The following is a 72,089-nucleotide window of genomic DNA, read 5'->3' as shown; positions in this document are numbered from 1 at the left end:
TGGACTGCTTCTTTATCAAGCCCATCAAAAAAGTTAAACCCAAAAACTTCTTCATATCATCCAGATTTGTGGAAGTCCAGCGGGTAGCTCTCGAGCAGGGCCTACGTCTGGCACTGTTGTCCCTCAAATACTGCTCAGCATACATATTGTCTGCTCAACCATCTCAGCCAAAACTACATCTCCATAAACAACTGAATGACCTGTATAGGCAAAAAATGTTCGCAATTCACTCTACAACTCTACACCCTGCATCACCACTAAAGACCGGCAACACCGGCTGCACCATGCTTGGATCAACCCAGAGTCCAGCACTTCCAATGGGAAGCTTTGCAGCCCCAGGCAGCAATCTAGATGCCTCTTGATGCACCATCAACACATAAGTGTTCTCCTCTAAGACAGGCACTTTATCCGTACTGAGAGTAGCTTCATCATCAGATGATTCCTCGTGGACAGAAAACTCACTGCCAGAATCTTGAACTACCTCCTCTGCCTCAGATGCACTCTCACTCTCATAATCCTGGTCAGAGAAAAATTCAAAAAGCATACCGGCAACCTGCTGAGCAGTAATCCTGAGGGTGGCCATCATCCTTACTAAGAAATTTAACTTGTCAACAACAACAAACACTTTGTAAAATAAGTAATCAACAAAATGTGGCTTTCTCACAAAGACCTACATATTCCAGAACAATACCACTCACTTGCCAGAAACAGCTAGACTCTCCACCACCTACTCTGCATAGACACAGCAGGGACCAACAATAACCCACTAAAAAAGAAAAGAAAATTACCCCTTAAGACCACGCAAATACATATTGTGCACAAATCCAAAAAGAATTTCACACTCAAAACACAAACTAAATAAGATGCAATTATGACACCACTTAATAATTCATGCATTACAATAATACTCATTTGGAGTAAATTCCACAACAATGTTTTTCTTACCAAACACATGCAACTTGGCAAACTGCAGATCAACCACTGCTGAAACCGCAAACAGGAATCGAAAGCTTTGCACTAGAATAAAAAGGGGGAATAAAACATTACAATCACATATGTAAATAATTAACAACTCCACACACAATTCACCAGCCAAGCTGGGGAGGTAGGTGCGCTTAAAAGCATAAGGCTGGTCAGAAACAGCTAAAATACCCCCCCTCCCTAAAATAAGAGCTACCCTTGCCAGCCCCCAACAACAATAAATAAAAACCTTGGTGTCTAGTGGCTTCTGCCCTGCTTAAGGGAAGATAGGCTTAAAAACATAAGGCCGATCCACCCCAAGGGGGCAGACACAGCCAACATAATTTCTACCCCAAGGGCTGCTCCGCCAGATCTCTAAAATTGATCACAATAAAGAAATCCCTGGTGTCTACTCGCTTCTAGGCCTAAAAACATTAGGCCGGTCTGCCCCCAAGAGGGGCAGAAACAGCCAGCACAATTTCTCCCCAAAGGGAAGCTACCTTCCCCAATGGCCCGCTCCCCCACATCGCAAAAATTGATCACAATAAAGAAATCCCTGGTGTCTAGTGGCTTCTGCCCCCCAGCGAGGCAGAAACAGCCAGCATAATTGCTCCCCAAAGGGAAGCAACCTTCCCCAAAGGGCCGCTCCCCCGCATCGCTGAAATTGATCACAAACAAATCCCTGGTGTCTGGTAGCCACAATAATTGCTCCCTGAAAGGGGAGCACACCTTGCCCAAGTGGCCCCTCACCAATGTCCAAAAAATCTCTGGTGTCTAGTGGGCGTTCCTGCTGCACGATTGCGGTTCCATGCACAAACGTGCAGCAGGAATGATCCAAAGAGACACCCCATGCCTCTTTAGTTCAAAAACCTCTCCTCCCCAGGGAGAAACTCACCTTTCTCCCTTGACGCGCTGGAAGCAAATGGCTTCCAGTGCATCCAACAACATCTAATGAAATCGGCGCAGGGGGGCGTGGCCAAGCCAGCCAAGATGATGTACGCTCCGATCTGCTGCCCACATGAACTTCGCCTATCCTGGCACAGGATGCCAAAACCTCACCAGGTCACATTTCAATGAAGTTGGGAGCCCACGACGATGCCAGCGATGCTCTGACATTTCGCCTAGTCAACGCGGGAGCGGAGCCACAGGATCGGCCCACCGGCATCTGAGCCCACCTAAAATGGCGGCGCCCACGGACCGTTATTAGGAGGACTGGAGGAGAGGAGCCCAGCGATCCCGTGCCCCACACGGCCGCGCGTGACTTATCGACAATGGGGAGACTGCATCGGAGTTGAGCCCACGCCGCCCCGACACTACTGTGAGTACGCCAGGCGATCCCCGGAGGGTGCGCGGGCTCACAGCGTGGGGGATCGTGCCTGGGGAGCCCCAGTGACTGATGTGGCGGGCATTAAGTGCCAGAACACCAGAATCCAAAGCGCGGGGGTGCATATCGGAAGGGCACCCGTAGTGAATCTGGAATAGTGGGGCGGGGTGAGACAGGAACCCCCCCCAAGGAGAGCCCCCCCAACCTCCAAAACTGAGTGCTGGCGCCATACCTGCTCCGGGTTGCGCTGCAGTCCCCTAAGATGCGCAAGCTGGGGGCTGAGACCCTGGGCGTCCTGCGTTGTAATAGAGAGAGCTGCGGCGAGAGCGGGGGCCCGCACGCACACATAAAAGATGCCAGGGAGAAGGACGTGAGGCGGATAATAGAGTTGCCCCCATAAAGCGGGCCCCACTTGTTGCTGTGGCTGAGGCAGGGGTGTCGTCTTGGTGGTGTCCTGCCACCCCCGCGGGGTCCACGGTTGAGCGGGCCTTCTTCCTGGACGAGGCCCCCCCTGCATGGTCCCGTGAACGACGAGAGATCCCAGAGCCTTCTCCGACCCCCCATAACGATCAGCAGGGAGGACCGGGACGTCAGGGCCCGGGGTGCTGTGGGGGATGAACTGTTGAAGGGCCGTGCACTAAAAACCACCGGCCCTACACAAAATGGCGGTGAACATTGGTCGGTACTGACAGGAGCGAGGACTTGCATACGGCACACCGAAGGGGAGGGAGGTATAAGGCCCCACAGGTGCAGTGGAGAGGTAGAGCCTTGCCCTCCCCATTCCGCAACTAAACGGAGGAGTTCTGGGCGCAAGCAGAAAAAAGCCAAGCCTAAAAGAGTGGCCCGATTCGCAGGGGGCCAAGGGACGACACAGAGAGGAAAGGAGGAGAGTGTCGGACCAGAGGCCAGCCCGAGCAGAGGGAGTCCACTGAAGAACCTAGCCGGCAACGCTGGGGGACGTGCGTGGGGGCCCCGCTCGGCCGGAGTCTTCGGACGGCAGCTGGCCCCTCCGGGCGATCCCGAAGTGCGGGTGCTGGGCCCGGGGACTGCCTGGCACACAGTGCACCTGGTGACATATACACGTAAGGCGGCGGGAGCCGTTGGCGGGCTCTAGTGGCATACTAAAACAGCAGGCACAAGAGAGCCCACGTGAGAGGCGTTCCCCCCCCCTGATGATCATCGGGCATTCCGCTCGCCGCGAGTCCCCGGGGGTGTAGAGGATCTGGACCGTTCTTGATGCCGATGACAGTGGGTGCCACTAGTTACTGGGCCGTCGCAAAGGCCCTTTGCACTACACGGGACTAGGAAATCTGCCGAGTGGAGAGGAGAAGACGGACCGCGCCCCCATTTGCAAGATCCTCACGACCTAGATACGCAGGGTTTGCCATCAAGATCCATTATCTCACCGGTGTGGAAATGGGGAGACCACAACGAACAATGACCACGACACAAGCCCCGGTAACGATGAGACAACCCTCCCCAGGGCCATCGGGGATCAAACAGAATGGAGAACCACCGCACTCAGACGATATGTCAGCCAAGCTGGACAAAGTACTAGCAGCAATAGAACAATCCCGTGTGTCTATGGAAAGTAAATTCGGCGAACTGGCCACGGACCTCAACCTATTGAGGGACGATCACAGGAAATTGGCTGAAAAAGTAAACCAAGGGGAAAAGACACTGCAAGTTATGGGGCTGCAGGTAAGACACACCAGGAAGCCATCAAAGAGCTACAGAACAAAATGAAATCCCTGAAGCGCAAAACCGATGATTTGGAGGGCCGCTCTCGCCGGAGCAACATACGAGTCCTCAACTTACCGGAAGGTGTGGAGGGGACAGACCCCATACGATACATAGAAACTTGGATTAAAACCTTCACCCAGGCCCAGGACCTATCACCATTCTTCTCGGTAGAGAGAGCGCACAGGGTTCCAGCCCGGAAGCCACCTCTGGGTTCCCCACCCAGGCCGTTTTTGCTCAAGCTGCTACATTATCAAGACCGGGATGCGGTACTGCGAGCAGCCAGACAAGCGAAAACACTCAGAGTCGAGGACAAACATGTAATGCTGTTCTCGGACTGCTCCCAAGCAGTACAGCGTCAACGGGCCACATTCCTAGCGGTGAAACAAACCCTACGTCAAAACAACGTGCAGTATGCACTCCTCTTCCCAGCCCGCCTTAAGATTATCCACGGAGGATCCACGCACTTTTTCACAGACCCGGTAGAGGCGAGAAATTGGCTGGAGCAACACAGCGATGACCTGCCTGAACGCAGAACCAAGTCACACCATAGACTCCCCAGTGGACGGCGACTGCGCTCCAAACGAGTCACCATTACACAGCTGAGTCGTTCGTCGGTCCCCGGCACCAAGAACTCCCCAGATCTGGAACAAATAATAGCGGACCAGAGAAGGGCCTTGCAGGCGGCGGCGGGAACCCGGCACGCGGGAGATATCTCAGAGGGGGAACGTGGCCTACATCTCTTCACGTCAGAAGAGGAACTCAGCGACACACGCACCTCCAGAGAGGGCTCAGTCACACCATCGCTAGTGACCCCACAAACTGCTGACACCCTGATATGAAACACAACAGGATGACGACACAGCACGACCGGGACATCCCAGGAAGGCGTACACCGCCAGGCACTGCGAACCACAGGCGAGAGGTACAGTCAAGTGCGGGCACACTTACAGATATAACATGAAGTGGGCAGCCAGAACACTGACAACCAGTGATGATGCCAAACCACCCCCGCATGAAACGAACTAGAGACAGTACGAGATGTACAGTTTGGACTTATTGTATCGAGCAATAGGCCCCTTACGTTGGGAACGTTTCCCGAAAGTTGTTTTTAAGTTCCCCCCTGTTCATCACTTTCCTAGAATCCTTGAGGGAGCAAACAGCTGGGATGTTATTGGAGGTGTGGGGGGTGGTTGTGCGGGAGGGGGAGGTCCTGACTGCACGATGGAGCGGACTAGAACTGTTGCTTATATGAGTAGTTACAGACATGACGAGATCCCCTAACACAGACATTACATTTGTCACACTAAATGTGAGGGGGATGCATACCGCAAGTAAACAATACTCCGTGTATGCTTACATAAAGAGGCAGCAGGCACACGTAGCCCTCCCACAAGAGACCCATTTGACGACATTAGAGGTGGAACGATTGCAGAGGAAATGGAGGGGCACCATATGCGCCACTGGGTATTCAGCGTTCGTCAGAGGGACGTTAGTCTGGATCAGACCAGTTACCCCCTTCAAAGAACAGGCAAAGGTAGTGGATAAGGAAGGGCGATATACATTGATAGAGGGATTGCTAGACAAGCAGTCAATACTGATAGGCAGTATATACGCCCCAAACGTGGAGCAGGATGCATTCTGGAGCCGCCTCACGACCACACTAGCTCAGCATACGCACACCCCGTGGATACTAGGTGGAGATTACAATTGTGTTTTAGACTCCGACCTGGACCGGTCCCACCCCCCACCAGCACATTCACCAATCTATAGACAAACAGAACTCTTCAACGTATGGGTGAAGCACTGGGCATTGATAGATACATGGAGAGCACGGCACCCCACCACTAAATTGTACTCATTTCATTCGATTCCTCGTAACCTACGGGTACGCCTCGAAAGATTTTTATGCTCGGCAGCCTGACACCCCAAAGTACAGCACACAGATTATTTGGGGACTCGCTGACCCTTAGGTGGCGACCGCCACACCCCCCAGTCCCCACATGGAAGCTCCCGCGGGAGTGCCTCACTGATCAGGCCTTCATGCATGAACATGGGGGACACCTGCAGGAACACTTCACATTAAACGCGGGAACAGCAACACCACGACTCCTGGAGTGGGATGCACACAAAGTGGTAGCGAGGGGTCACTGCATACAACAAGTAGTGGGTGTCTGCAAAACACTCGAGAAGGCGCTGCACGACACAGAACACACCTTAGCAATCCTACTGAAAAAAGAGGACAGTGGTGAGGCCACCCCGGAACAAGTGGCCAGAGCCAAATCAAGGTACGCGGAAACGTTGAGGGACCTCCGTAAATTTAATTTCAGGGCATATGCCGCTAGGGTACACCGGGAGGGCAACAGGTGAGGGACACTTCTATCCTGGCTCGCTAGGCAAAACCCCGACCTGAAACCAATCACAGAGGTGAGGGATCAAATAGGACGGCTCCAGACCTCACAGTCCGCGATCCTGCAAGTTTTCCACACCTATTATTCCAGTATTTATCAGGCCCCGAGACAGGGAGACCCCCAAGCAATCACCAGATTTTTACATGCACTAACACTCCCCCAGGTCCCACCAGAGGATAAAAATTTGTTAGAGAAAAAGATACAACCTGCAGATGTCAAACAAGCGATTAGAGCATTGGCTCGGACCAAGGCCCCAGGGTTGGATGGCTTCCCACTTGAATATTACAGCACGTTTTCGGCCCACTTGGTCCCCCGTATGGTTATCATGTATAACGATGCACTCGATAGAGGGGAATTGCCAGGGTCCCTTAGGGAATCGATTATAGTCACCTTTTTAAAACCACACAGAGATTCTACACTTCCATCGTTCTACAGACCGATTACTTTACTTAACGCGGACTGCAAAATACTTGGTAAAATTCTAGCAGAGAGATTTGCCCAAATCCTGACCCCATTGGTGCACCCAGACAAAAGCGGGTTCGTTCCACGTCATAACACATCGCAATATACGTAGACTGTTCCACATACAGGACACGACAGGGGGGCGGGTCCCCAATGCGGCGTGCCTAATTCTAGACCTTGAAAAGGCATTCGACACCCTGTTATGGCCGTATTTATTTGAAGTCCTTCGGAGATACAATATCGGCCCGATCCTAATAGCATATACTAGGCTCCTCTACACGCGCCTCACTTCTCGGGTCAGAATGGGCAAATACATCTCCCCAGGGTTTGCAATCGAGAGAGGAACCAGGCAGGGATGCCCACTATCCCCCCTCTTGTTCGCCCTAGCGGTGGAACCCCTAGCGATCCGCCTGCGACGGGAGGGAGAAGACTAGGGAATTCCCCTAGCAGGCACAATGCACTGTGTGTCCCTGTATGCGGACGACCTATTAATATATGCCTGGGACGCCACCAGAGATCTGACAGCCACCTGGAGAACACATGGAGACTTCGCGGAAGTTTCGGGCCTCAAGGTGAACTGGGAGAAATCCACGATTTACCCACTGAGCCCCCACCTGGCCCCATTTGAGGCCCAGATTGGTGCCCAATCATTCATATGGAACGCAGAGGACTCTAGATATCTGGGAGTACGGCTGTATCACACCCCTGAGGATCTGTACGAGGGGAACCATCGTAAAGCGCTAGCAGGACTTAGGTCGGCAGTAGGATTTTGGAAAACGCTACCTCTCGCCCCCATTGGCCGAGTGGCACTGGCAAAAATGATAATGGTCCCCCGACTATTGTACCATTTCACTAACCTCCCAGTTGTTCCACCGAGAACATTCTTTAAAGAGCTGGACAGTCTCCTTACTGAGCTCATATGGGGAGAGGGAGAGCGCCGGCATTTGAAGCATATTTCTTAGCGGCACAGCTCCAATGGTTATCGTATTGGACGGCGGGGCGCCATACACGGGAGACTATTACCACGGAGGGCCCCATGCCGCAGCCAGCACTCCACAGGCTGCTACTGCCAGGCACTAAACCCGTACGCACCCGGCCACTACAGGGGTCCATAGCCCGCACCTGTATGATGAGAATACATCGCATGTCTAGAACCCGGCCACCGTACTCACCCCTACTGCCTTTGGTCGGCTTTCCAAAAGGGGACGCATACTACACAGCGGGTGCCCTTCAAGTATGGACAGATCTAGCAGTCACGGAGGTGGATTCATTATTTGAAGAGGGGCAGTTGAAAACATATGACCAGATGATGGAGCAATATGATCTCCCACCCGGGCAATTTCTAATACATAGACAGATTCTAGATAGCAGCCATAGGTACTGGAACCCTAACACAGAGGATCCTCCAACACACCCAGTGATCCACGCGATATTACACATGGGAGTGGGATGTCATTTGGTCACTTGGCTCTACAAAGCCGTGTGTGAGCTGATCCTCCCGTCCCTTCAGTCCTTACGTCAAAAGTGGGAAACGGACATGGGGAGGGTAGTCCATGATAAAGAATGGAACACAGCTCTGGAGTACCCCAAAAAAGTTTCCAGAAATGCGCGATTCCGGAACATACAGTTTAATATTCTCCATAGAGCCTACCTCACACCACACCCCCTCCATCGATTCTTCTAAGATACACACTTTGCATGCCCTCGATGTCAAGCCCCTGTAGCAGACTTCAAACACATGTTTTGGGACTGCCCCACACTTAACAGTTTTTGGGACAGGGTTCATCGGACACTCAGAGCAATCACCAACATTACGCCTATGTCCACATGGGAGGCAAGTGCACTCGGGATCTTCCGCAGGCGGAAGACCGAGAAAGTACAATATCGATTTATGTCCCTAGCCATCCTCTTAGCAAAAAGGGGAATAGCCATGCACTGGAGATCCCCCACGGGGCCTCCGGAAGCAGTTTGGATAGGCGCCTTGAACAAATGGGGGAAAGCAGAGGAAGAGACACTCCGTGAGGAAGAACTGAAGGGAAGCCGTAAACACCCTATCTCCTTAGAATGGGCGCAACTAATGCATGAATTTACACAGGCAACGAACCCACCAGAGACGCCCACGGCCTCACAGTCCCAGGTACAACGGGCCGTTCCGGCCCCCCCTACTACAGAGGTACCGGGACACAAGTCTGCCACCCCGGGCCCAACCCTGAGTGGTACCCACGCAAACCGATCACCCCCCGACAACACGAGGATTGCCATAGGGGCTCGCGTCCCCGGCCCACTCCGCCCTGCACGCACCACCACATCTCCACATAGCACAGAAGCAGGATTCCAGCGATAAGAGAAATCCCACCAAAGCTCAGTTGGAAAACTCCCACTCCCCTCTTGTTTCTCCCTCCCAATTGTTTGCCTCAACAGTTAGTAAAGTTTGCAAGTTCGAACTGGCGGAGTCCCCCGCCTGAGATTTATTGGGAATGCACATAGACAAGGTTGACACGGCAACACCAAGGGGTGCACATCACAACGACCCCGTCATGTACACCCAAAACGACAGATTCCACCTAAATGAGATATAGGGTTGCTAACACGCTGAGAGAGGTGTGTCAACTCCCCCCGACAGTTCCGTATTATGAGATGCACAGTACGGACATTGCATGAACATGATTCATGTACCCATGGACCAAACAGTTAAAAAACGGTTGGACAGCACAATGCTCATGCTTGAGAATGTACACCTGGTTTTTCTTATTATTGTGTTTACATAGCATTGCACTAATGTACTGCGCCAGAAATGTCATAATGAATGCTAAAACCCAATAAACAAATTTAAACAAAAAAAGTCTAATGACATCGGCGCACGTTGCTCACTGATGTTATTAGATCACGTGGAGGGGGCAGCGGAAGGGCTACCGCTACCATCTCTGGTGGGGGTAACAGGAATGGCAGCCCACAGGAGGAGCGCCAGAGCTTCCCCTGTACGTGGGTGCTAGAACAACCGGGAGCCGCCCAACGCACACGCCCACTGTGGCATCCGACGCACCAAACTGGTTAAGTATGGAGAACTAAGAAAATAATCTGTACTGGTAATTTAATGGTGGTTAATGTAAATAGTCTTTCTGTGCTTTTTGTCCTGTGTTTTGTTAATGTTTTTGGAGCTAAGTCCGTTTTGGTTCTGCATGAGGTGTCACCATATGTACTTGTGGGCAGGCTCACAGTATGTATTAAATTTGGGTCTCTCTCAGGATAATATGTGACATTTTTGTGCTGCTTGCAAACATTTTTTAAAAAGGAAAACAAAAATACTATTTAATACCCTGGCGCAAGGGTCGGGTTCAAGTTCCAGTGAAGTCAGTTTCATAGAATCTAAGCTTCAGAATCAGTGATAAAAACTCAGGCATGAAATAGACATGACTGGTACAGGCACAACAATGTTCTTATTCGGACTAGAAGTTTTTAACTTATTTTAACTTTACTAAAAGCCTGAAACTTAGTGTCCCAAAAGTCACCAGAACACTGAGAGAATGCATTGAAAAAATTGTTTCGGTTAAAAAAACAAAAATCTATCTGTGCCTGTGAAAGTGAAACATTCTTAATAGCATGGTGCTTTTGGGTCATGCCAAGTAACGCATGCCAAATGTCAAATATCAATCAGCTGAACAGACTACCAAAAAGCTGTTTTTAGGCTATACATTGTCTAATGGATTATTGCTCTGGTCTTGAAGTCTCCCAGGTATCAGACTTTGTAGCATCCAGAAACATTTACCATAGCTCCTTCCTGCTAGCAGTTCATGTCATCAACTTCTGCGTTGACTCCTCACTGCCTCTGGATGGGATGACATGGAGTCACTTGTAGGCACCACCCCTGAGTGTTGAGGTTAGTTCCTCTTTTTCCATGCCCTTACATGCAGATCCGTACCTTTGCTCCTAGTTTTGGATCTTGCTCTTGTTTTTTTCTTAAACTTTTCTGACTTTGTTCTAAGCATTTCATCTACAGGTTTTAAACCATACCCTGTCCGATTTAGTGGTATGTCAATTGTGATGGCTCTGTAAATGATGCAGCTGTAGCGGAGACTTTGGACTTCCATCAGGAACTGGGTAATGTCATTATATTTCTTAAGGCCCTGAATGAGACATGCTGTGGCATGTAAGATGTCTTTAAGGGATGCCAATGTGGAGTCTGGGCGGCTATGGAGCTAGGTGTTACCACATTCCGATGTTGGACCACAAGGGCTTAAACAGCAGTTCTGATGTCACTTTCTGGAATAAATGGTTTTACCTTCTTTAGAAGAGAGAGGTGGTACCAGGCTGTTGTTGAATGTTTTGCCAATGTGTTCCTTGAGGGTGGGATTGATGTCCAGGATGAACTCTAGTGATTTGGCATTCGAGAAAATGTCGGGGTGGTAGCCATCAAAGTCCTTGCCCTTTGAGCTAGGTTAGTAATGTTTCCTATTTGTTGTTGGCAACTAACAGGAATTATGTCTTGGTTGGAGTGAGCTTTAGGTAGCAGCTGGACTTCTTGGTCTGATGATGTGCAGACATTGTTTGAGGCATTGGATGTCTGAAGCGCAGGAGACTTTGAAGTAGAGTTGTGTATCATCGGCATATTGGCGAATCTTGATGCTATCTGTGATTAGAGCACCTAGTGGGGTTTCATGTCGAGGTTGAAGATAACAGGAGAGATTATGGATCCCTAGGTATCTGTGAAGGTGATAATGACCATGAGGTACCTGTCCATGTGAGTGAAGGACATTGTAGTGAATCTCAATCGAGAGTTCCTCATTTCAATAATGAGGAAAAGGACCATCTTCTCCCTCCTCATTACACTAATGTAGGCTTTTATTTGGATTTGCAGGATGCAAATGGCTGTGATACTTCTCCAGAAACTTACCTTATCTGTCCTTTGTGTCCTCTCACTGAGGAGAGCGCCTCCTTTACAGTGATGGTAGCCTTGGTCCAGAAGTGTTTGATTTTCAGTTCCCTACGGTGGACACTAGGGCTATTTTTTGCTGAAAAGTCTTCTACCTGGTGAGCCCCTGTTGCCGTTTAACTAGGCCATTACATACTGCCTTTCTGCAGCATGTGCAAAAGCTTGTTCTGGTTCCCTGATTGATCTTATAATCGATTTGTAGATCACTTTTACGCAGTTGATTCTTGGCACTTTAGGAAGACACTTCTTTAAAATCAAATAGACATAGAGGATGAAAAGCAGGAAGAGTTATAAAAATGCAGCTTTTCTGTTGCCTGCTAAAACAGAGTAGATTTGTTTCTCCTTGCAAACTCAAAAGGTGAGAGTTCCACAGTTGCTTCTGCTGTAGAAAAGGTGACCATTCTGGTGTTAGTGGTGACAAGAAGAATTGGTGTGCTGATTTGAGGGAGCACCACAACTGATCGAAGGAAAAACCATTGGCCAGAAAAATGAGTGATCTAAGATTTAAGGCTTTGTGTTTCCAGTGTAGAGATTGCTGATCTGGTGACATATGCAGTCTTCTGGCAGTTTTTGTATGCACTTATGCTGCAGCATTCTGTACAAGTTGCGGTTGACATTATTTTAACAGGCGAGTCGAGGTAGATTGAGTTAATATAATCAGGTGCTTGAACAATAGCATTCACTACAGGCATATGAAAAGAGGGTTCAATGGAAAGGACAAACTTTTCTAAGAAGGTGGGTGAAACGGGCGAGTACTAAATTCATCATTTGGGCTTCCAGGAACAGGGTGCTTCCAATAAAAACTTGTAAATTCCACACTTCTGTTAAAAGATATGTGGTGGGGTGAGGGTACTCAATTATATTTGATTATAAGATTGGTGTTAGACCTGGCACTGTCATATAGCTACTGTATCTTTATAATGTGTTAAGTTAGCATAGGCTCATTAAATGTTTAAACGCCATTTTTCCTTTTGCTGCTTCTGCACACGACACTTAATTGTTGATTTAGCTTTCAACCTAGTAGTTTGTTGTGGTTTACATGAGAATAATATGTTATTACTCTGATATCAGCTTTGCTTAATAAACTATGTCTGTACAGAGAGTGCTGAAGCTTCAGGAACAACACGATACAGAATTGTTATGAGGTCTGATTTTCGCGCCTTCATAGACATAACATAAGTGCAGCTTCTGCCAACTTTGGGCTTGAGGCGGGTTTTTATATTGCTTTGCTTGAGACACACATAACACACTTGATGCTGTTCGCATGCAGAGAGAGCTGGTGTATGCTGATGTGATCCCTTCATTCTAGGATCCTGAGGTATGGGCCCGCCCTAATTCAACCCAAAGAGACCTTCTTAGCTATTTATATAATATGCGAGTTAGGGAGGGTGAGAAATAAGTGTTGTTAACCCTTATTAATTTACAGCATGGTAACATGCTGTCACCGTTCGCTTTCTATGGACTAGTAACTATGCTTGTAGCTTTGTTGTTGATAATATGTTTACTTGTATTATCTAAGATACTGCGCCTGAGAAGAAGGCATTAGTAAATAAACATTTCAAATGCTCACGTGTTCTTCTTTACTCCATGTTCTGGTTTGAAATGATTGTATAACGAAAGAGTGCTCATGTGTTCCACGTAACCTGAGGTTGGTGAGTTCATGTTCTGGTTTGTCTAAACATTGGGAGTTGGTTATGACCAATGAGACACTGTAGCTAGCTCGGTAAGGGGTTTGTTGGGTACTAAGGTGAGTTTTGGGTCACCCTAATTCGCTGAGGTTCCAATCCTCTGTGCACAGTTCTGTGGGAGAACAGAAACCTTGCTACATGGCGCCCGTACGTTGGTGGTCTTATATCATGGCACTCGAGTAGTATATCGTTCAAACCTTAACCCCTTCACTGTCGTTTCCGGAAAACGGTGGTGTTGGTGAAACCTACCTGTTTTTTGAAATAGGTCTTTATTCAAGCTTGATTCTTTCTAAACGGTTTCCTTGATTTACTACCCAGTTGTGCTACAAAGTTGACTTTGTTTTTCTGTGGTTCCGGTGGAATCATGGCTGTGGCCATTGCGCAGCATAGTCGCATTGCGGTGCGCAACCATTTACAAACTTACCAAGTCCCTTTGGAAGGCATGGCTGTGATTTTGGTGGTGTGTGCAGATCCGGCGTACCCTTTCGAGCTGTTTTACTCGTGGGTCACATTTCCGGAGGTGGACGCGAATTCTCAAGTGTTCCTCCACTACACACCCTCCCCTGTACCGGCTGAATATACACCGTACAGGGCACTGGAAATACCTATTGATCATTGGCAGCATCGCGTTTGGTTTGATGGCGCCCTCCCCCACTCTTTGTCAGCTGCGAGGTTAGGTCCACTTTCCATTCCAGGTACAAATTGGCCTGCTTTGGGTGGATTTACCCCGCACCCGAATCACGGCGCTTGTCCCCTTGCTGATATTCGCAGACTACACGTTGTCTCGATTGCTGTGATTCGTGCATTAGTGCAATACATAGGTCGTCATCTCCCGGGTGGTCCCCCCGGGGGTGGGGCCGTTCAAACGGAACGTGGCGGTTTACGCCTGAATCCGGTTATGGTAAATTCGGTTTTTGGTCAGCGTCCCGTTGATAACGATGACTTCCCTTTCTGGCTTGCCGAGAAGTTTGACCAACTGGAGGCTGAGTTTCCGAATTCTACTCCTGCTGATAAACATAGAATGTTGACGATTACTTTACCAAAGGATTTAACTCCTGAGCTCGTTGACTGTGAAAGCTGGGGAAAAACTTTTGCGGCCGTTTATACGAGGTGTTTCGGCACCCCGTCTATGACCGCACTGCCTGAGATCGTTAAACGTGTTCAGGATGATCACGGACCGGAGGCAGCGGTTGAATTGGGTATGCGCCTGTGTGGTTCGTTTGAGATAGTAAGTGATCTCATACTCTCCAATATTAAAGGAGATGCGGTGAACTTTCAGGTGTCGAATGCTTTGGCTGTTCTGCCCGATGCCGATAAACCCCGACAGTTAGCGTAGATAGTTGTGGCCGCCTATAAGACGATTGGCCGCACAAGTAGAGGTCTGAAATATTTTCCTGTCAAGGAGAAAAAACAACCACAAGGACAGTCTGCTGCGGCAGATGTCCAGCCCAAGTCCAAAAAACAAAATTGGCCTAAAAAACACAGGGGAAGCAACAAAAGCAGACTCAGGATTCTTATCCTGCAACACAAGTTCCTGCGCCGACTGAAAAAGTTTATGATTTGCGCGATCGCGCGATGATTAAATCGCCTGATCGATTTCAGGTTTCTGATCAACGCTCTCCTCGTTCCTTTCAGGACTCATCGGCCCCGAAAACCGGTGGAGGAGGAGGCAGTAGGGGACGTGGTGGCCAACAGGGACGTGGCCAGTCCCGCCAGACAGACGGCGCGGCGAAGCAGGAGGATTCTACGCCTAAGAGACCACAGTTTGCGAAAAAGAAAGTCGCTGCCTTAACAGCGCATCGATATGCCACAGATAGTGAGAACGCGGCTTCGGAATCTGACGTGGGCTCTGACCTTGCTGGACAGCGCGGCGGAGATTACAATAGTCAGAGAGGCGCTGCATCCACTACTGAGGGTGACAGCGACTGATGTCTACGTTGTGATTGAAACAGCCGATACAAGACTTGCTCCCCCTGAAAGACTTTATGAAATTGTCCTGTTAATTGAAGGTGACATACAGCGTACCGTAAAAGGGGTATTTTGGGAAAATCTGTCTTCTACGTATGATATTTTGCTTTCGGAGGCTGACTGGTCCCCACCTTTTGTGCTTGCGGCGCCGCGAGGGGAAGAGGTAATCCTCCCCAGTTTCGCGAACACTGTCTCGAAAGAGCATGCGCAGCATTTTGCAGAAGAGTGGGCTCGGGCTCTCGCACCGGCTCTGTACCGTAACCAATGTGGTTGGGACAAATTATCCCCTTGCCACGAAATTCCGTTGCGGTCCCAGCCGCAGCCTCAACCTCAATATCCCATTCGGCGTGAAGCCAAAGCTTCCGTCGCGGAAATCCTTGAACAATTAGAATATCAGGGAGTTATTGAAACGTGTGTGTCACCGATGAATAATCCTCTTTTTACTGTGACCAAGCCTGACGGATCATATCGTTTGGTATTGGATTACCGGCATTTGAACTCGCATTGCCGTAACTGTGCAGTACAGAATACTCACGGCTCTGCCCTTGTGGATAGTCTCGTGCGTAAGAGTTTTAAGACAACGCTTGACATATCCAACGGTTTTTATGCCCATCGATTGGACAGCTTTAGCTCCCAATGGACCAGTTTTACATGCGCTGGGGTCCAAAAACAATTCTGGCGTCTCCCAATGGGCTATAAGAATAGTCCTGGTATTTTTACCGCACGCATTGTCTCTATTCTGGAGGCACTCGACCCAGATGCTTGTTCGTACGTGGATGAAATATATCTCACAGACGACGATATTTGGGAGCATCTGTGTCGTGTAAATTCTGTTATTTGTAACTTTGCTGACATGGGTTACCAATTTAACTTTGCAAAATCGCACATTGCTGAGCACACAGTGTTGTTTTTGGGCTATGAGCTCAACAATGAAGGTAGAGGTTTGGCTCCTCACTTCTTGGAGAAATGCGCACAGTTGCGCGCTCCAACTACACTGAAAAAATTACAGTCTTTGCTGGGCTTTTTAAATTTTTACATTTCGGGAGGACATACATTCCGGAATATGCCCAGCGTATCAAGCCTTTGTATGCTTTGATACAACCAAATTTTTCAAAATCATGCTGGCTGCCTGAGCATTCAGCCATTTTGCAATCCTTGCAGGCTGATTTGCTCGCTTCTAAGTTCTTACTGACTCGTGACAACCATACCAACCTGGTGATAAGAATAATACCGGGGACAGTGGGTTTCACGTACCTCACTTTTAATGAAGGAGACACAGTACCTATTGCTTACAAGTCACACTTGTACACTTCGGCTGAGATGCGGTTTCCCACTGTGGAAAAGGTTTTAACAGCTGTACAGATGGCTTTTCTTAAAGAACGAGCCCTGTCACAGGGGAAACGCATGTTGGTTGTAACACCCTGTCCTCATTTGGAGGCATTTATATTTACAACAAAGGGTTGTTCCCATGATGCACTGGGCCAGGGACAGACTAATTTGCATACAGCCAGGTTCTGAAACTGGGATGGTGCAATCAGCTAAAAAACGGTGTTGGATCTAGCCCTGATCTCTTGACTGGGTGAGAGTACTCTGCTTAATTCAGAGACTCTGTCCATCACCACCCCTTGTTGTAAATAATTTTGTCCACCCTAAGCGTGGAAGGGTATACTCAGATGTGAGTCCCTTGCTCATTGCACCATCAGGATTCAAGCAAGCCGGGCCGAAGACGCCTGAAATGGCAGAAACCGGTCCCCGGAAGCTTGTTTCCTTCCCAGTGTAAGAATTGGCTTTTGTAGTCTGGTCTGCCCTGTTCCCATGATGCACTGGGCCAGGGACAGACTAATTTGCATACAGCCAGGTTCTGAAACTGGGATGGTGCAATCAGCTAAAAAACGGTGTTGGATCTAGCCCTGATCTCTTGACTGGGTGAGAGTACTCTGCTTAATTCAGAGACTCTGTCCATCACCACCCCTTGTTGTAAATAATTTTGTCCACCCTAAGCGTGGAAGGGTATACTCAGATGTGAGTCCCTTGCTCATTGCACCATCAGGATTCAAGCAAGCCGGGCCGAAGACGCCTGAAATGGCAGAAACCGGTCCCCGGAAGCTTGTTTCCTTCCCAGTGTAAGAATTGGCTTTTGTAGTCTGGTCTGCCCTGTTCCCATGATGCACTGGGCCAGGGACAGACTAATTTGCATACAGCCAGGTTCTGAAACTGGGATGGTGCAATCAGCTAAAAAACGGTGTTGGATCTAGCCCTGATCTCTTGACTGGGTGAGAGTACTCTGCTTAATTCAGAGACTCTGTCCATCACCACCCCTTGTTGTAAATAATTTTGTCCACCCTAAGCGTGGAAGGGTATACTCAGATGTGAGTCCCTTGCTCATTGCACCATCAGGATTCAAGGAAGCCGGGCCGAAGACGCCTGAAATGGCAGAAACCGGTCCCCGGAAGCTTGTTTCCTTCCCAGTGTAAGAATTGGCTTTTGTAGTCTGGTCTGCCCTGTTCCCATGATGCACTGGGCCAGGGACAGACTAATTTGCATACAGCCAGGTTCTGAAACTGGGATGGTGCAATCAGCTAAAAAACGGTGTTGGATCTAGCCCTGATCTCTTGACTGGGTGAGAGTACTCTGCTTAATTCAGAGACTCTGTCCATCACCACCCCTTGTTGTAAATAATTTTGTCCACCCTAAGCGTGGAAGGGTATACTCAGATGTGAGTCCCTTGCTCATTGCACCATCAGGATTCAAGCAAGCCGGGCCGAAGACGCCTGAAATGGCAGAAACCGGTCCCCGGAAGCTTGTTTCCTTCCCAGTGTAAGAATTGGCTTTTGTAGTCTGGTCTGCCCTGTTCCCATGATGCACTGGGCCAGGGACAGACTAATTTGCATACAGCCAGGTTCTGAAACTGGGATGGTGCAATCAGCTAAAAAACGGTGTTGGATCTAGCCCTGATCTCTTGACTGGGTGAGAGTACTCTGCTTAATTCAGAGACTCTGTCCATCACCACCCCTTGTTGTAAAAAACTCATTTGGAGGCAGTCACGAAAGCCAGTGTACCAAATTCAAAAGCTTTGCACCCTCGGTGGATTCAGTGGGCTGCGTCCTTGACGTCCACGGATGTCACGTTTATTTTTGACGCCTCGTTACGGTCGCAGGAGTACTTGCAGTATGAGTTTGTTCACCCTGCTCCTCTAGCTGGAGGACTTCCATTGCATCATTTACACTGATGGTTCGGCGCAGGTTGCGCATGGCTCTATACATGCCTATGTTTCCGCATGCGCCATTGTGGTAGGTGATATGTTGAACGATGAGTTCATATCCAGGGAAGTGCACACGTTGCCACTGGGAGATTGCACCGCACAATTGGCAGAGCTTCGTGCTCTCTTACTAGCGTTGGAGTACGCAGATCCTAGTGTTACTACTCTTATTGTAAGTGATTCTTTCTACTGTGTCCAGTCTTACAATGAAAACTTGTTCTTTTGGATTCAGAATGACTTTCGTGATTCCAAGGGTAGCACAATAAAACATAAATTGATCTGGGTTCGAGTGGCAGAGCTTAAGGCTTCGTTGCCGCTCGTTTTTGTAATTCATACTCTTGGCCATCAGTGTGTGGGAGTCCACGCTGTCGGTAACTCGCTTGCTGATGAAGCAGCAAAATCAGCAGTGTCTACATACTTAGTTGCAGCAGTTACACGGTCCAAAAGTAAGATTGATAGTGACATCTTGGCAGCTGTTGCTGCCACTGAGAAGGGAGGTAAGCATCCTTCGGGGTTCCCTTCGAAGTACACATACCACTTAAGTCCCGAAAAGGTTCCTTTTGTGAAAATACCTGATGTTGGTGAACGTTTGATTCCCAACGCGGATCGCAGGGCAGACTTGATTACTGCGGCTCATGAAGGTGTGGCGTCTGCGCATGCGGGCGTCTCAGCCACTGTAACTCAAATACAACAACGTTTCTGGTGGCGGGGACTGTACAAACAGACGCGTGATTATGTCCTTCTTTGTGACATATGTCAGCAGATTAAACCTTCGACTGCTGCGCGTCCGCCACAGACTCAGTTGTATATTTCTAATAAACCACTAGGTTGTGTTTATTTAGATCACTGCGGTCCTTTTTCCTCTGATACTGCGTATAAGTACATCTTAGTTGCAGTTGATTCATGCACACGCTTTGTGTGGGTCTGGCCCCATCGCAGCGCTGATTCACGGACTGTCATTAGAGATTTGCGCATCTTTGTAGGGATTTTTGCCTGTGGTACCTTCCATTCGGATCAGGGTCCGGCTTTCGCCTCTAAGGCGTATAAGGATGCCATGCATTCGATGGGGGTCCAAGTCAAGTTTTCGTCTCCCTACAGACCTGAGGGTAACAGTGTAGTGGAGCGAATGAACCGTGATTTAAAGCAATCTTTGACAGCTCGAGTTATAGGCACTGGCAGAAACTGGCTAGCCCACCTCTATGGTGTGCAGCGTGCTCTTAATAATCTCCCTAGAAGGTCTCTGGGTGGGCGGACCCCATACGAATTGCTCTTTGGCATCAAAATGTACGTCCCTGACCTTGACGGTCTAGACTGTGTGGTTCGCGCCACTTCCTTTGACGCAGATGAACATTGCAATGTTTTACAGAATCTACAAAAGACCAGAGACGGTCTTGCAAAGGAACATTTGCCCTCCACGTCGGATGTTGCCTTGCAGATCCCGGTAGTCGGCTGGCTACCACAAGTTGGAGAACTGGTTCGTGAGAAGATCGATAACAAAAAAGAATTTGGTCCGTCCTATCGAGCTCCGGTTCCAGTTCTTGGAGTGAAGGGCACGAGAACAGTCATTCTACCACCGCTTCCTGGTCGTAAGGAAAACAGGTTTATTTCAATTGACAATGTCAAGATACACAGAGTGGCCGATTCTTCTTAGTATGACACCAGCAGTTTCCTGTCCTTCCATTGTGAGAAATTCGGTTGTGCCCACTGCTTTTAATCATGAATCAGAAGTGGCCATTGAATTACCTGCAATTTCCAGTCCTTTATTGAGTACTTTGCCAGGTGCGGATCAAAATGAAATTGACTATACATATCCCACTGATTTGTCCATGCCTGACCTGCAAGCACGTTTAGCCACGGAATCCAGATTTTCATTTGACTCTGTTTCCCTTGCCTCGAAGAAACCCTCTCGTTTTGCAGTTTATGCTACCTTCTTCAAAAAACATTTTTTGATTCCCCCTTGGACATATATCTGGCTGGTGCTTTTTTCGATATATCTTTTTATGTCAATTGGTTTTGTGTTTTATTTTTTCCGGTTGGTAAATGGACACTATGTCGAGGAAAGAACATGCATTCGCCATCTCAATGGAACTTTGGCTCCCCTTTCCTCATCACATTCTGCACATAGACTGAGAAGAGACTTAACATTTGTTAACATCACTGCTTGGCCTGTCCTTGATGGGATCGTGTGGGATGCCGTTCGATTTCAAATTCATGGCCCTACGGAAGTTGTTAATGTCCCTAACGTGCTTAGAGTCAATATGGGGGATGTGGTGAAACAAAACATACGTTCTGATGATTGGGATGTTCAGGCCGTAGAGTCTTTATTTTCTGATTTGAAGTACTATGCTGCCTTTGATGCTGAAGATTTATATTTAGAATCTGCTAATTATGGTGATTTATTTTGCTTTCAACATTTTGGCAATCACTTCTTACATAAAACGACATCCAGAAGGAATACTGTGAATTATACACAATGGGAGCATTGCCCAGCTCCTATATAAGGCAGTTCTAGTACTTTTTTGAAAAAGTACACTTATTTTACTGACTTCAATCAGTCTAATCCTGAGTCCTTTTATTTTAAAATGACACAGAAGCCTATGTCCAAGGTTAGACTTACCGATACCAAACTATTGTACTCGAAGTCCTTTCTAGATCAGCTGGCTATTGGCGGTTATGAAGTCTGGAAGGAAATAATTGACCTAAAATCAGTTTGGGGTTCTAAGGTCTGGCAGGTACAAGGCGCTGAGGCTTTGCACCGTGCATGTCTCATCCCTAATCAGATTTTGTTTTTGAATTCTACTATTTCACAAACGACATGCTTTGGATTGGCTACTGCTAAAAAATTAAATTTTCCTTCTATCCCCGAGTTAGAGGAATATTCAGGCTGGAGTAATCATACTCAATTTTCGATTAGAGAATTACAGGCCCTATTGCTGAATTCTTCCTTTAACATCCCCAGTATAGACCCAAAAGGTTGGCTGGTGTGGCACAAGCGTGCTGATTCTTGCCAGCGTCGTTTTCTGGGTTTGTCTGACGGATTTGCTCAGGTTAAACCAGATTCACGTTTTGGAACTGAGCATTCTGTCACAACTTACTCTGTGGGTAAATTATGTCAAAACTGGCTGAAACATTCTAAATTATCTGCAGTCAAATTACATCTTGCAAAACTAAATGATGATGTAGATTTAAATGATTTCATAAAAGGCCCGGCTAGTGGTAGGTCGAAAAGATGGATATATGCTGTGTACAATGAAATTTGGAAAACATCGCAGATTGAGGCTGCAACACGACTTAGGGCTATAGATCAGGCAAATCTAGAGAAAGTCCTTGCAGTGGTAGACAATAGTATTAACATGCTTTCTTCACGCATTTACACTTTAGATAACATTGTGTATTCTGTAGTGGATATTGTGCATGATGAGGTATCTGTTTTGTACCATGGTCAGAATCAATTACGTTCTATCATGCAATTTGCATGGACCCTGCAAACGCTTAAATCTGGCAAGGTGCCATGGGGCTACATGAACGTGACCTCTCTCTTTGCACCCTTTAATTTGACTGACAAACAACGCTTGCTTTCTATGCGTGATGCTTCTTTTTCTATGTTACATATTGAGAAATTGGAATCCTTGCCTTTTTCTGTGGCAGAAGCCTCAGCTGCAACGTGGCTTATCCACGGTCTCTTAACATTACCTTTTGCTTTGTATAAATTTACTAACTGTATGAAATATGTTGCCATAGGTCGCTATGAGCCTTTGGGTAGTGGTTTTCTCCATGAAGTATGGTCCCTTCCTTTCACTTATAGATGTTTGAGGGACGGCCAAGAAGTTTATCTAAATGGGGAGGAATGTACAGAAACTCCAGATCATTCGTTAATGTGTAGACACATACAATTACACGGTTCTTGCAATCAGGACCGACCAAACTTAGCCTGTGTTTTAAAAGGCACTCCTGTACCAGCAATTATCCCGACTTTTACCTTGTTGGGGAATGGAAGTTATTTACTTTTGAATAATGAAGATTGTTGCGGGTTAATTAAAGGTGTAGCTTATGTGGTAACAGTAAGTGAACGTGTCGTTTGCTGCAGAAATGTCCTGTACCCACCCACACATGAAAATAGGGAGGTTTCCATTTGGCCGCGCATACCAACCTTGAAGGCAGAGTTCAACGGCATGACTAGACTGATGGCTCTATTGTCCCAGAAAGAAGTGGCCTTGAGTTCGGCTCGGGAAACTTTCGTGCTTCATATAGCTAACACCCGGACCGAGGTTCAGGCCCTTTTAAATACTGATTTACCGTTGCATTTTGGCGAAATGATACATTTTATCTTTAACGCGTCCTCGACATCTGGGCTAGCGCATTTTTTTAAAGCAGTTAGCAGCGGCCTTGTGACTTCATTTGAAAAAATATTTGGAGTAATCCCTAGTTTCTTTCATTCCATTTTCTAGAGTCTGTTTGGTGGATTCCCGGTTTTACTGGCACTAGCGGCAGGCGTCCTAGTTGTTCTCTGCTTCCTTAAATATGGATGCCCCACATGTGGAAGAAGCGGCCCAGCCTCTGCTGCCGCTGTTTCCTAACCGAATGCTTGAATATTTTGGCACGCTGCCGCTTGCGATTTTAAGCACGGCATATGGATTATCGTTTCGATTTTCCTACTTCACCTGTGTCCAGCCTGTGTTTCACTGCCTGAGCTGTGATTTTGATTGGGCCATTGATTTGTGTCTCTGCGGGCCGGTTTCTCCTGGCGTCGATTTTAATCAGCTGATGAGTCCTATCACTACTCACGAGTTGGTTTGTTCTGACGAGAGGATTATGGCAATAGCAGCGGTGCATGGACTAATGGGTCCCTGGGATATATTCACGGCAGCGCAGGATTTCTTGGAACTGAGCTTTCTGGAGAACCCACCGAGTTGTCCTCTGATGGTAATAGAGGCTCCGATACTTGGGGAACACGTATGTTCTTTTCCACTTTTGAATTGGATGGCTGAACTGTTTTCTGATGAAGACGGTGATTTCATGCTGGAGGCTGTTGCTGCATATTTTGCTTATACGGTCTTGTCCTAAAAACTTTTCCATGATTTCTTTCCGGACATTTGACTTTCAGCTTGCAAATTTTGCGATTTTTTCGTACATTGATCAATTTTCCAGACCTATTGACTTGAGCAAAATATTAATTTTTTTTACAGTTCATTCATGGCTCACAGTTCTTGAACTCTGCTTTCATGAAGTTGCCCTTATCTTATCTTATCTTATCTTATCCGTCCTCGGATCATGGGGGGGTGTCATATAGCTACTGTATATCTTTATAATGTGTTAAGTTAGCATAGGCTCATTAAATGTTTAAACGCCATTTTTCCTTTTGCTGCTTCTGCACACGACACTTAATTGTTGATTTAGCTTTCAACCTAGTAGTTCGTTGTGGTTTACATGAGAATAATATGTTATTACTCTGATATCAGCTTTGCTTAATAAACTATGTCTGTACAGAGAGTGCTGAAGCTTCAGGAACAACACGATACAGAATTGTTATGAGGTCTGATCTTCGCGCCTTCATAGACATAACATAAGTGCAGCTTCTGCCAACTTTGGGCTTGAGGTGGGTTTTTATATTGCTTTGCTTGAGACACACATAACACACTTGATGCTGTTCGCATGCAGAGAGAGCTGGTGTATGCTGATGTGATCCCTTCATTCTAGGATCCTGAGGTATGGGCCCGCCCTAATTCAACCCAAAGAGACCTTCTTAGCTATTAATATAATATGCGAGTTAGGGAGGGTGAGAAATAAGTGTTGTTAACCCTTATTAATTTACAGCATGGTAACATGCTGTCACCGTTCGCTTTCTATGGACTAGTAACTATGTTTGTAGCTTTGTTGTTGATAATATGTTTACTTGTATTATCTAAGATACTGCGCCTGAGAAGAAGGCATTAGTAAATAAACATTTCAAATGCTCACGTGTTCTTCTTTACTCCATGTTCTGGTTTGAAATGATTGTATAACGAAAGAGTGCTCATGTGTTCCACGTAACCTGATGTTGGTGAGTTCATGTTCTGGTTTGTCTAAACATTGGGAGTTGGTTATGACCAATGAGACACTGTAGCTAGCTCGGTAAGGGGTTTGTTGGGTACTAAGGTGAGTTTTGGGTCACCCTAATTCGCTGAGGTTCCAATCCTCTGTGCACAGTTCTGTGGGAGAACAGAAACCCTGGTACAGCACCTTGGCGTGAGTCTCCCTTCCACTTTTTGCTGATTTGCCTCAGATGTTTTGCTGGTATTCGATGCTCAGGGCACTGCGCCACGGCCAATCCGTGCCTCAGTGCAAGTGCTCCCAATGTAAAGTATCTCTGTAATTGATTTCCATGATTGGCTTATTTGGTTTACTGTCAGTCCCCAGTAACGTGCACGAGGAGTGACGGGGCTTGTAGATACAAATGCTGCTAGTGGGCCTGCAGCGCTGGTTGCGCCACCCACAGAAGCGGCCTCGAAAGATATGTCTCGGGTCCGCCATTGCAGACCCTGCGTACAGTCTGGTACTGTCACGCTGACTGCGCAAGTGCACACACTTGCCAGTCCTTAAACCTTCCCTAACCTTCATATCAGTCACACCTATGGTAGGCCTACGGGCAGGGTGCATTGTAAGAATAAGGTAGGACAAGCCTAGTGTGTGGCATGTCCTAGTAGTGAATTACCGCCCTTTTCGTTCTTCACTATTGAAGGGCTGCCTGTTCTCTTAGGCCAAGGTGAGCTGCCGGAATTATTACACGTTATAGTTCCAGCAGGCTCAGGGAACACGGTGGCATGTCGAGTTTAGTATGCCTAAACTCAGAAAATAAAATACTTCCTTTAGCAAGGTTTATTTTATTATCCTGTGTTTGCAAATGCTACTTTTAGAAAGTTAGCATCTGCTCGCCTAACTATCTCAGCCCGCCTCTGCCAGCATGTGTATCTGCGTCTGGGTTTGTGTGAGTGACGGGGTTGGGGGATTCCCGGGGACAGTCTGGGGCTCCAGGTGGTGAATAGGGTGCTTACACCAGGATGGGTGGGTGGAGTAGTCCTTGACTCTGAATAGGGTTGTGCTCCACTACCACAATGCTGGCTCCACCTCCTGCAGAGCGTCTGATGTCCCTGCCCTGCACCCTGAAAGAAGACAGCAGCTTCTGTAAACAGACTACTCCAAAACCGGGTTGAACTAGGCTCAGGCCCCCTGGCCTGCAAAGACAAAAGAAACGCAGTATAAACATAGGAGCTCCGCTCCTTACCAATCAGATCCTGTTTTGACCACGACGAACCTCTGCCTGACTAGAAGGACCAAGAGAAACTGGAGGACGGAAACCAGTCTGTATCCTGTAAGACTGGCCTGCAGTGGTGCCTTGCTGAGAACGGAGAGGAAAAGACCAGAGAGGACTTTGTAGACTTGTGCCTGAAACAATCTCCAAGGGCTTGATCACGAGCTTGCCCCCTGGACGGAACCCCAGGACCATTGGGTTCTATTCTGCTTGTGCCCGTCTGCTGTTGGGCCTTAAGTTCTTATTCCCTTGCCGGAGTTGTGACTCGGGTGCCTTCGCACCTCCTAAGGTCGTGACAGCTCGGAGCCTGGTCGCCCCGCCGCAGAGAGCCCCGCTCATCCCTGAGTCGCCCTCCGCTTCAGTGCCGGGCCGCCCGCTCTCCTGTCACCTCGCCTGCTAATGGAGCGCGTTGTGCGCCTCTCATCTTCTCCCGCCGGAATCTGCACAGAGCGAATCTGATGGCCTCGGACGGTCCGTACGTCGTAACGTACCCGACTGTCTCGCTTTGCCCTCCTGCATACCAAGGCTCGTGCCGCACCCCAAGAAAGGCCTACCCGTACAGTGGTACCGGAAGCCTGGTGCTGCACCCGTCTGCCAGAGAACGCGACGCCCCACACAGATCCACAGGTACGACTTGGCGTGCTAAGAAGTAGTACGCCCCACTGGCCTGAACGGCGCCTCGCCCCGTGAGCTGCATCAGACCCCGGATCGCCACAGCCCTCCAAAGTCCTGCTCACCCGCTTCGCACCTCGAGGGGGCTCCGAGCCGGAGAGATCCTCTGGAGAACCGTTGGCCTCGTCCCGGGTCCGCCTTCACCCGATTCTAACAATTTGGTACTGTTCTGTGATCTATGAAGGTCCCAATTATGGTCGGGTTCATCTTTAGAAAGTTCTTAGTCATCCATCTCTAGACAAGTGTGAGAGCTTCCATAAAAACATTGGCCTTTTATTACGAATGTCTTGCACACTTGATCAATTATAGATAAACTTGGTACAATCAGTCTACATGTAAAACTGCACCCCTGCTTGGTGGAGCAATTGGACAGTCTAATGCATTGCACCATATACCACCTGATCCTTGTGGACCAAACTTTCACCAGATAGGGAACCCAAATGAACTGATTCTTTGGGCAAACTTCTTTTTGTCTGCCAGTTTGGCCTTCAGGCCCTTAAATGCAGTGTGTCTCCTAGGCCATTATGCTCATGCTTTTTTCAACATGGTGAGCAAAGTTTTGTCTGCCTATCCTCATTCCTGAGGATTTCAGAAATTATTTCACACTGATGATACACAGTCAGCAGCATGTGGCCAAGTATGTACCAGATATACAGATTGTGTTGCTCATACCATGGGCATCAGTGTGATAGTTGTTGCAATGCTTGGAATCGCACCATTGGCTTTTTTTGGTGCTTTCCAAGCTTCTTTAATGAATGTGCCATTTTATGGGGCAAGGCTCTTGCATTAGAAGGCACATTTGTTTCTAAATTAATTTAAGGGCAAGATGGCTACAAAGCACTCCAACTCTGCTTTTCCTGCCCATAAGTAGTACTAGAAGTTTTAGTCCTATCCAAGAGACCTTGTCAAGTTGCCAACGACAATCCTTCAATCTATCCTGGAGATTGCCTTCATCCTTTGGACCACAATAGGGCTAGACAGAAGCCATGGCCTCAGGCAAGCGGAGCGTTTGTCTCCTGGTCTCCAATGAGTGCCACAGAGCCGCTTTAGTTTCCTCTTTAGTAGTCATTTAGAACCAATACGGACCAGAATCTTTTTTTCTGCCAGGTTGGTATACTTTTTCTCTGGAACAGTGGACCCTTTAGAATGTAAACACGTTAGGCCCTCACTTCTGCATCCGCACCACCTCACATTCTCCCCAGTTGTTACTCCAAAATCTGCGGCAAGATGCAAATTAGGTAGTACTAGATGATGCCTTTTTACTTGCAGATTGCCTACTTTTATGTGGCAGTTCTCCAGCCCGAGGTCTTGCCTCTGGTTTGTGGTCAGTACTGAGCATTACCAACTTATTGACCCGTCCTGTGGCCTTAAATTCAGCTCTTCTCGTGTTCACAAAAATGATGTAGGTGGTTGCAGCCTATCTGCATAGCTTGGGACTGTATTGTGTAACTCAATGACTGGCTCCTGAAAGTAAAGTCACCTTAGCTAGGCTCAGACCATCTAGAGGTGACTGTTTCTTTGCTGTCTACCCTGGAGTTCTCCTTCAGTGAAGTAAAATCTCAGTTTCGGTCAGTGCAACACTTTGCCTTTATTCGTGCTATTCTAGGCGCAGTGATTTTGAAGGCCTTTCTCCATGTATAGTGATTTTGAGACATTAAGCCAATAGTCCTGATGATTTAGGCTCATGCTTGGATTTCTTCCCAAATGGTTGTGAGGTATCTTAGTGTCCTATCGTCCTGCACCCTGCTTGAGCAGCATGCTTGCTGGTATGTGTAGGCTTTGCAATGATACCTTTGGCTACTGTAGACCCGACACTGGGGGTACCTGTTGGAGCACATCCTTGTCACAGGCAATGTGGTCCGTGATCTTCACTGGTGGATGGTGGAGGCAAACCTGACAGAGCTCACAGTTCCATTGACTTGTGTGTGTATGTGTGTGTGTGAGAGAGAGAGAGAGAGAGAGAGAGAGAGAGAGAGAGTCACCTGAATGTTATGGAGATCAGTGGACTCTGGTCTCCGATGGGGCTGCAGAATGCTGTTAATCTTTTGGATCTGTGTGCCATCTGGATGCTCCTCAAGACCTTTCTGACTCCCAAAAAGAGTAGGTCTGTCTAGGTTCTGGTGGACCAAATGCCAGCTATGTGCTACTGCAACAAGCAGGGCAGTTTGGGGTTTCATTCGATGTTCAAGAAGGCTTTGCAGTTATGTGGACGTGGCTTGTGCCTTATAGAATTTCTCTGGTGGTCACATACCAAGCTGGCTTCTTTATATCCAGCCCTAGGCACTTCTTGCTAGACTCAGGTGGTTTCTACATCCGGATGTGGCACAGGGTGTCTTTACCAAATAAGAGCATGACTGTGGTAGATTTGTTCTCTTCTGCTCACAGCACACAATATCTGTCCTTTTGCAGCATGAAGTTTGGGTGGGCTCAGGCCTCAAACTATGTATTTACTAAGCATGGGCGAATTTTGCGAATTCGCGATTCGCGAATTTGCGGATTTGCGAATTCGTGATCCTCAAAATTCGCGAATTTGTGCGAATTTGCATATTTTTGCATGTTCGCGGGGCGCTTTGCGTGTTCGCGGGGCGTTTTGGCATGTTCGCGGGATTTTTTTGTGGCGAGACCGTGATGCGCCCTCTGGTTCATCACTGCCACCCTCTCGTTTTTTATGCCCTTCTGCCCTCTGTACCACTTGTTTTTGTGCCTTACTGCCCTCTGCCCCACTCGTGTTTGTGCCCTTTTGCCCTCTGCCCCACTCGTTTTTGTGCTCTTCTGCCCTTTGCCCAGCTCGTTTTTGTGGTCTTCTGCCCTCTGCCCCACTTGTTTCTGTCCTCTGTCCCACTCATTTTTGTGCTCTTCTGCCCTCTGCCCAACTCGTTTTTGTGGTCTTCTGTCCTCTGCCCCACTCGTTTCTGCCCTCTGTCCCACTCGTTTTTGTGCTCTTCTGTCCTCTGCCCAACTCGTTTTTGTGGTCTTCTGCCCTCTGCCCCACTCGTTTCTGCCCTCTGTCCCACTCGTTTTTGTGGTCTTCTGCCCTCTGCCCAACTCGTTTTTGTGGTCTTTTGCCCTCTGCCCCACTCGTGTTTGTGCCCTCTGTCCCACTCGTTTTTGTGCTCTTCTGTCCTCTGCCCAACTCGTTTTTGTGGTCTTCTGCCCTCTGCCTTACTCGTTTCTGCCCTCTGTCCCACTCGTTTTTTTGTGCTCTTCTGCCCTCTGCCCAACTCGATTTTGTGGTCTTCTGCCCTCTGCCCCACTCGTTTCTGTGCTATTCTGCCCTCTGCCCCACACGTTTTTTGTCCCCTTCTGCCCTCTGTCCCACTTTGTGCACTTCTGCCCTCAGCCCCACTTACAATGGCGCCGGCAAGCTGCAAGCTCCATTCTAAAATAGCTACAAAGTCAGCTTCAACAGGAAGCACTAATAGATAAAGTAAAGCAGGTGCTCGAGTTGAAGGTCAAATTAAGTTACACAATCATTAATCACCCCGAGTTTGGGGTGATTAATGATTGTGTAACTGAATTTGAGCTTCAACTCGAGCACCTGCTTTACTTTATCTATTAGTGCTTCCTGTTGAAGCTGACTTTTGTAACTATTTTAGAATGGCTCTGGCAGCTTGCTGGCAGCTTGCCGGCGCCATTCTAAAATAGTTACAAAAGTCAGCTTCAACTTTTGACCCAATCCGTTCCGATCGCGGATTTTGCGGGGAATTTGCGAATCTCGCGGATTGCGAATTTGCCGAAAATCCGCAAAATACGCGAGCGGAACGGATTTTCCGCCCATACTTAGTATTTACACGCTTACCGCTTATCCCACAGATCCTAAGAAAGGTCAGCAGGAACCAAGTTCAGCTTATTCTGATGGCCCAGGATTCACCCTGAATAGTGAAACTCCACCCTGCAGTATCTGAGCATACACCCTCTAATTTGGCTCCCTTTTCAGGAGGATCTACTTACCCAGCAGAATGGAAGGGTTCTGCAACCAAACTTCCACAGTCTAATTCTCCTTCCATGGAGAGTGCACAGAACCACAAGTGCATTTGATCTGCCATTGCACATGGTAGATGCCATTTTGATTATGTGCTGGCTATTGGGCTAAATTTGTGACCAGATGTGAAATCTGACTGAGTTTAACCTCTTCAGGACAGATTGTGAGTCTTTCTGTTATTTTATTTCCGGCCCATGGACAGTTAAAGTTTATTTGTAGCCCTTTTGACCATTCTGTGTTTACCTGATAACACCTTCTTATCATGAACTGATAATTATTTTTTAAAGCTCATGTGTACTAAGCCTGGGCGTAAACTCCGCTCCACTCGCGGAGTTTGCAGATTTTTGGCAACTCCGCATTCCACGTAGAACACGGAGTTACCGAAAACTCCCTGCTCCGCACCAGAGGTTTTTATGTGGTCTCGCGCTCAAAATGCATTTTCACTTGTGCAGGAGCGACTTCCCGGGATGCCTGCGGTCACCAACGAGATTTCCCATCCGTTTGCTAGTGCCTCTAGATTTGGTAGCTGGCCACAAGGTCCAGGGAGAGAGTGAGATCGGGAACACATCATTCGGGCACGCCATCAGCCTTCTGGTGGTAGTTTGTGAAGATCGCGATCCTGACCACGTAGAATTTGCAATCTGGAGAAGAATCTCTCTCGAGCAGCATCAAAACCTTCTCGAAATGATGATTTAGATTTAAAAAAAACTCCTCAGAGTGACATTTGGCTGTACTTTTTTGTGCAAGGAGTCCTTTTTCAGTTTTTACTTTTTTTTTTTTAAAGAGGAAGGATGTGTGCTCGTGTCTCCAACTTCCTGTTCCTGTCCAGCAGGCTCCTCCCAGTGCTTTGTCTATCTCCTGTTCAATTTTCATTTGGGTTTGGAGCTGGAAGGATCCCTTTTTTGTCTGCTGCATCATATATCATTGGATTTGAGGACTTTTGGATTTGAGATTTCACAAGTAAGTTGGAAAATTGATGTTGTGTGTTTCAGTAGGGACCCAGGTGTTTCTTTCTATGTAATTTTTCTTCTAGTTTTCTTTTAAAAAGGAAACATGTTGCAAAGTTCACTACATTTTCTCCAACTTTTGAAATCAATTTGCAATATTTATTTAATTCACTAGCCAAGCAGTCTTCCAATAGGCCTTTCAGCCAGTAGGTTCAAAGCTACTCATGGGTGCAGGAAACAACTGTTTCTGTGGTGTCTGTTTATTTAAACATCATTTAGGGCACGTCATGCTATATGTCAGGCACCTTCGAGAAAATTTGGCCCCACTGGTCCGGGAGGTAATTAGATTCAGTGGTTATTTGGGTCTCGGTATAAATTGGGCCAAGTCGGAAATGTTTCTATTATGAATCTGCACTACGAGATTGGAGTGCGAATTCCCTCTAACATGGTGCACTGACTCAACTAAATACTTGGGGATTAATATCCACTGAGAGGCGGAACAGGTTGTGCGGCTCAATTACGGCCCTGCTATATTGAGCGTTGGATAGCGATACCTCTCTCGTTGGCCGGGAGAGTTGCAATTATTAAAATGGTCGGTTTACCGAAATCCTGTACCTATTCCAGAACATACCTATACCACTGCCCAATAGTTTTTTTTCGTACACTGCACTCACATCTTATCAGACTGACCTCGGGCGGCAAAAGGGCGAGAGTCAGTTGGACTACTATAACCCTTCCATATGAAAGGGGAGGTTTTGGGGTTCCTAACTTCCACATATATAACTTGGTAGCACAGTGCAGTTATGCGCTTTCCTGGTACCACCCCGATGCACGCATCTCTTACTCCCTTACTCCAAAATAGAAGCTGACCTTATACATCATCCTGCCCCACTTAAAACAATTTTACCTAAGGGATTCCCCAGAGACCCCCATGACATACAGACAGTGTCCACCACTTGCAGGGCTCCAAAGAAGCTGGCACAAGTGACTGGCGGGCATCCGTTATACTCCTCCAGTCTCCCGATGCTTAATAACCCTTTGTTACCCATCACTGAAGAAAAATTGGTACAGCGCACTCTTACAAAGTACTCTTTGTTCTCAAGTGGGGATTTATTTCCAGGCGGATACATCTTTCACGGCTCTGAGGATGGGAGGTTCAGTGAAGTCACCTTTATGGACCTCCTCATTCTCAATAGAATGAGAAGTGTGCTGAGAGCGCAGATAACAGAATTCCCCCTAGAGTCTACATCCTTTGCACCATTAACAACATTGATCACTAGCATGGAAGGGGCCAATTTAATTTCAAAATTATACAAAGCCTGCATGACATTAATGCCCACTATAGATGCCAAAAGCCGGGAATTGTGGGAACACGATCTGGGTCTTTCCATAAAAGACGATCATTGGTCCTTCTGCTGTACCCAGACCAAGGAAGTTTCCCTGAATAGTCGCCATAAATTGATCCAGTTTAAGTTCCTATGGAGGGCGTACATGTCCCCAGCTAAGCTTCACTTAATAGACCTCACTCTGCTGCATACATGCTCCAAATGTGGTACGCAGCATGCCGACTTCGGTCATATGACCTGGAACTGCATCAAAATTGGAGGGTATTGGAGAGAGGTTTGCAGCGTTCTATCACGTATGACACTCCTTGACTTGCAACCTACACCTGAGGTGGCCTTGTTGGGTTATGTCTGTAATATCCCAAAACAGCTGCACATATTTACGTCAATTGCATTGATGGTTGCCAAACGAGAAATAGCTCTTAACTGGGGTAATAAGGTCATTGCTACTAATAAAGCCTGGTTAAACAGCCTTATTTATTGCAACACAAATTGTGACCATTTTGCATCCACTTTGCCTGTGACGTCTAGACCCAAGGACATATGGGATCCCCTAAAGAATTACCTGTTGGAGGTTGCAGTGACCACAGCATCCCAGCCACCTGATGGGATAGTCCCCACGGGAGTAGGTTGACGCCCCACCTCCCCTCAACTCAACTCTTACAGATGCAAGTGTCAGAAGGTATATCTTGAAATGTGTTGTGACCATCATGAGAGTGATAGATCAGTAGGGCCACAGTAATCCAAGTACCTACTGTCACTGGCCCAATGTGTTTGATTGTAACTTCACTATTTCAAAATCCAATAACTGTACTGTGTTTTACTGCACTGCTGCATTGATCATATGTGATACATTGCTGTGATTTATATGCAAAAGGTAAATAAAGTTTAAAAAACACAATTTAGGGCATGGATGGCATCGGATTGAAATGCAAAATGTTTTTTGGGGGGGGGTTCACTTTTTTCATGTGTGGTAAATAAATGACTTTGTTGGAAGTGTGTGGTTGTTGTGTAACTTGCAAACTTTTTTAGCCCTGTGGATTTTTGTTTTTGGCATTGTTGTATTTAAGCTGTGTTGTTTAGCATGCCTCGTTTGTGTGGCCAGTGTGTGAGTATGTTTGTTTGTGATAGTGGGCCAGCATTTGCCTTGGTTGAGCCTTTCCATGTGGCCAGAGGCCATTGTGTAAGGTCTGTGTCCATAATGGGCCTGCTTGAGTTCATTGTTTGCCAGGCCTCCTGCTTGTTTTTGTTGTGAGTGACCATGTGGCTGGTGGCCATTTTGTGGTGGTGGTAGTAGTGCTTTTGCCATAGACCTGCATGTCTTCTTTCCTTTGTTCCTCTTGGCTTATTGCTTCTTATGGCCTGCCTGGCCATGTGGCTGGTGGCCATTTTGTGAAGGCAAGCAGTGTGCACTGCTTTTGCCATTGGCCTGTATTGTCTGTTGTTGTGGCCTGGCTATGTGGCTTCCGGCCATTTTGTGAAGGCAGCCAGTGTGCTACTGCATTAGGCCTGCATGTCTTTCTCTTTCCTTTCTTCCTCTTGGCTTATTGCTTCTATCCATTGTCATCTGCAGCTCCCTGAATGCTGAATCCCACGTGATGCACAATGCCAAACAGGGTCCATTACAGTTGTATTTTTGTTGTTGTTGTTCTTCTTCTTTCCTATCCTTCCTCAGTGTACTGTACAGTACACTAGTACACCAACCATGAAAGCCCTTGTTTTTGTCAGTCTCACAAATGTCTACACTGTATTGCTGTTTTTTTTTAATAACTGAGGTAATACATTTAAAAATAATATTAATAAGTGTGACCACATATTTGTTTGTTTTTACTAGTAGTAATTGAACAAGCAAGCTGGGAGCAGCACCCCGCATCAGTTGGCTCACCCCACCAACCTAGGCCCAAGCCCATGTCTGTCACAAAGGCAGTCACTCTAATCACGATAACGCAGACGAGCAATGATGTTGAAACTGACTTATCGTTAACACAAAGTAGTATCCGATCAATGCAGGGAACTGAGATAAGCGGGCAACAACAGTCGCAACTGCCCCCAATAGTAGTTGTTCCACCGGAGGTAGGGGCAGTTCAGGAGATAGAGTTTCCTGCAGAGGAAGAAGAGCAAGCCACTCTTTCAGAAGATCCATTGTCTTGCAGATCCTCAGCAAGGAAAAGGAGGGTTAGTCCGTCAACTTTCTCTGCAAGCCCCCCCTTCTGATGATCTAGAAGCCACTTGGATCCCACTACTTCAGTCTGAGAGTGAAACATGCCACGAGACAAGGCTTGGGAAAAGGAAGGTTCCAGAAAGCTTTAGAGTTATGGAGGTAGATGTAGAAGAGGAGGATGATGACGAGCCAGTCATCATCATGGACATTTGTCCTTCCCCAGTGGAGACCGACATTACCCAATCCCAAATTCCTGTGAGGGATGTGGCAAGGATACCACCAACAGAGATCATACCAACAACACCACCTCCAGCTTCCATATTTCGCCGGCAGCCACGTACATCCACCACAAGTACCACCTCAGTAGAAGTAGGTACAGCAGAGAGTCAAACTTCACGCCCACCGACCAGTTCATCCGGCATTACAATTGGCAGCAGTGCCAAAAAGTTGACCTCCCCAGTTTGGGGCTTTTTTTCGTGCATACAAAAACAGATATCCACACCACTTCTATACAGTCATCAATTACTCATTCAGGTAACACACCGACTCAGGATGTCAAGGCACTTATCCAAATATTTAATTAAAACAAATTACGTTTTTTTTCTCACAATTATATAATAAAGACATACAATTAAAACAAAATTTTACAAACTATATATCTTAAAACACAAAATGTACTACACTAATACACAATTTCAACAATCCCCTGGAAAGGAAATATAATTAGACACTCAAATTTGTCATTTAAGCTGTCGATTTGTGATTATAGACAGCACAACCCAGAGGAATTAACTCTCCGTCCTAGAAACTATACTGTCCATAACAAATTTAACACAATTTCCAGCGTCAACGTGTTTCGGTGGGTTAAATAAATCTGACCCCCTTCATCAGGACAAACAAGTAATTCACTTTCTCCTTTCCGAATCTTTGAAAAAAAAAATATTTTTAAACCCTATTATATATTCAAAATGTATTAAAAGCATTGCACAAATTTATATGACAAACTGCCTATAAGTGCTCTAACATCCCACAGTGAGTCTACCATCATTCATCCATGCCACTTCCGCCACCATATGTAGCCTCTACTGTAATCATGCTCTTTCTGCATATTTAAGATGTAACTTGCCGGTGCAAACGCACTCCGTACCAAGCTGTCCTTAATTGAGCCAATGGTTCAAAGATCGCTCTGCCTGTTTGAAAGAAGAGGGATATAAATATCACTATGTTGCATTTTTAGTCAAAGTTGAGCTTTACACAAAGCCCACAGATAAAAACTCACTCTTACCGTACACAAGTTACCATCCAAAAGCAGAAAGGGACAACATCCCATTTGGACAGTTCCTCCAATTAAGGAGGAATTGTTCATCATTGGAGGACTTATATAAACATTCGGACACTCTAAAGGAAAAACTTCTGGATAGGAGTTATCCAAAACAATTAGTAAAACATGCATTCAAGGGAGCTAGGTTTTACAACCGGGAAAGCATATTGGAGCAGAATAGGAGTATAACAAAAAGGAAGATCCACTATGGACAGAATAGTATTTGTGAGGCAATTTTCCAAAATAGGCAACAAAATAAAAAACATTATAAACTCAAATTGGAATATTCTGAATGAAAATGACGAGGTGAAATTGTGTAGGCCCTTACTCGCATTTAAACGTAATGACAACAAATGTAAGAGTCTGGTACACTCATATAGAGAGGAGAAGCACACTCCAGAATGGTAGAGCATTGGGCAAATAGAAGTGTGGCAATTGTTCAATATGTCACCACTGTCTAGTGACGAAGACACTGACACACAATGGGTACACAATGACATCGAAAAGTCCTAACAATTGCAGAAGTTCCAAAGTTGGTGATCTATTACGCTGCCCATGTGGTCTAGCATATGTGGGAGACCTGAAACAGTTTCTATCCCCTTGATCTAAATACACAATTTAGTACACCAATACACAATATGTAGCCAAATGTAAAGAAAACAGCTGTATTATTTATTCAATAAAAAACATTTTTTTACAATTCATATTAAAAGCACAATAAAATACACATCCGATTAAGGATCAATTAAAAGAATTAAACATAAAATGCAATAAACTTAAATTAATACAAAATCAATTATGACCCGCATAATCAAAGAAACACAGACAGAAACATGTAAGACATGAGAAATTTGTTCAATACAGTTGGTACATCCAATTGCCAATAATGCCACTTTGTTTTATACAATGATTAAATCTGTATTCCAACAAAAAGGAGAAACAGAGAGAACTTAGGTTAAGACTGTTGGAGCACAGGTCTGCGTTAAAAACGAATAAACAAAATGCCCCTTTAGTGGACCATTGTAACACTCTGAAGCATAAACACACTGAATTTGATTGGTTCATTATGAAAACATCATTGGCCATAGAAGATGTGGCAATTTGGAAAAAAAAAGAAAAAATTGGGAACAATGGTACATCTCCAAATTGGATTACATACAGAGGGGACTTAACACCAGGGAAGACTGACTGGATGAAATTAATACTGTGGGGCATTTAATCTTAGCCAGACATCTATACAACTATTTAAGTCCAGTAACCAGGGTGGGGAGATAAATGGAGAGCTAAGAGATAATAATATATATTTTTTTTTTACTGGAGGCGTTTGTCCTCAATAAAATATATGAAAATAAAAAAATACACATAATAATTAAACTAGTGTATGAGAGTAGGCTTGCCTCCATACATCATTTGTGCAAATTACACATAGCTCACTGTGATGGTGGGTGAGCTGCAGGCCGGAAAAGCAGGCAAGGAGGCTGAATATAGTGGGCTATGCTGGTATTTTAATTCACATAAGGCAGAAAATAAGTCACAAAAGAAAAGGGTTCCAGTGGATGATGTCCGTGTCCACTCCGGGTCTTGGGTCCGGGTACGGTTCTCCAGGAAGACAGATGACGGGTCCGGTATCGGGGAGGATCCACGGAGGGCAGTAAGTGAAGAGAAAAAGGGGACCGTTAGTCCTATCTTGGGTTACAAGGTACAATCGTAACAATCACCGTCACCCGGGCAGTGAGGGAGGGAAAGGAGACAGTGGGGAAGGGAGGTATCGGGGTTGAGGAAAAGAAGGACGGTACGCAGAAGGAGTGTCGAATCGGGTCATGTGGGGGTAGGCTTGTTACACAGTGAGGGTGCTGTACAAGTATTATACAGTGCAAGGAATGTGCCTCTAAAGAGATGGGGGTTATTTACAGGGACTTTACAGCGAGCTCCTAGCGAGCACAGAAAATGAATTAGGAGGGTACTCACACGGTCCGCCGCAACTCTCCAGTGAGTTGCGGCCACTCTTCAGCCACCTCCTGAGGACTACACCACTCTTCGGTCCACACGTCTTCGTCGTTCGCCTGCTCTCCTTCTTCCGCTCCAGTCTGAGTGTCCTGCCACGATGCTCCGACGGCGTTCTGGTTCCTGGCCTCGGTTTTTCCCTGTTCTGGCGCTGCCACGGGGGCGGGACTTCCGGGGTCAGAGGGATGTACTTCCTCTGGACGCAGTTCTCTGGTTGGTTCCTGTAAGAGAGAGAAGGGCGGGGGTCCGTTTGTTATGGTTGCTGCTCCGGGCCCCGTTTCCGACACGGGATGTGTCCGCAGGGTTGCAGTCCTGGCGGAAAGGACGGCGGTACGTGTGTGAGAGGGCAATTTCCTGGCAGGGGGGACAGCGGCACTGTTTCACACTCACCCCGTATCCCCACAACTTCAAGATGGCCTAACCTATATGAGGGTAGGTTTGTTTTTAAAGAACATCTCATATGATGGTTAACAAGGCCCTCACCCATCTTAAATATGGGCAGACAGTAATAGAACAATTTGTCTATGCTCATTGAAACCTTTGTCCCCAGATATACTACTCACTTTTGAGACGGGTAAATAATTTCTGTCTTATTATCGCTGAAAGACTGGAAAAGGGCGGTAGACCATATATCATTTGTGCAAATTGCACATAGCTCACTAGGTAGTCCCACCACTCCAAAATGGTGACATCCACATAGGGACGGTTAAAACGTGACCGCGACATAATTGTAAACTACCGCATATAAAATAAATGCAGATTGAGAAAAAATGATATGCACAACTTTTTCCACTACTGGGAAAGGGCTGTAGCTCATGTATCGTTCGTGCAAATTGCACATATTTCATCTGGTAATTCCACCATTCCAATATGGCGGAACCCACGTAGGAACTGGTACCACGTGACCATGACATAACCGGAAAATAACGCACATAATGTGTGAATTCTAACAAAACCCTTTTCCGCAATCCTGAAGACGTGAAGTGGAGTGAGGATCAGACAGTGTACACACCGTTAGAACTGAAAAAGGTGCGGAGAGAGTGACATAGGGGCATTCAAGATAAGATGTGGTCACAACTCTGAGAGCTGACAGCGTTTCAACTTCATTTATCTCGCCTGTATTACAGCTACGGGAACGTGAGCCGGTCCTTTGACGCAAATGAACAGAGGGTACAACTATAGTAAGTAAGATTAGGGAATCTATACTAGGATTATCGGGGTATAATAAGATGCAAAGGGGCAGTAAAGTAACACTATGTATGTTTCCTCTGGGTTTCATAGCGTATCTACAAGTGCATTAGATAAGAACAAAAATCAGAAGACACTATAAATCGGGAGCAGAAATAGACATGTGTATTGAAGGTGAGGAAACCTATCCAGTGGGGGTACAATAGTGAAGAAATTGATAAAATACGGAAGCCAAATACTACTGTCTGCTCTTTTACTTTTTAATATGTATATTTAATATATTTAAAAAAAAGGTAATATTAATAAGGTCTCCAAATCGTCTGTCTCATATAAAAAACAGAATAGAGAGTGGGGGGCGTCCTATAATTTGGCTTTCCCACACATAATGGGGGCTTGGTTATGTACACCAGGGGTGTTTTATTTAGAATATTTAAGCCCCCATTGTATTTATATAAAAGAAATAAATACAAATGACGTGTATACATATCCCTTTTTTTAGAAGACAGTGGGCAGCCAGAGATGGATTGCTGACCCAGGACCTAAGTATCTTTTTAACAATTATTCGGCATTCGAATATAGCGGTGTCAAACAGGTATATAGCCAATAGGCCCGTACCTTTGAATAAAAATGCAAGATAGTGATATTTATATCCCTCTTCTTTTAAACATGTAGAGCAATCTTGAACCGATGGCTCAATTAAAGACAGCTTGGTACTGAGTGCTTTTGCACTGGTAAGTTACACCTAAAATGATACAGATTGAGCACGATTACACTAGAGGCTACATATGGTTAGTGGAAGTGGCATGGATGCATAATGGTAGACTCACTGTTGGATGTTGGAGCACTTATAGGCAGTTTGTCATTTAAATTTGTGCGATGCTTTTAATAAATTTTGGTTAAAAAACGCATTAATGTTATTGGTATGCACATATTTTGATTGGGGATAATTGGATGATTGTTAGACAATAGATTTCTCATCATGTAAAATGATTTATTAATTTCTTTTATATAGTAGGTTTTAAAAACAAATAAATGTTTTTTTAAAAAGAAACGAAAAGGAGAAAGTTAATTACTTGTTTGTCCTGACGAAGGTGGTCAGATTTATTTAACCCACTGAAACGCGTCAACGCTGGAAATTGTGTTAAATTTGTTATGGACAGTATAGTTTCTAGGACGGAGAGTTAATTCCTCTGGTTTGTGCTTTCTATAATCACAAATTAACAGTTTAAATGACAAATTTCAGTGTCTCATATTTCTTTTCCACAGGATTGTTGAAATTGTGCATTAGTGTAGTACATTTTGTGTTTTAAAATATATAGTTTGTAAAATTTTAATTGTTTGTCTTTATTATATAATTGTGAGAAATGTTTTTACATTTTTTTAATTAAATATTTTTATAAGTGCCTTGACATACTGAGTCTGTGTGTTACCTGAATGAGTAATTAATGACTGTATAGAAGTGGTGTGGATATCTGTTTGTGTATGCATGATTAGAAGTATCTTAAAAGGAAAAACTTATTTTTGACTTTTGAGTCTGCTAGTGCTCTGTCCCTTTGGAGTAGGGGAGCACCTCTCCTTGATTTTCAAAGTAATATATTAAGGCCATGTTCAATGGTGGCTATTTCAGGGTCCTGTGTTTGGCCCACTGCATTAACACAATTGTTCAAGACTTTCTGAAAAAAGAAGACCGAGTCAGCAACCACCTGCAGAAGAAGCTGCACACATTTCAGCCATTCTTGTAAAGCCTGGAAGCAGCTGAGGATCATTCAACGTGAGCATAGAATGCCAGTTAAAGCACTCATCCAGGAGGTGCCAACACGTTGGAACCCAACTATATACATGCTTGAACGTCTGTTTGAGCAGTGCAGACCAATCGATGAATATGTCAAGCAAAGAGGGGGTGCTAGTGTGAAAGGCATGCATAATATTCATACAATGATACCTCTGTGACCATCAATTACCATACTTTTTGGGCCTAGGATTCACTTTATTGCCTAGGCCAGTTTTCAAAAGATCAACACAATACTTTACTTCATTTATCGACTGTGGTAGATAGACATCGACTACATTTCTTTCTTTATGTAGCAATGATCAACATAACACATGAAATCTTCAATTTATACTTTTTCAAGGTATGCTTTACGTCATATATTCCAAAATTATTAAAAATAGTTGTACTCATCATTATACATTACTTTTTCTTGATTTCGTACAACGTGTCCTGTACATTCAATTCTATGAAGATGATCCAATTACAAAGAAACCAGTGCAAAACATAAATCACAACGTTTTTTTTATAAGAACTCATCAATTCAGTAAGTTCCACTTGGATTTACTATTTTGTCGGGATACAATGAAGTCCAATTATCCTCGACAATCCTTAATTGGGTGGTCCTAAAGTGTGTGTGCTCAGAGTGATTTAAAAAACACTTTTCTGTTGTTTAGACCATCTTTTGTTTGCTAAACTTCTATGCATTTTCCATTTTACACTTTTATATATTAATCCTCTGAGTCACGTGCAAAAGAACTGTGAATAGTCTTGGTGCCGACGTGTTTCGACCTTCGTGCAGGGGACCGTGAGGGTTTCAAGGAAGGTCTTCCTCAGGGCTGGGGCTGTGAGTGTAGGATTTGGTGATCTAACCACAGGAGAAAAAGAAAAAAAACGGGGGATTTTTTTCAATCTGCCAGCTATTTAATCTGTGTTACTACACATAGTCATCCGAGTGCAGTTTCATACCTACTTATATGGGATGAAGATGTCTTGTAGTCCTGTTCGTCACGGCAGGTCGGGAGTTGTCTTATATTATTTTTCTTGAACCTTGTCAGTGCCTACAGATCTCACATTCAAAGCAATATCCTGTTAGTTTACTATTTGTGCTCATGCAGGCTTAAACTGATGGTGCAAAGGCTCCATGTCTCTCAGTTTGGAGCTGAGGGCTTTCTACAAATATAAGTGGGTGTTAGTGTCATCAGTGCTGAAACCCCTTTATAAAGTGGCATTCACATATGAATTTAAAGAGACTGTGGAACTTTGTCTTGAAGGCTATTATACTTATGTGAGTCCCACTTGGGACTGTAGGCGAGCTCGATTTAGGCCAGACGACTTATTCATTGGCATGTTAGCATTGTTCTTAGTGCATTGCCTGGCAGTGTCATTTGGGGAAACGGTTTTTATTACTGCAAGGCTTGGTGGCCACTCGGATGTCTTCGTTCTGAAGGCATACTAAACTTTTGACCAGGCAGTGGATTCGGTAGTATGTACATTAGCAGTGGCAGTGTATTCAGTATTGTGTACATTAGCAGTAGTCACCAATTCGCAAAGGAGAGGTCGATCGGTGGCATGCAGTGTATCAGTATTGCCTGCTCGAGTGGTTGCTCTCAATTAGGTTCTCACAGTGCGGCGTTGGTCCTACCTTCTCGAATCTGTCGGCAGGCACTGGGTTTTCGGAACGCTCTTTGGGAAACGTGCAGAACGCACCTCCGGACTCTTTTAGAAATTCTCTTCGGGAAACTTTCATGGCGCACTTCCGTATTCCTTTACCGGGCAATCTACTTCCAGTGTGGTCACATAGTTCTTTCCAGCCCAGAAGTTGTGACTACTTTGCTGTGCCCCCGGATTTTGCCTGTCTTCCTGTTTAGCTGTTGTTCCCAGGGAAACCGTCTTCTTTAATTCGGCGAAATGGTAAATCTGAGTTGCACCATACAAATTTATACAAATAATGCCACTTGCAAAGCCATCTCCTTTTGCTTTCGAAATGTCTGATGCACAGTTAAGCGCTCCACATTTCTAATGCTGCCTCTTAACGAAAAAACTTTTCGATAGGACGAGCCCTTGTCATTCTTCTCTTTTGATACAACGTTCATCTAACATAGACAGCGGACGATCGTGCTGCTTTGTCGCACCAGATGGCACATATTGATGGTGTATCTTGATATGCATGCTGATGCAGGCTCATACTCTACCGATAATTTCAAAAAGTAGTTTATTCTTATCACATGTTGATGTTGTCTCTGGATGTGCATGCTCATGCTCTACAGGTAAGTGCAAAGGGTAGTTTGTTCTTCTTATGTTTCAGAAAAGCGGTGGTTCTGCCTTTTGATTGATCAATGATGGTTTTTTAGGTTCTTATCACAGGTGTTGTTACAAACAGTGCATTATCTCTGAGAGCTCATTTAGACCGTTTTCTGTCGTGACCAAACGCAGGATCATTTTGGCCTCGCAGTTGGTTAATACGTTTTCTCTGCCGCCTCTTTTCATATGCTTTAGAACTGTCAATTTCATCTGTTGGGGTGTATGTTTTTTTTTCGAGGCAATGTTTCACCATAGGGGCTGTTAAAACTTGGCATTTAATGCGTGATTTGTGTTGGGTTATTCGTGTTTTCACTTGTTGGGTAGTTTTTCCAACATACGCCAAGCCACATGGACAAATCAGACAGTATACCACGTTTGAAGTATTGCAGTTAGTGAATTCTTCGTGCTTTATAACTTTCGAGCCGTACAAGAAATCCGTGCCTTCCACTGTAGTGTTGCAAACTGTACAGTTTCCACATCGGTGGTGCCCTTTTATAGGTGGGAGGGATAGCATCGATTTTATGGAGGGTTGAATTTTGTTCTTCATGGTATTGGCCCTGACTAGTTGTTCTTTAATGCTTTTGTTCTTTAATGCTTTTGTTCTTTTTCAGCGCATGATCATTGAGGTGGACCAATGGGGCCTAGTTAAATGCCTGACAGAGATGGTACTTCCTTTCGAGCTCTTCACATGTGAAGTCAGCAAGGAGGATTGTACTATGGGTCAAGCTATCCCATTGTTGCGCACGCTACAGGAACAGCTGAAGGGGGTGTCTGCAATGAACGCAGGTGTGGAGTAAAAACAAGAAGCATATGAGTTGGTGGAGAGCTTAACCTTTCGCTATATGAAAATACAAGGGTGCAAAGAGGCATTGTGTCATCCAACCATTACTTGTGTGCAACAATTCTGGATCCACGGTACAAATAAGTACTGAACACATTGATTGCTTTTTTGGAATGGAATATTGCCAAGTACAAAACATGGATAGCTGCGGAAGCCAGTCACTTAGAAAAAGAAAGGCTGGGAATTAGAGGCCTGCTACGCCAGGCCACAACAAGTACTACAGGGCAGCCGGTGTCAAATTTAACTTCAGAGCCTGAGGGCGGTGCAGTTGGCTCACAGCAGTCAAAACCACCAACAACACCAAGAACAACATCAACAACAACAACAACAGGAGCATCAGCCCCACCAAAATCGGCACAGGAATGGTATCTACAGAATGGGCTTGTTAGTTCCAATGCTGAGGCAAAGGCAAAAGAGGCCGAGCAAAGGGGAGCACCCTTGAGCATTGAGCGGATGGTCCAGGCCTACCTGGATGACCAAACAGAAGTCTTAATTGATCAAAACCTATTGTTGAATTTGTATGGGAAAAGGCACCAATGGCCAGTCCTCACCCAGCTGGCGATAAACGATCTGGCTTGCCCTGACGCAAGAGTCTCTTCTGAGCGTGTTTTCAGTGCTGCTGGTGCCGTTCTGACGGTGAGAAGGACCAGTGTCTCGCCCTAAAACATGGAGAGGTGAACCATGATCTAAATGAATCAGCACTTTATACCCCTGGATTATACCATACCTGAAGTAGCACAGCAGGAAGATGATGACTGTGATTTAGGTCATGGAAGCAGTGTGTTAGATGACCTACTTCTGGGTGAACCACCAGAGTTTGAGGACGGGCTCTACTTCCGTGACAACAAATAGGCTTTCGACTTGTTACTTTCTTTCTTGCTTATTTACTCTATTTTTTGTGTGTGTCTCTGTCTTTCTGGTTCGAATCACAACAAATCCATCACCACTGTCATACTCTTTTATTGCCGGATTGGAGTTGCAACTGTGTGCAGTCAGTGAAGAAGTAAGTCCACTCCTCGAGTCCTGTTCCAGTCCACTCCTGACTCACCCTAAATCACTTTCCATCAAGCTTGTAATTGGATGGAGAATAGTACAAGAAATGTGTGCCTGCCTCGTGGAGTCCCTCCAAAGAACCTGACTATAGCTATCCTCCTCTCCGAGCCAAGACGGACTGGCCCGGTAGACAGGTAAATAATGGCATGCATTGGACACTGACTCTGAGTGATGGGCGTTTGTGTTGTTGTTGTGCATGATGTTTACTAGTATTTAATCTACACACAAAAAAGTGATTTGTCAATGTTTCCCTTCTTGTTGATTAATACCAAAATTGTACTACTGCAGGCGGATCCATTGCATTTTTGATTCTGGACACACTGGGTACACTACAGAGTTGGGCACCATGATGACCATACTATACTCATAGTGAGTAGGATTGGTGATGTTTGATGGAATAACTCGGGAGTTTCATGAAGTGGCCTAAAATTTAAACAAGTCAACAATAACCACATCAGACCTACATGTCTATGTAGTGGTGGAGGCGAGTGTAGTGGTATGACTGACAGCAGTGCATTGATTTAGTTACTTAGTTTGGAAAATGCTATGTTGCTGTGTATGTTTGCTCAGTGCTGTCTGGCTCAAAATCTAAGCTAAGTGGAGGTTGGGTGGGTGCCGTGGGCCTCCTCTGTCCTGTTGTTGTTGTTGTAGGTTAATGCTGGAAACAGAGTAGACATGATTTAGCCATGCCCCCTCTGGACCAAGAGGAATGCCGAGATGCAACTTCCAATTGCACCATAACATAGTTAAAGTATCATCTTTTAGTTTTCATTTGATTAATTTCTTCTCTTCAATCATTACGACTGTGTGTTGTTGTTTATTATGTTTGCTTATGTATTTGACCCCTACAGCAATTGCATTTGCTAGCTTTAAAAGGAAGCCCGGTACAACAAGACATAACATTTATGTAATTCGGGTCTCTCTGGGGGCAGATAGGTACGGCAATTGCATAATAATAATAATTAATATTATACTGCTGCCCTGTACTACTAGGCTAGTACTACTCATCATCATCATGCATGCATTTCCTTTTTCTCCCTTAACAGATTTATGATGGTCGTCTGCCAAGATTGAGTGTTGTCCATGTGTAGTGTTTGTATTTGTCAAACCTTTCTCTCAAATACCCCTTCCCAACCATTCATCAAACCCTAACCGCTTCCCCTGGGCTGTGTGATTTATAATATTGAGGTGTGACTAAATTTAATTTACACCAATAATTGATCACACACTTGCTGGGGCGGATGTGATGAAAGCAACACTAACGCAAGGCAGTGCGAGGATCTTCTGCTCTAAATAAATATATATATATATATATATATATATATAAGCATGGGTGGATGTAGCGAATCTGGCGTACGCGAACTTGCGTATTTACGGATTCGCAATCCGCAAAATCCGCGACCTCTTGCGAATTTGCGGATTTTTTAGTTTTTTTGTGTTCGCAAGGGTTTCTGCCAGTTCGCGAGGTTTGTTTACCAGTTCGCAATTGCGAACTTACTTTTCGGCTCGCAACGGCCGCGACTATGTTGTTTCTACGTCTGGTTCATCATCACAGGTTCACAGCACCCTCTGTTTCACCACTGCCACCCTCTGGTACACCCATGCCACCCTCTGGTACATCCTCACTGCCACCCTCTGGTTGGTTTATCACTGTAGATTATGGGGGTGAAAAAAAGCAAGCAAGCACACCTGCCCTGCTTCAACTGCCATGAATTAATTTGGGGTTGATTAATGTGTCACTGATTTTTAAACTTCCAGTCTGGCTGGCACCTGCTTCCTTCCTTAGCTGTAATTTGCTTTCTGTTGCAGTGCAATTTTTTTTCACAGGACCTTTATGGCCTACTTGCAGCTATTCTATGAGCCTGCTGTGAGGGTCAGAGCAGGGTCATAGAATAGTTGCAAATAGGCAACTGAACTCTGGAGGGGCCCCTCAGGAAGCACTAGAGTGAATGGTTACTAATGTTAAGATTGAACTTTTGCACCTGCTGATTGCTTTCAGTTTTGCAAAAATCGTTTTTCTGCAATTTCGCGCAATTTGCGGGGCGCGAATCCGTGCGAGACCGTTTTTTGAAGCCGCGAATTCGTGCGAATACACGATTTGTTTTTTGCTGCGTGTTTGTTCGCATGATTTTTTACATGTTCGCAAGCCGCTTGTAGCGCAACGTTTGCAAAGTTACCCTAGCGGTCGTACATGGGCGCGGCCATCTTGTTTTTCATTCATTGCTATGGTTCTGGGCATGCTCTCTGTATCCTTTCCTAATCTCTGCCATCCTTTGCTTGTTTGAAGTTTTTTTTAATCTATTTTACTCATTATCTATCCCTCTATTTTTCTAGCTCTATATTTTTGTGTTTTCTGCTACTTTTTGTTCATTTTAAACTACTTTTTTAAACGCTTTTCTTTTCTTCTTCCCTGTTCTATTTCTTGTTTCTTATTTTGCTTCCTTTCTGCCCAGACCATGGCAAAGGGAGCCGGGAAGAAGCCCGCAAAGGGGAAGGGTCCCGCACCCCGTGCCCGGCTCCCGTGCGGGCGTTTGAGGGGGGAGACAGTTGTAGCTCGGGAGATTTTTAGTGCGGAGGAGGTGGCCGCACTAGTCTTTCACGTCCAGCGCCGCCTCCCCAAGACCATCATGGGAGGCGGCAGGATCGCTACCGGCTATGGGATCCGGGAGCGCCGGAAGCGGTGGGAGAAGGTGTGCCGGGCCATGTTTGAACACTCTGGGGTCCAGCGCACCTATAACCAGGCCACCCACCGCTGGACGGATCTCATGGACCGGGAACGCGACTTGCTGGACGTGCTCGGCGTAGAGATCCCCGGGCTTGGTGAGTAGTAGCAGCTATTTCTAGCTATTTCATCACTACTCTGTTTTATCCCGCTCTGTGTGTTATTATATTGCAAATTTTTGTTTTTTACCAAGAGCAATAATGCTGCCGATTACATTGTAGGTAAATTATATTTCAAAATCTTCTATGCATTTCAGGTGAACTGCTATCCTTCTCAGTAGCCTTGCTACTATGCTTATTTGTTTTCTATTTTGTGTTCATTTCATTGGCCTGAGAAATTATGTATGAGTGTAGTGTAAAGAACTGCGTAATGCCAGTAATTGTGCGCCATGCCACCACCACCCATGGTGCGCCGTATTTACAATGTGGCGCACCATGGGCCCAAAACGTCACAGAAGCCTTACGCATCTGTGCCGTAAAGGCGGCGCATTGCTGGAGTTGCGTGCCAACGATGGCGCAGCTCCAGCAATGCTCTGGGGTGCCCTATCTCCCCAATGCTGCATCAAGCCGTACGTCGGCTTCAAGCAGGCGCAGGGTTTGAGTCACGCATCATTGTCCTAAAAGTGACTGATTGACATCTTGTAGATTTCCCTCAGCCACTTTTAGGATTCGTTCCTGCGCAGGAACGCCCTCCCTTGCGCCCGAACGCCCCCCTGATGGCGCAGGGCTTTACAACGTGATGCATCTCCCATATGCGTCACTTTGTTAATATACGCCGCACCATGGCGCCTCTTTTGTTCTGCCGCTGCGTCACAAAAGTCACGCAACAATGGAGCAAAAGAGCCGCAAGGGGCTTCTAAATCAGCCCCTACAGACTCAAGTCCAGTCCTTCCTTTAGACACATGGCTATAAGAAGAAATAGTGGTGGTGGTCGGTTGATTGATAGTTTGAGTATTCACTGATCTGCAAGCACGATGGACTTTGTCTGTCACTTCGCCTGCTGCGGACTGCTGCCTGCCAGGCCTAGGCAAACCTTTTTAGTAGTTTGTTTAGTGAGTTACATAGGAACTTTCCAAGTCAACGGTCCGCAAATCAATAACGTAGTAGACCACATGAGATCGGTCAATATATCCCGTGGAATAGTTGTCTATTTGCTATTTCGCCAAAATATTTTGTTATTGTTCTTTTGAAATGTTTGATTTGGTTGACAAATACCATCCATGTTTTCTGGTCTTTCTTTCATGTTGTACATCAGCTCCCCCCAGGGGCAAGAGGACACAGGAGGAGGAGGAGGGTGCTGTTCAGGATGCAGGCCAGGATCGGGCAGGCGAGGGCTCCTTTGCTGGCCCCAGTAAGTTTTAATTTTAATATAGAGTACCTATTTTTTCCTAGCGTTCCTCATTCGATTTTTTCTAAATCGTCTTTGATCTTCTTGTAGACTTTTGGTTTGGCTAGTAGGACAATCCATTCTACTACTGTTGCAGGGACAAATCAGCACAAACCGAACTATGGACACTAAATAATGCATTGCTTAGCTTATCAATTATAATATGTGCTGTTAGACTTTCCACATACCTCAGTGATAACAGACTTTGTAGTTGAACCCCCAATCTCCTTACTGACTAGATAGTGTGGCAGAGTCATTTAGCTCCCAAAGTCACCGATGATTGATCCCCAATGATGATTAGATGATCCAACGCAGGACAAGAGTACGGAGTCAGAGTCAAGAAGTGTCAGAGGCACGGACTCATGCTTGCAAAAATTCCACAACCTTTAGCTCATCCACTCTAGTCTGGAGGACCAAAAACCACAGAGTCTATTTAAGTTTAAAAGCTTTATTAAAAGTAAACACATTTATAAAAATCAACTTTGTCATAAAACTAAACGTTTAACTGAAAATGGAAAAGTGCTTAGTGCTGACGATTAATTGGACACATTTCTTGTGGTCGAGCCGAGCTCTCACCTGGTTTGAACTTGATCCTGCTCGTGTTCTTAGAAGTCAAGCTTCTGTCTGTTAGGAGAAAAAGTGGTGCGTGTTAAAAATAAAAAGCAAGCATTCATCAGTTGTGCCAAAAAGTGCAGCAAGACAACAGCCTTCCCTGGAAAAAGGGACATTTTTACTTTAGAGTAGACAGACACAAATTATTACATTGTATTCTGTTTTTTTCACATTTCTTTATTCCTCCTAGACCAAATATTATATAGTAGTGAGTGGTGTATTCTAACATTCTTAAATGTACTTTGTAGGTGGAACATCTGGTGGCGGGGCCAGCGCGGAGGTGGTGGTATTGGACGAGGGGGACAACTCTGGGGAGGAGGCGTGCAAGTGCCGGACGTGCCTGTGAGGGTTCACACGGTGGTGGCGGGCAGAGGTAAGCTATATATTCCTTACTTATTGAGATTGAAGACTGCATAGTGTGCTTTCTGCATGGGTGTATTATAAATCAACCAGCTAGTAGCCTCCTCTAAATGTACTTCGACTTAGCTGTGAAGTTTTTGGCGAGAAGAATCCCAATAAGATCTGAGATGAACTTGATGGATGGGATGAACGAAAAGCGAAAGAAGGGTGTAAGTAAGTGTGGAAGGACGAGAAATTTAATGATGACTGGCAAAGGAGAATGATATGTGTTTGCTTGGTCCCCGAGGTGGCTGGGAAGGAAAGAATATGGTATGGTGCATGGCTGGGTGAATGATGAAGCAAGGATGGGTGGAAGGAGAACAGCCTGGGTGGGTGAAACAGAAACTGTATGTGTGCATATACTTTGAATGGATGGATGCCTGGATCATGGTATTATCTGACTCTTAGATAGCATATGTGTATCTAGAGAGAGTAGACGGTCACTGGATGAACTAAGTGTTACTTTGAAGAGCATGTAACACCGCACCCGCACGTCTGTTCCAGTGTAGGAAAGGCAAGGAAAAGAAGTTGTAATTTTGTCCAAATACTACCATGAATAGTAGCAGTAGTTTGTATTGCTACTGCAAGCACAGCATATATCCGGTTATTACGGTGGACACTCCCTACCTCTCTTAATAACTTTAGTTTAGTAGTAGTACGTCATTCATGTGTGGGCACACTGTTCACTCAATAATAAGCAAAGCACCTAAAGTCATCCCATATGTCATCAAATACATCCCATGTGTACTGATAGATAATCAGATTATTTAGCTTCTTCATTTTCCTTTTCTAGTACTCATTTGCACTGTAGGGTGAAAGCTAAATTAATTAAGCAGTAGCCCTTTTAACAGAGTATTCTCAGTGCCACCCGTAATAGAAAAGTAAGAGCTTCACCACCTGCATGTACTGGACCGGTACAGTAACGCAAGTCTGTCTCACTCATCATGTTGTGCGTCTGTTTTTCTCGGGTGCAAGTTCACTGCGCTGGCATTATGCCGGCTTGCATAAGATAACGTACCAATTTTCCTAAACAAGAGAGAAGAAGAAGAATAAGACTGGTGTACTGTCATAGTCGACTGTAATGGAAGTCCATAGTGCTCGTAGAATGTGTTCCTTAAACTCCCACTAATGTTAGAGCAAGGATGAAGAAGTGGGAGGTTAGATAGATACTGTCCTCAATAGTTATGTACTGTGCTTTCAATTTGCTACTTGTACTGTGACACAACTTTCTGCTCAATCATTTTGTGTTAATCTTAAGGAGCATTAGTTACAGACTATGGGGCCGATTATGATGGCGGACGGACCTGAGTCCGTCCGCCACCATAGAGTAGGGGGGAACGTCCGCCTGGGCAGCGGCGTTCTCCCCGTGAAGATTAGGATGTGACCGCCAGGGTGGCGGTCACATCCTCTATCCTTAACATTGCGGCGGGTGCAGCTTCAAGCTGCACCCGCCGCAATGTAAAAAATGCATACTTTGCTTTTGTATGCAGAAAGCGGCAGGCACCGTGCGGTGCCTGCTGATCTCTGCATACAAATGCAGGGGGGTACCGTAGGTACCCCCCATGTGCACTCCCCACCCCTCCTTCACCTAGGGGGCCCGCAACGGGCCCCCGCAGAGAAGTTCAACATGCTTTTCCACAGCGGAAAATCCACCGCGGAAAAGCATCTTCTCAAGCATTTCCTAATATGGTGGACGGTGTCTGAGAGACACCTCCACCATATTAGAGCTTTTCCGCCGCGGTTGTAAGCCAACCGCGGCGGAATTGCTGCGGACAGAAAGAAGGACCCACCAGCCATCCTAATGTGGCGGTGGGTCTCTGGTGGGTCCACTGTGGTTTTTCCGCATCCTCTGGGCCGGCGGTGACTTCCGCCGGCCCAGAGGATGCGGAAAAACCGCAATCCTAATAGGCCCCATAGTCTTTCTTTCTTCATATAGTTGCTCCTTCCAAATCAACCAGAAGATCATCAAGGAGGGAGCTGGCTCAAATGGCCCGGCAACGGAGGCTGGATGCCACTGTCGCCAAATATTGGCGGCTGGTGGCCCTGGAGGAGGAGGAGACGCAGTCTACCGGTACAACAACAACATCCACTGGGACAGCTGCATCCTCCTCCGTGCACCCACGGGCTGCCAGCCAGCGCAGTGCTCCAGCGGTACGGAGCCGGGCTACCAAAGCCAACCGCCACCGCCGAGCAGCAAATACAGCAGCTGCCCCCCACAGGAGTTGCAAGGCACGCCAGCGCCGCTTATCCCTAAGAGTGTCCTACCTGGAGCAGGAGGTCCATACCTATAAGAACTTGGTGGAGGGCCTCCGCTTCGACCATGCCACCCTCCGCAAGGAGTATGATGCCCTGGCCGCTAAAGTCAACAGCACCCTCCCGTAGTGTAGTGTCCCTTGCCCCTTTTTTAGAGACTTTTGGGGGGTGGGAATTGGGAGTTGGGTTGTGGGACTTTTGAAGGACAATCGTTGGGGTTAGGGAGGGTCTTGCGGGAGATTATTTTGTTAGGGCTACAAAAATATACTTTTTGAAACTTTATCTGACCATACCTGTTTTTTACTGCTTTTGAGTCTGGTGGGTGGGGGTTTAACAGTAAGTTTGTTTTCCTGAAGAGTCCTAGGACTTTAGTAGTACTACCGTCAATCTCTCGTCTATTCCTAATACTCCATTATACTACCTCCCACCAAACGCTTATCTTACCTGTAATTTGTGTTTGAAAGTAGGGCTAGGCCCAGGGCTGGCTCCACGGGAAATGGCGATTAAGGTTGGCAATCCTGGGCGGATGAAATGTCCTCATTGCAGTGGTACTAGTGGCGTGACACAGTGGCAGTTGCATGCCTATGGAAAAAAGAAAATGAAACCTGGTTTGTCCTTACTGTAGCATTACAACGGTACGATAGAGAATATAGCAGGTGACAGTACACTAGAACAGTGCCACACAGAGCCTAACAAATGGTAAAGTATTGAAAGTATAACTAGTACTTGCGTTGAATTTCTTTGACATTGGCTACTACTACAAGAAATAGTACTGAAGCTGAGTAAGTCTAGAATATATCCTCGGATTCCTGCACCAGCCTGTTGCTATGACCTTATCCTCCCCAGCAAGTGTGTGGAATTATTGATGTCATTTAGTCACACATCAAGCAAAACCACACAGCCCGGGGGAAGAGGGTTAGGGTTTGGAAAATGGATGGGAATGGGGGTTTCTTTTTGGGTAGGTTTTGTTGAGAGAAAAAAAAAACCACAGCATGGACAAACAATATTTCAAGATAAAGAAATCTTTGGGTACAAAGCTAACCATAAATCTTTTTAAGTGACATAAAGGAAGTGCATGCCCTACTGCATGCATTGTTACTGAAAAGTAAGTAGTACTAGAATGCGACAGTACAGGGCTGCAGCGTTTTCACTTGCCTATCTCTGCACTCAGAGAAACACTTCTTATTCTTACATTAAATTAGGTTTAAAAATTAGCAGAAGTAAAACCTATTGAATGGCTGTACGGATCAATTTAGAAGCAGAGAGAGATCCAAGAAATGGAGTCACACTCATAGAAGAAAACAATGGATACTGTATCTGTATGTTGTTGTAGTTGTCCTGTTGAATTTGGTAAGTAAGTTGCATGCAGCAAACAATTCCTCTTATTAGCGGCACTCCTCCATTCCAGCTGACGCTTCGTCCATCAATGTTGGTGACCAGAAGACACCCTGTCCACTGCTTGCCTGGCGGATGCTGAATTGCGGCTCGCTAATGTGAAGCCTGACTCCATCCTTTTTTCCCCATTGCACAGACTGAAACCCGGCCTGTAATTATTGAACGAAAAATAGGAAGTGCTATTACAACACCACTGATAAATAAATACAAGGTGTGTAGTGCAAAAAGTCACACTTTGATTTTCCAAATAGACAGTACAATATTTTTGAAAGTGCGTACTCTGTCTGAGTCACCTTTTGAAGGATAAATAAGTATGGGCAAATTAATTTAGCGGATCTTTCCCTCAAGCTAGGTGTACTGTAAACTGTGTTTTAGAACAAAATTAGACCTTCCCAGCAGTGATCCCGCCTCCCACCCAGACCCTTACTAAAGCCAGTCGCAAAAATGTAGAAGACCCCCAATCAGATCTCAAAAAAAGAGGCCTAGCAGAAAACTGGTGACAAAACGTACTTTGAAAGTAAAAGTAGGCCCAAATACCCCCTTACCCACCGTGGATTGTATTTCCAAACCACTTGCAAGCAAGCAAAAGTATCCATAGCCAGCATCGCTCCAAGACTCGAAAGCCCCCCACCCAAACACATGCAATAGAAATACTGCTAACCCTAACGAGCCCTAAGTTAAGAATAGTGGCAAAGGCTTTCTTTAACTATGCCAAATCCCCCCTTTCCCACCATACTACTGGTTTAGAGTCTGGTGGGTGGTGGTTTAACAGTAAGTTAGTTTTGCTGAAACTTAAGTCTGTGTCATTTTCTTCCTTTAAGTGTAAATGGCAAATGTTTTCAACAGTAAGTGCCTCTCACCGAGTAAGTGATCCCCCCTTTCCCACCATGGATTTTCTTCAAATCGCTTGCAACAAAAATTACACATTCTCACGAGTGCTCTAAAACCCCAGAATTCAGTTGCAAAAATCAAGAACACCCAAACACAGGCAATCCTGCTGCTAGGGCTAACCCTAACGAACCCTAAGTTACAAAAAGTGCCAAAACCTTTTTTCCTCATGGATGTTGTTTAAACCAGTTTTATCCGGTATTAGACCTTCCCAGCAATGGCCCCAGAGCCGTCAACCCAGGCGGAAACAAGTAGAAGACCCCCAAACAGCCAAAAAGCAAAAGTACAAAAATGTGGACTTAGTCACTTTTGTGAAAATTTCCAAAATCACTCAGCGCGCGCTCTGCAGTTAGGCCCTAACTCCCCTCTGCCTCGTTGGATTTCCTTCAAACCTCTTGCTATCTAAACTATCCATACCCAGTAGTGCTCCCAGACCCCGAAACCCACCCACAAACACCAGGAAGCCCCCCAAACAGGCCTCTGAAAACGCTACATTGAGCAAAAAGTCAGAAAAGGCAAAACCTTTTTTCCTCATGGATGTTGTTTAAACCAGTTTTATCCGGTATTAGACCTTACCAGCAATGGCCCCAGAGCCGTCAACCCAGGCGAAAACAAGTAGAAGACCCCCAAACAGCCAAAAAGCAAAAGTACAAAAATGTGGACTTAGTCACTTTTGTGAAAATTTCCAAAATCACTCAGCGCGCGCTCTGCAGTTAGGCCCTAACTCCCCTCTGCCTCGTTGGATTTCCTTCAAACCTCTTGCTATCTAAACTATCCATACCCAGTAGTGCTCCCAGACCCCGAAACCCACCCCCAAACACCAGGAAGCCCCCCAAACAGGCCCCTGAAAACGCTACATTGAGCAAAAAGTCAGAAAAGGCAAAACCTTTTTTCCTCATGGATGTTGTTTAAACCAGTTTTATCCGGTATTAGACCTTCCCAGCAATGGCCCCAGAGCCGTCAACCCAGGCGAAAACAAGTAGAAGACCCCCAAACAGCCAAAAAGCAAAAGTACAAAAATGTGGACTTAGTCACTTTTGTGAAAATTTCCAAAATCACTCAGCGCGCGCTCTGCAGCTCGGCCCTAACTCCCCTCTGCCTCCATGGATTTCCTTCAAACCTCTTGCTATCTAAACTATCCATACCCAGTAGTGCTCCCAGACCCCGAAACCCACCAACAAACACCAGGAAGCCTCCCAAACAGGCCCCTGAAAACGACGCTACATTGAGCGAAAAGTCAGAATAGCCAAAACCTTTTGTCCTCATGGATGTTGTTTAAACCAGTTTTATCCGTTATTAGACCTTCCCAGCAATGGCCCCAGAGCCGTCAACCCAGGCGAAAACAAGTAGAATACCCCCAAACAGCCAAAAAGCAAAAGTACAAAAATGTGGACTTAGTCACTTTTGAGAAAATTTCCAAAATCACTCAGCGCGCGCTCTGCAGCTAGGCCCTAACTCCCCTCTGCCTCCATGGATTTCCTTCAAACCTCTTGCTATCTAAACTATCCATACCCAGTAGTGCTCCCAGACCCCGAAACCCACCCACAAACACCAGGAAGCCCCCCAAACAGGCCCCTGAAAACGCTACATTGAGCGAAAAGTCAGAAAAGGCAAAACCTTTTTTCCTCATGGATGTTGTTTAAACCAGTTTTATCCGGTATTAGACCTTCCCAGCAATGGCCCCAGAGCCGTCAACCCAGGCGAAAACAAGTAGAGAAGACCCCCAAACAGCCAAAAAGCAAAAGTACAGGTGATTAAAGTTTTAATTATATTAACTTGTGCAAAACAAAGAAAGACAGAAACACAGGAATACAAGTCAATAAGTACGAAAAAGAAAATGTCTGAATTCATTGGCTCATTTTCAGGCCTCGGTGTCAGGGAAGAAGAGTTCGTCCTCATACTCTGCGAAATCATCAGGCAGGAGTAGGTCAGTGTCACCTAACACAGAAGAAATTCCCTCATCTAAGTTGCTGTCCTCCTCGTCTTCTTGCGTCGTGCGATCTGGTACTTTGAAATCTGGTGGTATGAGGTGCTCATTCATCTTGATCATTGTCAATATCTCCACATTTTTGGGCGAGAGGCGGGTCCGTTTGCAAGTTACAATGCCACCAGCAGCACTGAAAACACGTTCAGAAGACACGCTTGCGAGTGGGCAAGACAAGTAATGTATAGCCAGGCGGGAGATCTCTGGCCACAATTCTTTTTTCCCATCCCAATACGCCAATGGGTCAGCATTAAAATAGACCTCTGTTGAGTCATTCAGATTGTCCTGCACCATCGACTCAAAGTTCTCCACGTTTCCTCCACTTTGCTGAATTTTCGCTCGGACCTTTTCAGAACCATAACCAATCTTAGCTAGCCAATCCTCTTCATCACCCGATATTTGTGTTGTGTCTGGTGCAGATGATGCGGTTGCCGGTGTCTTTAACGGCTGAGAGGTCACTTCTGCCACAGCCACAGGTGCAGAAGTGGAGTCTTCTGACTGGGGATGGCCTGCTGATGCTGATGTACTGCCTTTTCCTTCAATTTGCTTCCGTTCTCTTTCAAACCTGATGGCTGACCAGGCTACCCAACGTTTGTACTTTGTAGCATCTTCATCACTAAAAGGAAATAATGCAGAGCCTGCCAGCGCCTTTTTGTAGCGTGGATGCAGAATAGTAGCACAAATGTAATGCTGTTCTGAGTGGATCTTTTGAAGACGTTCATAGCCACGTAGACGCTCTAATAATTTCTCCGCCAAAACAAAAGCTTCTTGCTTTTCTTCATCGTTTTGAAACTTTGAAGACACCGCCTTCAGTTTGTGCTCCAGCATGCGCAACAATGGGATAGCTTTTCCCAAATTACAGTCCTCCCTGCTGACTGCACGCGTGAAGAACTCAAAAGGACGAAGCATGTCTGTCAGGCTTTTAACTAGCTCCCATTGCGCCGCATTTAACCTCAGGTCCTCCTTCACAGCTGTACCCATTGTTAAGAAATACTGATCGAGTACCGTAAACTGCTCATACAGACGCTTAAGCATGTAGAAGGTTGAGTTCCAACGTGTTGGCACCTCCTGGATGAGTGCTTTCACTGGCATTCGACGTTCATGTAGCAGGCTCCTCAGATGCTTCCGGGCCTTAAAAGAATGGCTGAAATGATTGCACATTTTTCGGCAGGTGACCACTAACTGGCATGCTGGACTTTCTTTATCCAAGAATTTTTTAACAACCAGGTTTATACAGTGCGCCAAACACGGCACTCTGAAATAGTCACCCAGTTCCATGGCCTTAACTACATTGGCGCCATTATCCGTGGAAACATAACCAATGCCGCGTTTTTTTGGAGACAGCCAATGAAAGACCTTTGTGTTGAACTCATTCAAAATGTTTTGTGCTGTATGACGTTTCTCCAAGCCAAACATGGCTAGTGTTGCATGTTTCCGAGCAGCTTTAAAAACTTGGTCCAGGTCAGCACCTGCGTTTAGCTTTGCTTTAACCCCTGAAAAAGAGACCCAGTGTGCAGTGATGCACATGTAATCAGTGCCTGCGCCACTGGTCCACATGTCTGTTGTGAGATGTATAGTGTGAACAGCACTCTTCTGTAAAGCTGCCCCAATCACCTCCAGCACATCTTCATGTAGTGCTGGAACCGCAACTCGGGCAAAATAGTACCGGCTAGGAACCTTCCATTTAGGGCAGAGCGCTGCCACTAATTCGAGAAAACCAACCCCTTCTACAAAAGAAAAAGGGAGAAGATCCAGCGCTAGCATTTTAGCCAGCTTAGTGTTATACAGACGCACCATTGGGTGGTTGCGGTCATATGGCGCGTCTGAAAACAATATTGTTTTAATGTTGCCCTGGACCTTTTTACGGGATGATGATGATGACTTCTTCGACCCAGTTACGCTCGCTGATGAACTTTTTCGCATTGGTGTCTCACTCTGTCCCACACTCTTAGTGTGGCTCCCAGGGGTACTGGGTGTAAGTGAAGTGTGTGACACTTCTTCCTCCTCGTCATCATCAGATGGAACATCAACGTTTTCTCGACTTGCAATTCCGGCTTTCTTGATCTCCTTTAGGTGCACCAACCATTGGACAGTGTGCTGTCTCTTAAGATGACCTCTCTGGCCTCCCGTCCCATAGTTGGTACCAAGCTTACCACGACTAACTGCAAGCTTACAAATGCTACAAATGGCTATGTTTTCCCTTTTTGTGGAAACACTAAAGAAGTCCCAAACTGCGGACTTGAAATGTCTGTGGGGGCCGGAGGAGGCGATACTGGTGGTGGCCGTGCTGCTAATGCCAGATGAAGTGGAGGATGTGTATTGCTGAACTTTACTATGTTGTGCACTTTCACCACCACTAATTGAGGTCGAGGTGGATGGAGGTCCCTTCTGGCGAGTAAGAAATATGGAAGCGGTAGGTTGTGGTGTACTAGTTAACATCAATGATTCTGGTGTTCCCATTGCCTCCTCGTCGACTTCATCATCACGCTCAGCAGCCTGTCGGGCTAGGGTCAAAATGTCTGTTTGCTGCATGCCCGCTGGGGCTTCAGTGACGTTAGTGATGATGACTGCGTCGTCGTCGTGAGAGTCTTCAGCAGCAGGAGTATACGCCACTTCTTGTTGAGCGCCATCACACTCCATAACTTTGAGAGTTTCGACGACCTTCCTTTTACGCTTAGCTACCTTTGTCAGATCATGGTGTGCCCCCTCCTCAACCTCACTCTCAGACGGCAGTGGTGCTGGTTTCCAAGTAAGATCCATATCATTAGAAGGAGGTGGGCTTGAAGAAGATGTAGACACCAACACCCTTGATCTTTTCCTTGCTCGGGATGTGGAAGACAATGAATGATCATCAGGAGGAGTGGCTTCCTCGAATGATACCTCGGCTTGATTGTCGATTTCCAGATGTGCCCCTACTTCTGGAGGAACAACTATTGTGGCCACTTGTTGTGCCCCTCCATGCACCTCTGCTTGCTCCTCTCCTTGCGCCGCCTCTCCTTCCACATGTACTTGGGCTTGTACTTGCACATGTGATTGTTGTTGCGGCTGTGGTTGTTCAACACTCGTCAGAAGAGTTACAACAACCTGTGTTGATTGAGGGACATTGCTGCTACTTTCTTGCGATGAGCCAACATCACTGGTCGATGGTGATTGAACAACTATACTGGCTGCCTCTGCAGCACTCAAGGGCTTGGACCTAAGTTGGCGTGGTGGTGGTGGCACTGAGCCCAATGGAGAGGAGGTGCTGCTGCTCCCAGCTTGGTCTCCAGCAGACCCCGCTGCTGCAGCAGGCGTACTTTTTTTTCCCCAAAAAATGTGGCGGTCGTCATCACACCAGTCTCCTTGGTAAGTGGCGCCACTTGCTTCTTCTGCTCCTGACTGGCAACTTTCTTGCTAGAGGAGCTACGGGCAACTTTTTTTGGGGCCATCTTCTTCAGATGTCACTCTGAACAGCAGGCCGCAGTTGCACAAGTTGCAGAGTTGTCTGTGGCCACACGTGACGTTGTGCTGCACACACCGCAGCAGGACTTCTTCCTGGCACTGGTGGTTCTCTTGTGCACCTACAAGCAATGGAAGACAGAGGAACATCAGTTATACACCCCAAAAAGTCGACAAAACACACAAAAATCAGCACAATCCCAGCCCATCCATGGCCTCAATGGTGTTTAAATTCAAGAAGACAACCCACAGAAAGACTAGGCCCATGCAGCACTCACTACCCCTGGGCAAAAGGCCCCAACAGCAGCCCCCAAAAAATTGTCAAAAACCACAAAATTCAGCACAATCCCAGCCCATCCATGGCCTCAATGGTGTTTAAATCCAAGAAGAAACCCCACAGAAAGACTAGGCCCATGCACCACTCACTACCCCTGGGCATAATGGATGAAAGCTAGGCAAAATAAGTGCAGGCCTCAGACACTGCCTCTCTTCAAAATGGCCCCTTGCACCCCAAGCACATGTTGCCTCTACCAGTACTCAAGATGGCCACCACCACCACCCACATGGCCAGTCCAAATCAACAGTAGCACCCCAAAAAAACGAAAAACACACAAAAATCACCACAATCCAATGCCATCCAGGATGTTTACATTAAAGAAAGTGACACCCCACAGGCAGACTCAGTCCATGCACCACTCACTACCCCTGGGCAAAAGGCCCCAACAGCAGCCCCAAAAAAATCGACAAAAAACACAAAATTCAGCACAATCCCAGCCCATCCATGGCCTCAATGGTGTTTAAATCCAAGAAGACACCGCACAGAAAGACTAGGCCCATGCACCACTCACTACCCCTGGGGAGAAGACCCAACAGCAGCCCCAAAAAAATCGACAAAAACCAGAAAATTCAGCACAATCCCAGCCCATCCATGGCCTCAATGGTGTTTAAATCCAAGAAGACACCCCACAGAAAGACTAGGCCCATGCACCACTCACTACCCCTGGGCATAATGGATGAAAGCTAGGCAAAATAAGTGCAGGCCTCAGACACTGCCTCTCTTCAAAATGGCCCCTTGCACCCCAAGCATATGTTGCCTCTACCAGCACTCAAGATGGCCACCACCACCACCCACATGGCCAGTCCAAATCAACAGTAGCACCCCAAAAAAAAGGAAAAACACACAAAAATCACCACAATCCAATGCCATCCAGGATGTTTACATTAAAGAGAGTGAGACCCCACAGGCAGACTCAGTCCATGCACCACTCACTACCCCTGGGCAAAAGGCCCCAACAGCAGCCCCACAAAAATCAACAAAAACCAGAAAATTCAGCACAATCCCAGCCCATCCATGGCCTCAATGGTGTTTAAATCCAAGAAGACACCGCACAGAAAGACTAGGCCCATGCACCACTCACTACCCCAGGGCAAAAGGCCCCAACAGCAGTCCCCAAAAAATAAAAAAAAACCAGAAAATTCAGCACAATCCCAGCCCATCCATGGCCTCAATGGTGTTTAAATCCAAGAAGACACCCCACAGAAAGAGTAGGCCCATGCACCACTCACTACCCCTGGGCAAAAGGCCCCACCAGCAGCCCCAAAAAAACGACAAAAAACGACAAAATTCAGCACAATCCCAGCCCATCCATGGCCTCAATGGTGTTTAAATTCAAGAAGACACCCCACAGAAAGACTAGGCCCATGCACCACTCACTACCCCTGGGCATAATGGATGAAATCTAGGCAAAATAAGTGCAGGCCTCAGACACTGCCTCTCTTCAAAATGGCCCCTTGCACCCCAAGCACATGTTGCCTCTACCAGCACTCAAGATGGCCACCACCACTACCCACATGGCCAGTCCAAATCAACAGTAGCACCCCAAAAAAAACGAAAAACACACAAAAATCACCACAATCCAATGCCATCCAGGATGTTTACATTAAAGAGAGTGAGACCCCACAGGCAGACTCAGTCCATGCACCACTCACTACCCCTGGGCAAAAGGCCCCAACAGCAGCCCAAAACAAATCGACATAAAACACAAAATTCAGCACAATCCCAGCCCATCCATGGCCTCAATGGTGTTTAAATCCAAGAAGACACCGCACAGAAAGACTAGGCCCATGCACCACTCACTACCCCTGGGCAAAAGGCCCAACAGCAGCCCCAAAAAAATTGACAAAAACCAGAAAATTCAGCACAATCCCAGCCCATCCATGGCCTCAATGGTGTTTAAATCCAAGAAGACACCCCACAGAAAGACTAGGCCCATGCACCACTCACTACCCCTGGGCATAATGGATGAAAGCTAGGCAAAATAAGTGCAGGCCTCAGACACTGCCTCTCTTCAAAATGGCCCCTTGCACCCCAAGCACATGTTGCCTCTACCAGCACTCAAGATGGCCACCACCACCACCCACAATGCCAGTCCAAATCAACAGTAGCACCCCAAAAAAAACGAAAAACACACAAAAATCACCACAATCCAATGCCATCCAGGATGTTTACATTAAAGAGAGTGAGACCCCACAGGCAGACTCAGTCCATGCACCACTCACTACCCCTGGGCAAAAGGCCCCAACAGCAGCCCCAAAAAAATCGACAAAAACCACAAAATTCAGCACAATCCCAGCCCATCCATGGCCTCAATGGTGTTTAAATCCAAGAAGACACCGCACAGAAAGACTAGGCCCATGCACCACTCACTACCCCTGGGCAAAAGGCCCCAACAGCAGCCCCAAAAAATCGACAAAAACCAGAAAATTCAGCACAATCCCAGCCCATCCATGGCCTCAATGGTGTTTAAATCCAAGAAGACACCCCACAGAAAGACTAGGCCCATGCACCACTCACTACCCCTGGGCAAAAGGCCCCACCAGCAGCCCCAAAAAAACGACAAAAAACGACAAAATTCAGCACAATCCCAGCCCATCCATGGCCTCAATGGTGTTTAAATTCAAGAAGACACCCCACAGAAAGACTAGGCCCATGCACCACTCACTACCCCTGGGCATAATGGATGAAAGCTAGGCAAAATAAGTGCAGGCCTCAGACACTGCCTCTCTTCAAAATGGCCCCTTGCACCCCAAGCACATGTTGCCTCTACCAGCACTCAAGATGGCCACCACCACCACCCACAATGCCAGTCCAAATCAACAGTAGCACCCCAAACAAAACGAAAAACACACAAAAATCACCACAATCCAATGCCATCCAGGATGTTTACATTAAAGAGAGTCAGACTTCACAGGCAGACTCAGTCCATGCACCACTCACTACCCCTGGGCAAAAGGCCCCAACAGCAGCCCCCAAAAAATCGACAAAAACCACAAAATTCAGCACAATCCCAGCCCATCCATGGCCTCAATGGTGTTTAAATCCAAGAAGACACCGCACAGAAAGACTAGGCCCATGCACCACTCACTACCCCTGGGCAAAAGGCCCCAACAGCAGCCCCAAAAAAATCGACAAAAACCAGAAAATTCAGCACAATCCCAGCCCATCCATGGCCTCAATGGTGTTTAAATCCAAGAAGACACCCCACAGAAAGACTAGGCCCATGCACCACTCACTACCCCTGGGCAAAAGGCCCCACCAGCAGCCCCAAAAAAACGACAAAAAACGACAAAATTTAGCACAATCCCAGCCCATCCATGGCCTCAATGGTGTTTAAATTCAAGAAGACACCCCACAGAAAGACTAGGCCCATGCACCACTCACTACCCCTGGGCATAATGGATGAAAGCTAGGCAAAATAAGTGCAGGCCTCAGACACTGCCTCTCTTCAAAATGGCCCCTTGCACCCCAAGCACATGTTGCGTCTACCAGCACTCAAGATGGCCACCACCACCACCCACATGGCCAGTCCAAATCAACAGTAGCACCCCAAAAAAAACGAAAAACACACAAAAATCAACACAATCCAATGCCATCCAGGATGTTTACATTGAAGAGAGTGAGACCCCACAGGCAGACTCAGTCCATGCACCACTCACTACCCCTGGGCAAAAGGCCCTAACAGCAGCCCCCAAAAAATTGACAAAAACCACAAAATTCAGCACAATCCCAGCCCATCCATGGCCTCAATGGTGTTTAAATCCAAGAAGACACCGCACAGAAAGACTAGGCCCATGCACCACTCACTACCCCTGGGCAAAAGGCCCCACCAGCAGCCCCAAAAAACGACAAAAAACACAAAATTCAGCACAATCCCAGCCCATCCATGGCCTCAATGGTGTTTAAATTCAAGAAGACACCCCACAGAAAGACTAGGCCCATGCACCACTCACTACCCCTGGGCATAATGGATGAAAGCTAGGCAAAATAAGTGCAGGCCTCAGACACTGCCTCTCTTCAAAATGGCCCCTTGCACCCCAAGCACATGTTGCCTCTACCAGCACTCAAGATGGCCACCACCACCACCCACAATGCCAGTCCAAATCAACAGTAGCACCCCAAACAAAACGAAAAACACACAAAAATCACCACAATCCAATGCCATCCAGGATGTTTACATTAAAGAGAGTCAGACTCCACAGGCAGACTCAGTCCATGCACCACTCACTACCCCTGGGCAAAAGGCCCCAACAGCAGCCCCCAAAAAATCGACAAAAACCACAAAATTCAGCACAATCCCAGCCCATCCATGGCCTCAATGGTGTTTAAATCCAAGAAGACACCGCACAGAAAGACTAGGCCCATGCACCACTCACTACCCCTGGGCAAAAGGCCCCAACAGCAGCCCCAAAAAAATCGACAAAAACCAGAAAATTCAGCACAATCCCAGCCCATCCATGGCCTCAATGGTGTTTAAATCCAAGAAGACACCCCACAGAAAGACTAGGCCCATGCACCACTCACTACCCCTGGGCAAAAGGCCCCACCAGCAGCCCCCAAAAAACGACAAAAAACGACAAAATTCAGCACAATCCCAGCCCATCCATGGCCTCAATGGTGTTTAAATTCAAGAAGACACCCCACAGAAAGACTAGGCCCATGCACCACTCACTACCCCTGGGCATAATGGATGAAAGCTAGGCAAAATAAGTGCAGGCCTCAGACACTGCCTCTCTTCAAAATGGCCCCTTGCACCCCAAGCACATGTTGCGTCTACCAGCACTCAAGATGGCCACCACCACCACCCACATGGCCAGTCCAAATCAACAGTAGCACCCCAAAAAAAACGAAAAACACACAAAAATCACCACAATCCAATGCCATCCAGGATGTTTACATTGAAGAGAGTGAGACCCCACAGGCAGACTCAGTCCATGCACCACTCACTACCCCTGGGCAAAAGGCCCTAACAGCAGCCCCCAAAAAATTGACAAAAACCACAAAATTCAGCACAATCCCAGCCCATCCATGGCCTCAATGGTGTTTAAATCCAAGAAGACACCGCACAGAAAGACTAGGCCCATGCACCACTCACTACCCCTGGGCAAAAGGCCCCACCAGCAGCCCCAAAAAACGACAAAAAACACAAAATTCAGCACAATCCCAGCCCATCCATGGCCTCAATGGTGTTTAAATTCAAGAAGACACCCCACAGAAAGACTAGGCCCATGCACCACTCACTACCCCTGGGCAAAAGGCCCCACCAGCAGCCCCAAGAAAAGGACAAAAAACACAAAATTCAGCACAATCCCAGCCCATCCATGGCCTCAATGGTGTTTAAATTCAAGAAGACACCCCACAGAAAGACTAGGCCAATACATCACTCACTACCCCTGGGCATAATGGATGAAAGCTAGGCAAAATAAGTGCAGGCCTCAGACACTGCCTCTCTTCGAAAGGGCCCCTTGCACCCCAAGCACATGTTGCCTGTACCAGCACTCAAGATGGCCACCACCACCACCCACATAGCCAGTCCAAATCAACAGTAGCACCCCAAAAAATGAAAAACACACAAAAATCACCACAATCCAATGCCATCCAGGATGTTTACATTAAAGAGAGTGAGACCCCACAGGCAGACTCAGTCCATGCACCACTCACTACCCCTGGGCAAAAGGCCCCAACAGCAGCCCCAAAAAAATCGACAAAAACCACAAAATTCAGCACAATCCCAGCCCATCCATGGCCTCAATGGTGTTTAAATCCAAGAAGACACCGCACAGAAAGACTAGGCCCATACACCACTAACTACCCCTGGGCAAAAGGCCCCAACAGCAGCCCCAAAAAAATTGACAAAAACCAGAAAATTCAGCACAATCCCAGCCCATCTATGGCCTCAATGGTGTTTAAATCCAAGAAGACACCCCACAGAAAGACTAGGCCCATGCACCACTCACTAACCCTGAGCAAAAGGCCCCACCAGCAGCCCCAAAAAACCGACAAAAACCGACAAAATTCAGCACAATCCCAGCCCATCCATGGCCTCAATGGTGTTTAAATTTAAGAAGACACCCCACGGAAAGACTAGGCCCATGCACCACTTACTACCCCTGGGCATAATGGATGAAAGCTAGGCAAAATAAGTGCAGGCCTCAGACACTGCCTCTTTTCAAAATGGCCCCTTGCACCCCAAGCACATGTTGCCTCTACCAGCACTCAAGATGGCCACCACCACCACCCACATGGCCAGTCCAAATCAACAGTAGCACCCCAAAAAAAACGAAGAACACACAAAAATCACCACAATCCAATGCCATCTAGGATGTTTACATTAAAGAGAGTGAGGCCCCACAGGCAGACTCAGTCCATGCACCACTCACTACCCCTGGGCAAAAGGCCCCAACAGCAGCCCCAAAAAAATCGACAAAAACCACAAAATTCAGCACAATCCCAGCCCATCCATGGCCTCAATGGTGTTTAAATCCAAGAAGACACCGCACAGAAAGACTAGTCCCATGCACCACTCACTACCCCTGGGCAAAAGGCCCAACAGCAGCCCCAAACAAATCGACAAAAACCAGAAAATTTAGCACAATCCCAGCCCATCCATGGCCTCAATGGTGTTTAAATCCAAGAAGACACCCCACAGAAAGACTAGGCCCATGCACCACTCACTACCCCTGGGCATAATGGATGAAAGCTAGGCAAAATAAGTGCAGGCCTCAGACACTGCCTCTCTTCAAAATGGCCCCTTGCACCCCAAGCACATGTTGCCTCTACCAGCACTCAAGATGGCCACCACCACCACCCACATGGCCAGTCCAAATCAACAGTAGCACCCCAAAAAAAACGAAAAACACACAAAAATCACCACAATCCAATGCCATCCAGGATGTTTACATTAAAGAGAGTGATACCCCACAGGCAGACTCAGTCCATGCACCACTCACTACCCCTGGGCAAAAGGCCCTAACAGTAACCCCCAAAAAATTGACAAAAACCACAAAATTCAGCACAATCCCAGCCCATCCATGGCCTCAATGGTGTTTAAATCCAAGAAGACACCGCACAGAAAGACTAGGCCCATGCACCACTCACTACCCCTGGGCAAAAGGCCCCACCAGCAGCCCCAAAAAAAGACAAAAAACACAAAATTCTGCACAATCCCAGCCCATCCATGGCCTCAATGGTGTTTAAATTCAAGAAGACACCCCACAGAAAGACTAGGCCCATGCACCACTCACTACCCCTGGGCAAAAGGCCCCACCAGCAGCCCCAAGAAAACGACAAAAAACACAAAATTCAGCACAATCCCAGCCCATCCATGGCCTCAATGGTGTTTAAATTCAAGAAGACACCCCACAGAAAGACTAGGCCCATGCACCACTCACTACCCCTGGGCAAAAGGCCCCACCAGCAGCCCCAAAAAAACGACAAAAAACACAAAATTCAGCACAATCCCAGCCCATCCATGGCCTCAATGGTGTTTAAATTCAAGAAGACACCCCACAGAAAGACTAGGCCCATGCACCACTCACTACCCCTGGGCATAATGGATGAAAGCTAGGCAAAATAAGTGCAGGCCTCAGACACTGCCTCTCTTCGAAATGGCCCCTTGCACCACAAGCACATGTTGCCTGTACCAGCACTCAAGATGGCCACCACCACCCCCCACAGGGCCAGTCCAAATCAACAGGCGCAGCACTCGCAAAATATCGAGAAAAACAACTCGGCAAACGCTGAATGACGGAAAGTGAACGCCGTGCGCCACGCCGCGCGCCGCAATATTGTATCACCAAGCAAAAAAATCAGCCGCGTGCGAATCGACGGATTTTCGGCAAATTCGCTAGAGTACGCGGATTGCGAATTTGCCGAAAATCCGCAAATTCCGCGAGCGGAACGGATTTTACGCCCATGCTTATATATATATATATATATATATATTTCAAAACGCTGGTAGTCCCAAATGAGTCGCACACGAAACAGCAGAGAAAGGTTACCAGCCTTTTAATGTCAGGTATGGAAGTACACGAGTGGCAGATAATATACAGCTTCCCCTTTGAGCCTGACGCGTTTCAAGTTTCCTCTTCCTCAGAGGCTGCCGGGAAAGTTCATGCAGTGGCGGGCAGGCAATCCCCCAATTAGATACTCCGTCACGCCTTTATGCGCTATACAGGAATTGTGGGATATGTAGTGCCCAAAAATTCTCCCATGATTATGGCGCACTGATAGCTGTGGTCGTCACGGTGCACTTCCTCAATCCTGCTCTGTCGCTCCACATAGGAGGTGAGTCCATCCTCGTGGCCCCTTCAAAATTGCAGGTTGGTGCGGTACTCGGCGGCTGGGTATCCGCCCTTATATTTCAAAACGCTGGTAGTCCCAAATGAGTCGCACACGAAACAGCAGAGAAAGGTTACCAGCCTTTTAATGTCAGGTATGGAAGTACACGAGTGGCAGATAATATACAGCTTCCCCTTTGAGCCTGACGCGTTTCAAGTTTCCTCTTCCTCAGAGGCTGCCGGGAAAGTTCATGCAGTGGCGGGCAGGCAATCCCCCAATTAGATACTCCGTCACGCCTTTATGCGCTATACAGGAATTGTGGGATATGTAGTGCCCAAAAATTCTCCCATGATTATGGCGCACTGATAGCTGTGGTCGTCACGGTGCACTTCCTCAATCCTGCTCTGTCGCTCCACATAGGAGGTGAGTCCATCCTCGTGGCCCCTTCAAAATTGCAGGTTGGTGCGGTACTCGGCGGCTGGGTATCCGCCCTTATATTTCAAAACGCTGGTAGTCCCAAATGAGTCGCACACGAAACAGCAGAGAAAGGTTACCAGCCTTTTAATGTCAGGTATGGAAGTACACGAGTGGCAGATAATATACAGCTTCCCCTTTGAGCCTGACGCGTTTCAAGTTTCCTCTTCCTCAGAGGCTGCCGGGAAAGTTCATGCAGTGGCGGGCAGGCAATCCCCCAATTAGATACTCCGTCACGCCTTTATGCGCTATACAGGAATTGTGGGATATGTAGTGCCCAAAAATTCTCCCATGATTATGGCGCACTGATAGCTGTGGTCGTCACGGTGCACTTCCTCAATCCTGTTCTGTCGCTCCACATAGGAGGTGAGTCCATCCTCGTGGCCCCTTCAAAATTGCAGGTTGGTGCGGTACTCGGCGGCTGGGTATCCGCCCTTATATTTCAAAACGCTGGTAGTCCCAAATGAGTCGCACACGAAACAGCAGAGAAAGGTTACCAGCCTTTTAATGTCAGGTATGGAAGTACACGAGTGGCAGATAATATACAGCTTCCCCTTTGAGCCTGAAGCGTTTCAAGTTTCCTCTTCCTCAGAGGCTGCCGGGAAAGTTCATGCAGTGGCGGGCAGGCAATCCCCCAATTAGATACTCCGTCACGCCTTTATGCGCTATACAGGAATTGTGGGATATGTAGTGCCCAAAAATTCTCCCATGATTATGGCGCACTGATAGCTGTGGTCGTCACGGTGCACTTCCTCAATCCTGCTCTGTCGCTCCACATAGGAGGTGAGTCCATCCTCGTGGCCCCTTCAAAATTGCAGGTTGGTGCGGTACTCGGCGGCTGGGTATCCGCCCTTATATTTCAAAACGCTGGTAGTCCCAAATGAGTCGCACACGAAACAGCAGAGAAAGGTTACCAGCCTTTTAATGTCAGGTATGGAAGTACACGAGTGGCAGATAATATACAGCTTCCCCTTTGAGCCTGACGCGTTTCAAGTTTCCTCTTCCTCAGAGGCTGCCGGGAAAGTTCATGCAGTGGCGGGCAGGCAATCCCCCAATTAGATACTCCGTCACGCCTTTATGCGCTATACAGGAATTGTGGGATATGTAGTGCCCAAAAATTCTCCCATGATTATGGCGCACTGATAGCTGTGGTCGTCACGGTGCACTTCCTCAATCCTGCTCTGTCGCTCCACATAGGAGGTGAGTCCATCCTCGTGGCCCCTTCAAAATTGCAGGTTGGTGCGGTACTCGGCGGCTGGGTATCCGCCCTTATATTTCAAAACGCTGGTAGTCCCAAATGAGTCGCACACGAAACAGCAGAGAAAGGTTACCAGCCTTTTAATGTCAGGTATGGAAGTACACGAGTGGCAGATAATATACAGCTTCCCCTTTGAGCCTGACGCGTTTCAAGTTTCCTCTTCCTCAGAGGCTGCCGGGAAAGTTCATGCAGTGGCGGGCAGGCAATCCCCCAATTAGATACTCCGTCACGCCTTTATGCGCTATACAGGAATTGTGGGATATGTAGTGCCCAAAAATTCTCCCATGATTATGGCACACTGATAGCTGTGGTCGTCACGGTGCACTTCCTCAATCCTGCTCTGTCGCTCCACATAGGAGGTGAGTCCATCCTCGTGGCCCCTTCAAAATTGCAGGTTGGTGCGGTACTCGGCGGCTGGGTATCCGCCCTTATATTTCAAAACGCTGGTAGTCCCAAATGAGTCGCACACGAAACAGCAGAGAAAGGTTACCAGCCTTTTAATGTCAGGTATGGAAGTACACGAGTGGCAGATAATATACAGCTTCCCCTTTGAGCCTGACGCGTTTCAAGTTTCCTCTTCCTCAGAGGCTGCCGGGAAAGTTCATGCAGTGGCGGGCAGGCAATCCCCCAATTAGATACTCCGTCACGCCTTTATGCGCTATACAGGAATTGTGGGATATGTAGTGCCCAAAAATTCTCCCATGATTATGGCGCACTGATAGCTGTGGTCGTCACGGTGCACTTCCTCAATCCTGCTCTGTCGCTCCACATAGGAGGTGAGTCCATCCTCGTGGCCCCTTCAAAATTGCAGGTTGGTGCGGTACTCGGCGGCTGGGTATCCGCCCTTATATTTCAAAACGCTGGTAGTCCCAAATGAGTCGCACACGAAACAGCAGAGAAAGGTTACCAGCCTTTTAATGTCAGGTATGGAAGTACACGAGTGGCAGATAATATACAGCTTCCCCTTTGAGCCTGACGCGTTTCAAGTTTCCTCTTCCTCAGAGGCTGCCGGGAAAGTTCATGCAGTGGCGGGCAGGCAATCCCCCAAT

Source organism: Lissotriton helveticus, chromosome 1_1 (genome assembly GCF_964261635.1).
Source record: "Lissotriton helveticus chromosome 1_1, aLisHel1.1, whole genome shotgun sequence".
NCBI lineage: Eukaryota > Metazoa > Chordata > Amphibia > Caudata > Salamandridae > Lissotriton > Lissotriton helveticus.
The sequence above is the reverse complement of the archived record's forward strand: the minus strand, read 5'-3'. Positions refer to the sequence as shown.